This window comes from Camelus dromedarius, chromosome X, assembly GCF_036321535.1.
Source record: "Camelus dromedarius isolate mCamDro1 chromosome X, mCamDro1.pat, whole genome shotgun sequence".
NCBI classification, from domain to species: Eukaryota; Metazoa; Chordata; class Mammalia; order Artiodactyla; family Camelidae; genus Camelus; species Camelus dromedarius.
Genome location: NC_087472.1, coordinates 53,303,515 through 53,375,603, shown reverse-complemented (window position 1 = coordinate 53,375,603; position 72,089 = coordinate 53,303,515). Strand labels below are relative to the sequence as shown.

Below are 72,089 nucleotides of genomic sequence, written 5' to 3'. Positions count from 1 at the left end.
TTCTCTTTAATTTTTTGCAGTTTGAATATTCTATGCCTACATGTAGGTTTTTTGGCATGTATCCCCCTTGGTATTCTCTGAGCTTCATGAATCTATTGAATTAATGTGTGACATTAATTCCTCATTATTCTTCATTATTGTTTCACAAAATTATTCTGTTGTTTTCTCTATTCTCCTTATATTCCTATTATGCTTATGTTACATTTTTTATTTGTATCCTACAGTTCTTGGATATTCTGTTCCAATTTTTTTTCAGTCTTTGTTCTTTTGCTTTTCAGTTTTGAAATTTTCTATTGTTGTATCTGCAAGCTCAGAGATTCTTTCCTCACCTGTGCCCATTCTATTAATTAGCCCATAAAAGGCAGTCTTAATTTCTGTTTTTTAAATTCTAACATATCTTTTTAATTGTTTCTTAGAATTTGGATCATTCTGCTTATACTATCCATCTCTTACTTTATGTTATCTACTTTTCCTTTTTTTTTTTTTCCCCTTTAGCATAATAACAGTTGTTTTCAACTCTCAGTCTGATAACTCCAGCACCCCTGGCACATCTGAGTCTCGTTCTGATATTTGTTCTGTGTCTTCAAACTGTGTTTTTGGCTTTTTAGTATGTCTTTTAATTTTGAAAGCAAGACATAATATACTAGGTAAAAGACACGGTGGTAAATAGGCTTTTGGTGGTACAGTGGTAAGGTATAGGGGGAGGGAGTAAGTCTATAGTTGTATGATTAGATCTCAGTCTTTCAGTGAGTGTGTATCTCTGGGCTATGCACCTTACAAGGATTTATCAGTTTCTTCTCCCTCTTAGGTGGGACAGGATAACTAGCATGGGCAGGAGTTGGTATTTCTCTTCCACCCCATGGAAAGGCAGAGAGGAGTTGAGTTCCTCCAGGTCAGTTAGGCTCTTAATAGCTTAGGCTTTGGTAAAATATTTTCTCCTGAGGACAGGCTTTCTTTCAAAGAACAGAATTCCCTGGTGTATATCCAAATGGTTATTTCTCCCTCTCCCCTGCAGGAAACACAAAGGGATTTTTCTCTTCTTCTACATTCACTGTGAGAACCTGGTAGAACTCCTGGAGATGAAGCATGGGAATCCCCCTATAACTGCCTCCTCTACCCAGAATTTTTAATTTTTAGACCTGTCCGCAATGACCCTCTCTAGGAATCTGCCTATTAAAGTTTAAGTTTTCCTACCCTGGTACTTGCCCCAAGATAGTTTTCTGCTTGTGAATTTTTGCTCCAGCAGCTTGTGATACACTATATTCCAAGTCTAGGAAACAGAAAGTGTATACTGAAGGGGATGGCAGACCATAATTCTGGAGAGGTAAGTCACTTATCTGTTTAGTTCAGTAAATATTGATTAAAAACTGCCATGTGCCAGACCCAATGCTAAGAACAAGGGATCCATAAATTAATAAGTTATTGCCCTGAAGGTGCTCACAGTATAGTGTGGGGGACAGTAAGAATAAAAATAATTTCAATATAGCAAATAAAATACAGTGATAGAAGCATGGTGTGATATGAGAAATTGAGTAGGTGGGTACTTAATACAATTCAATTTCCTGGAAAAAATGACATCTGAATTGCATCTTGAAGGATGAATAAAAATTATTCAGTGAAGAAACGTAGGAATGGCTTTCTGGAAGCAAATAACAATATGGCCACAGCATGGAAGTGAGGAGTAGCATATGGTATGAAAGCAACCACAAATATTTTGATATCATAAAAGCATGAAATTAGAGGAAGGAAGTGGTAGGAAATGAGAGTGGAGAGGTATGAGTAAAATAATTATCAGCAGCATTTAATATGTTTGAGTTTTATACTCTTTATTGTTGGGAGTCAATGAAGTGTTTTAGGCAGGGATTGAGATTATTGATTTGATATTTTAGAAAGATAACTTTAGCAAGCAATACATCAAATGGTTTGGACGATGATGAGATCAGATACAGGAAGAACTGTTAGGAGGCTATTACGCTAGTCCCAGGGAGAGATGTTGAGGCCATGAACTGATATGGTGAAAGTAGAGAAGAGGAGATGGATATGTGAAAGGGATAGGAAATGGAAATAACAGGATTTGGTAATAGGTTAGATTGATAAAGTAAGGGAGAAATGTTAAGAATGACTCCCAGATTTCTAGCATGTGTAACATGGGTGTACCATTATCTGATATAGGGAATTCAAGAAGAAAATCAGAGTTAGAGTAAGAAATTATGAGGCCATATATCCAATTCTGGACAGGTAGAGTTGGAGGGTAGAGTTTTTAAACATTGTAGTATGTTTTAAAAAGTCAATTTTAAAAATAATATAGCTCTCTGGCTATAAATATTTCCATTTCAGTCATGATAACTTTGAGAGGAATATTTGAGTGCATTTAGACTTCTTTTTCATCCTTGTGGAAGGTTGGAACAGATCGTGTGTGTATGTTTTTTTGTGTGTGTGTTTTTGTGTGTGTGTGTAGAAGCGTGTTCATATGCTTGCAGAAACAGTATATGTACTATACTAAGCCCCTAAGCCCTGCATTGAGCTGGGAAAGGTATATAGTGGTGTGAGATTGCAAACACAGTCTTGGGCATGCCATAAATATCACATTATTCTTAAAAAATCAAATTAAAGTTAATTCTGAGGCCCCATACTAACCAACTGGTGCTTCAATCTCAGTCACTGTATGTTACATGCATGCATGCATGTTTGTTTGTGTGTGTGTGTGTGTGTGTGTGTATGAGTATATTTGAGGACCTTTTCCTTTCTTTAAACTCTCACAAATATCTGAGATTGTATATGGTTCCTGGAAATCTTGCCTTTGCTGCAACATGGATGCTAGCGAGTTGTTCATTGTCTGACTCCACATGGTACCTTAAAGATTTGCTGCATTTTTGTCAAGCTTTGGCACGACATTATTTGCCAGATTTATAAGCTGTCCTGTCTAGGATCCAGCTTGCTCTATCATACTCCCACTCCCAGGAGGTCCCGGCATCTCTCTGAAGCATCAGATTCAGGGTATAGGTCCTCTACTGATTGTGGAGATCCCAAATCATAATCCCTTTCTGATCCTGGGAAATTTCATTCTCTTTCACTGCTCATGCTTTTCTCTCCTCAAGGTTCTCTCTCCTTAAATTTATACATTCCATTCTTTGTTTCCAAGCATATTTACCTCAGGTTACTTAGGCTTCTGGAAACCAAAAACTAGGAATATTATATTTTCTGAAAGCAACTTCTGAGTTTAGCACTGCATTTCAACTCTTCCCTGAGAGTTGAAGTATACAAGAAGGAACCAGGAAGGGAAAAATACAGGGAGAACAAAATACATATGTCTCATTCTGGTTTACCTTAAAAGCTGAGCCTGATTCAAAAGCTTTTTCATGAAGATAGTTTATTTGGGAAGTGGGAATGAGGAACCAGAGAGAGGGAAACAGGGAAGGAGATAAATCTAATTACGCAGAATCAAGTTGGCTACCACAGTGGATAATTGATATTCAATCTAAATGGTCCATTCTGAGGAGATATATAAAATGTACCCCAGAATGACCACTTGCCTAAGGGATATTGTCTATCCATTGATTCTTGATTACAATTTAGTTGAAGATTGTGCTATTGAGATGAAGTATACTGTCAGCATGAAGTAGAATCAAAACTTGGACACCGCTTTTTGTCATTATATGGCTGGAATCAGACCTGAGAGTGAGGTGCTGTGAGGTAGTGTTCAGATGTGTCCTATAGGATCCACCCTTTGCACTCACTGTCTCTCATTTTCTTCATTAAGTTTTTAATGCAATATCCAACTGCTTTCTCCACAAATGACAATACATGGGGGAGATTAATGGAACTTGCTACTATTGTCCCTACTGTTGCAACTGGTTCCAAGTCTGTGTGGATATTCACTGTCTCACTCCTCTACCTGCAGTCTATTTTTCCCTCACTCTCAGTCAATACTTTAGTTAATATAGATTGCTAGTCTGGTGGGATTATCCAAACTTTCAACCCTAAGGGTTCTGCGTCCTTAGGAGACTTGCCCTTGCCAGGCTATGGCAACTGTAATTGTCTATTAATCATTATTATGAGATGTGGAAACACAAAGAGATACCCTAGTAAAATTTCCTGGGTTCTAGAAATTGCTCCCTACCTCAATCATATAAGAGTAACCTTAGCTCTTCATGGTAATGGGCTAATATCTCATATTAATATTAACTCCTTTCTTTGCCTGCTGGTCTATTTTTATGAGAAGTCCTAAATGACCAGGTAGGGGTTGTAGTTTCATGTTCAATGGCACCCTACACTCTCCCTTTTTAAGAAACATTCTTCCCCAATTGAAACCGGGGCTTTGAATCTGGCAGAGCCTAAAAATTTAGGAATAGAAAGTCATAACCCACAGTGTTGGAGAGAAGAGCCAATTCCATTATTCACTGGACCAATTTATTCTAGCCGTTGAGGATAGGAACCATGTATCAGCTCTTCCTTCAATGAATATGCTTTATACTGGAGGATCGTGCCTCATCCACGTAGGGTGTAGTTTCCAAATGGAACCTTCATCATGCATCTACTAGGCCATTTAATTAGGCTAGCTTATCTCAGATAATGTTACATATGGTAGAACTAGTAGATCCCTGATGGAAGAGGGATTTTGTCATTAACCAGCAACAGTGGCTGGCTGGTCTCTTTGAAGGACTATATTATATATAGAGCTCAATATCAGTTTTTGCTGCTGGTAAATTGGACATTCAGCAGTAGAGGTAGCTATATCAGCCTTGATGAAAGGAAGCCCTTGCCTAGCTCTTATCCTTGCCATCATAGCTGCTTTATTCATGGTTCCACTACAAAAGCACTGGGATAGCCTAGGAGAGAGGTTGGCTGATATCTATAGGGTGAATTATCTTGTTCACTTGGATGTTCTCAACATTAAAGGGTGTCTCAAACTTTTTCATGTTTTGCCTATTCCTTTGAGTCATTCACATGTCTGTACCCTAGACTTTCTTGTCTCCGATGTTTTAATCTTGCCATTTCCAGGCCTCTGAACAGTCATCCAAGCCATTTATCATTGCCCAGAAGTCCATGGATATCCATACTTCCAACCATTTCTCCTTTCACATTATATCAGTAAGCTATTGGTACAGAATAAATCACATCCAAATTCAGTTGTTTAAAACAATAAACATGTATTTTTTCTTATGATATTTTGGTGAGCTGGATGATTCTGTTTTTCGAGACCAGGCTTGGTTTATCTCAGCCAGGCTTGTTCATCTGTCTTCAGTCAACCAGTGCATCAGCTAAGAGATGGCTGGTCTAGGAGGGCCTGTCTCACATGTCTGGTACTTTGTTACCTATTGGCTAGGGTAACTGGGGCCACATGTATCTCATCAACAAGCAAACTATCCTGGAATTTTTCATATGGTCATTTCAGGGTTCTGAGAGAGAGGAGAAGCATAGAAAGCCTCTTGAGTACTAGGCCCTGAATTGGTCTTATGCTATATCAATGTACCAAACAAATCACAAGGCCAGCCAACTCTCACGGGGTGGAAAGATAAACTCTACCTCTTAATGGGAGGAGCTGAAAAGTCAGAAAAAACTTTTGTGGCCGTTTTTTCAATTAATTTTTTATACACAGGGAATTGATAATCAGGTGTACTACATAAAACTTTGCCAATTGGGAGGATTTTCACTTATTTCTGCCCTTTAGGGACACCCATATATGTGACTGGTAGATGCAGTAGCAGGCTATTTTTGGTTCACAACAGCATATTGAGCCCACCATTCTGTGAATCAAGTCCTGGAATATTTTCTCTTTCTTTTTATTTCAGAGTGGTTATAAGGTAACCCATGTGAGGGAGAGGCATCAGTGCAACAAAGGCAAATGACATGAGGTCTTGACCTTCTGTTTTTGTGCAATTTACTTGGGACTTTGGGACCAGTCTATTGTATGATTGATTGCTATTGACTTAGTGGATCTGATAATAACCAGCTCATTATGGTCAGGTCTAGTGGTAAGTCACTTGATATCCCCTAGTCATGTGCTTAGTCTCTACTAGGGTCTAGTAGTATATCCAAGTCTGCTTTTCAAACATCAAGTAGTCATCTGCTGCAGAAAGCATGGCCTTAGTCTGTAACCCCTGGAGTCTGTGCTATAATTCTCTAATTGGGGCCAGAGAATCCACATAGCATCCCCATTCACTACAGATACCTCTAACACCATCAAATCTGCTAGGTCATATGGCTTGAGAACAGGGCAGTTTTCACCTGGATCTTTTTCAGAGCCTCTGTGATATAAGGCCTAAAATTAAGGCCCGATATTATATGTTGCCTTGATCTCTGATGCCAGAAAGGGCCCAAATGGCCTAACTGCAAAGTTCCCCTTTGTAGTCTGTCTTTGTGGTTAAGATCTCTATCAGACCACTGTGCTTATCAAGGGTGCCAGGCACAGTTCCTGCTTATACCTGAGTAGTGGATTTCACTTCCCTGACAACCTATATAATTATTCAAACAAACCAATTTCTGACAGGAACCAGGCATCACCTCACTCTCCTGATACTATAAAGCATGCCTTCTACACCCCTTTCTTGTTCACTCTATTTCAAATTGCAACCACCGTGTTGTCTTATGTGGCATATGGTGTCCTTCTCCCCTGGGCTGTGAGTATATGTGACTCTTAATCTACGGTTGAGCTCATCTGTCTAGTGTTGGTTGTTGTGTATTTAACCATTACCATAACTCTAGTGTGTTCCTCACCAATGGGGTGAATGGGAAGCAATTAAAACATCCCCTTACTCCTCGAGCCCTACTCAAAACTATGCCTTTTAAATCTCTTGATAAATGGGTAAGGACAGTATTTCCAAGTGTAATAAACTATGGTATTCAACATTCAACGAGGACTACCAATCACTGTATTGCTTTTATATTGGAAAGGGATCCAATATAAGATTTCTACCAATTATTACCCAGGGACTGGAAAAATAATAACATAGGTCTGTGAAAACTTTGGACCCACTCTCAGATGGACTTAGACCAGAATCCCATCTATCACCCCAGCCTCCTTAAGCTCCCATCTTATTCAAGGAACAATGACAGTATTTTATGTCCCTTGATATCAGTGTCATCTCCAACTCTACATCAGATAGTTTTCTTTTCCTTGAAGTCTCTTCATCTGATATTAATATTGCTATATTTTTTTTTCATTTTTAAAGCAATTTGTCTTGTATATTTTAAAATCTTTTTCTTCACAACTTTTATTTGAGGTTTATCTCGTTAACAACATATAGCTGGATTTAGCAATTCCAATCTGACAGCATCTGTCATTTAACAGTGAGTTTATTCCATTCACTTTGCCTATGATTATGATTATATTTAGACCTATTCTTACATTTTATTTTGCGTTTTTCCTATTTGCCAGTTTCTAAGGTTTTTTCCTACCTTTTTGATCTTTTAAGTTGACAGTCTTTATTAGGTTGACTGAGTTTTCTTTGCTCTCTTTTTCTTCTATTTTATCCCCATTATTACTTTTTAACTGAGTTCTGTAGAATACTCATCTTCTGCTTATGGTTTATATCTTGGGCAGATCACATTGCTTTTATGGTCACTTTCAGGGATCAACAATCTAATTTTATGTACTAAAAGATCAATCTAGTATATTGTTATGTTTTTAATCTCTTTCTCCTTAGAGTTGGGTCTGACTCATGATTAGAAACCTGCAGTGAGAAATGCTGGTAGAGAGGAGGTTATGTATGGATGGCTTCTTTCCTATTTCTTTACTTTCCTTTTTATGTCTTCTTCATTGCTTATTTGGCTGCCTCTAGCTCATGTAGGATGGTTGGGGTTTGAAGGGGAGGTGAAGGGAAGGACATATATCTTACTGGACTGTTCCACTGTAATTTGGCACCTAATGCCCTCATTATGTGTCATGTGCTCAAATTCAAACATTTTTCCCACAGATATTCCCTTTTGTGAATTCTGGGGAATGCCCATCCCCTTTAGGAATATTCCAGTACCTGTCCATTGCAATGTCTAGGATACGCCCCTGCAGCTGACTGCATTTCAACTTACTCTCCTTTTCTGTTTCTGGCAATGGTGCTCCATTCTATTTTCTTAGGAGAGAGTAATTTCTCCAGGTAGGGATATCTCATGATATAACAAAAGGGTTCTGAAAAAATAGGGCAGTGGTTTTCTGATACTGACATCTTTAATAAAGTAGATGGTATCAATAAAAAAGTGTAGTGATTCTGATTGTGTGTTTGTATGTGTGTGTGTGTGTGTATGTGTGTAAGAGTATTCATCAAAGCTGGAGAGGCACTTCAAACAACACATACCCTCTGGAATACCTAGTATGTCCATCTGCACCCCTTTGTTTGTAAATCACTGCTGTAATGAACTACACATTTTGATGAAATGTGTCATATTCTTGACTGATCGGGTGCAGAAAAAGAGATTTCAGTCTATGTGTGGGTACACCCAGGCCTCTCCTCTTTGGAGAAGTGAAGAGATTGAAAGTTTTCACTTCTTCCTTATGTGTTCTCTCTTTTTTGGATGTCTTCTCTTCTCTCCTTTCCCCTTTCTTTTTCTCACATGCAGCTGGCATAGCAATACTATTGGTATTAGTTGATAGTAGTTAGGACTATGTACCAGTCTTGGACTTTTTTGGTCTCAGATTCATTCCTTAACATTTGATTGCTTTGTCCTTAACGTTTATTTGCAGAGGGGCAGACTCCTCCAGGCTGTGTTTCTCAGGCTCCTGTATCAGTTGGCTTCCTGGTGGACTCATATAATTGTAGGTACTGATGGGAGTTTGGAGAGAGAGAAGGGAGAGGCCAGAGTATTTCTCTTGGTCTTATCTTCCATGGTGGTATCACTGGCAACAGCTGTTCATGACTCCAGCTCTCACTAAACATGACTGCTAATGTTTCAGTTTCTGCCAGGTCATTCTGTCAGGTGATAAGTTTCCATTTCCTCTCTTTGTCCCTTAAGTTTAGGTATAGTAGTAGCTTCTGTTGTTGCTAATATTTCTAATCTGCAAACTTTATGTTTTCACTGTTGTGTCTCTATTTCAGGTTATTGTCATCTCCCAATGGGTCTCCTTGTCTCTATGCTAGTTATTTAAGATGCAGTCACATTTAATTGTTTTACATTCCTGTAATTTGCCATGACCTTTCTCTGGTCGTTTATATCTCTATTTTGTTTTGCCAGTGAAACTCATCACATTTTGTCCAACTATCTCCAACTTTTCTCCTTTTGGGTCTCAGCTCAGACTTTTTTTTTCTGGAAGTTTTCTTCATCTTCTTTCTTCTTTTAGTCTGGGTTAAGAACCTTGTTCTGTGCTCCCATATGTTGTGGGATACTCTTTGAGTATCTAATCATACTATATTAGGATTGGATTTTCAATTTGAATCTACCATTAATCCTTATCACAAAAGCCAAACGTATATGGAATTATTTAGCGTTGTATGCCTAGTGTCTAGCAAGAAGTACAAGGTAGACACTCACTAGATAACTGTTGGTTATATGCATATTGTTGAATGAGCTTCACTTAATATATTCTAGTGACCTTGCTTATGTATATGCCTGTTCTTCCCACTAAATCATAAGGTCCTCGATTGCAGGGAATCAGTGTTACTCTTCATGTCTACAGCATCTAGTTCTGTACCCACATAGCATAACGGGTACATAGAAGACTCAAATGATTTTGAACTAAACACTAAACCTTATTTTTGTAGACAAATAAATAGAAGTTCACAGAGGTTAAATAAACTGTCCAACATCATGAAAGTATTATCTAATGGTGGGTCTCCTGATTCATAGTTTATTGCTCTTTTATATTTACCAAGTCCCTTTAACTTTAGTAATTTATCCTATACCATGAATTTAACTCCATAATTATCTTCTTTATAGATTTACATTATATGTCTCAATAACGATGGGCTATAGAATTAAATACTTTGTCCTGTATTTTAAAAAAGGAAAGAAATACCTATCAACTGCATGCATAAACAATTACCCAAAAGAAATAAAAACATATATCCACACAAAACTATGCAAGAATTTTCATAGCAGCCTTTTTTCACAATAGCCAAAATGAGTAACAACCCAAATGTCCATCAATATAAGAATGGATGCACAAATCATGCTATATTTATACAATGGAGCACCACTTGGTAGTAAAAAGAACTGAACTGTTTATACATATAACAACATGGATAATTCCTATAGATTCTACATTGATCGAAAGAAGCCAGATACAAAAATGTACATATTGTATGATTCAATTCATATGAAGTTCAAAAGTAGGCAAAAATTAATCTATGTTGAAAAAAATCAGAACGATGGTTGTCTGTGTGTTAAGGTGGGGATAAGCTGAAAAGGAGCATGAGACAAATGTTCTTTATCTTCCTTTCGGTGGTAGTTTCAAAGATGTATATAAATTGCCAAAATATCAAGTTGAATACTTAAGAACTATGTATTTATTAAATATATTTAGTAATTATACATCAATAAAAGAGAAAAGAATAAATAGTAAAAAGAGGCATTTTCTTTTCATGGGGTGACCTTCATAGATCCTAAAATCACATTATATGCCCCTTATATAAAAGGCTAGACCTAGATAATGAGGTACACCAATATTGAATATTCCATACCTAATATAATTACTCCAGAACTTAGTCTAATGGAAACCTGGAAAATAATTACTGAGAATAGTGGTTAGTGTCAGTCTCTGATCTAAAAGTAAAGTGAATAACTAAATATTGAGTACAGGATGATGACAAATGAAATTGCAAATGGAGAAGTTTACAGGGAAATTAAATTTTAAGTTGTCAGATTTTTAATTTATGCCCTGCTTTTTAAAATTAGATTTATTTTCAAGAAGACTTCTTGTTGACATATCAAAAAGTGTATGCATTGGTGAGCTTGTATCTCCAAATTATTCCTTTTTGTTAAAAAATGGGCCATTGATTTATCATTAGCTGTTAGATGGTGTTTAGGCAGCTAAGAAAAAAATGGGTCATTGATTTATCTAATAGCCTAGGGCTTTCATGTTTTAATTACTCATGTTCTCTGTGAATAGTCAACCATGTTAACACTCCCACGTCCTGTTTCATGAAATGCATATTTACTTATTTGGACTTCCTTCCTTCATTCCTTTCTTCCTTTCTTTCTTCCTTCCTTCCTCCCTCCCCCTCTCCCTCCCTTCCCACCTCCCTTTCTATGTGTGTATATGTATATATATTTTTTGCTTTCTATCAGAAAGGTAAGGATGATTATTATTAAAAACAAGAATTTACCAGGAAAACACTTTCCAACTTTTACTGTGCAATTTTGCGGTATTCTGAGCACATAGAAAACAAGAAAAAAATTTTCCTCGGTATCACAAATATTTGTCATAATGTTCAAAGTGTTTAAATACACTTTAAACTTTAAAATACACTTGTCACCATCTGCCCTGAATTTTTTACTTGAGTACTTATTGCAAGCATTGTTATATAAACAATGTCTTTTTAAAGACATATGTCTTTATATAAGCAATGTCTATAAAGCATTGTCTTTACCCCTAGAAAATGGTGGTGTATTCTGGACTATTTAATTTTAGAGGCTAAAAATACAAAATATTTATAGGAATAATACTAATAAAGGATTTTATAATAATACAGGACAGATACAATGATACATTTTAAAAACACAATAGTAGTCAGAGAAAATTCATCATCTTTGTCAACATGCCATGGGATTCATATATATACTATTCATTCCACCTGTTAACTATATAGCCAGTGTGATGTGGCTGCTTAACATTGAAAATTCAGGGAAATAAGTCACATGGAAATTGCATAAAGCCTTTTCCTTTTTTAGCTGATTGGCTCTCTGAAACTAATAGCATGAAATGTTTGTCAGTGAAAGTAATAAACAATCTATAGTAGGAATAGAAAAAAAGCTTTATTTGAACCAAACTGAGGACTATAGCCTGGAAGACAGCCTCTCAGATAACTGCTCTGGGAGATCCATGGTTTCCAGCACAGTTTTATATCTTTTCAGAACAAAGAACATTAAGCAAGTCAGGGATAAACTCCTTTAAGGTTTCTGAAAAACAAATATGCATGTACACAGCAAGTCAGTATGGCCCTGACACCTGGGAAGGGAGTCTTATCATCAAAGGAGGGCCAACATTGGCATCCCAGGAAGAGGGGCATTTAATCTTTATTTTTAACATAGACATTGTTTACTTCTGGTCAATGCGTCTTTTTCTTTCATAATTAAAGCAGATGTACAATGTATGTTTGATAGGCCACAAATAGGCTGTTTTAGTTAACATAAAATTCAAGTTAATTTATATATATATATACCACAATATATGAAAATTTCTTTCATCACATTCTACTTTTAATTATATTTTTCCTTAATTGCCACAGATAAAATAAATATGTAAGTATTGAATTTCTGATGATATTCAATTTGGTAATCTATGAAACAAGATGTGATCTAAAGATTTTGACAAAGGAAAACAACAGGAAAGAAGACACCAGGTTTAAATTCATGCCTAATTTGAGTATAATAAAGATGAAAAGGGCACGATGATACAAAAGGGTATGTAACTATGCTGGAGGTCAGCCTCTCTGGTGAAACTTCACTTAGTTTATTAGCAACCAGTATATGCTTTTCATAGTAAAAACCTGAGGAATTTGATTAACAAATAAAGTAATCATAATTTACATGAGGTAGAAGTGGGAGTAGAAGGTGCTTGCCCTTTTTTAGAAGTTCTATTGAAAGCACATGGAAGATAGGAATTATGGTAAAAGTAGTAACAAAATCTCAGTCTTTACTACTGGGACACTTATTCAGAATAAAGAAAATGCTTTCCTCCTGGAATTTTCAGGAGCAGCTGATCTGATTTAATTTTGCCAACCTTTTCACCTCTCTATGAATATAAGGAGCTCTAGGTCTAGAGTTTTCCCCAAAAGGTAGTTTGAATTTGGAGTCAGGATTCTTGTATGTAGAGGTCTTCAAAGTCTCTGGAGATTTAGAAATTCTTGAATATTCTTCCATATCCATTGTGAATTGGAGTCATCTTGTAGTGAGAAAATAGATTGCTAAGTGGCCAGAATCCAGTTCCCAATGGTTTTCTTCCTTTGAGAGTTAGGACTCGGGGTAAAAATCCCTTTCTATGTCAATCAATGAATTTGTCCCAGCTTCCTCCCTTTGCTGGCTTGGGCTGGCTCTAATTTCATTCCAGGGCATAACAGTCCAGCATTTCTCTTTTGGGACTCCAGGGGGCTGCTGGAAATTTCACTGATGCATTAAATGCTAGCCAGCAGGACTAAGGGTCAAGGACAGCAAACTGCATTTGTGAGCAGATGCAGCTGGGGAAGAGATTAAGTACTTTAGCAAGCACAGCTGGCAAAGCTGATGATGGCCCTCAGGCTGGGGCTCCTGTTACCTCTGCTGCTGGGGCAGCTCTGCTCCCAGCTTCTGGGAACCTCTGGTGATAGCATACTGCACTACTGGGACCTGAGAGCAGACAATGGCAGCTGGCGACCCAAAAGAACACAGGATAATGGCTCAGAGGTGTCTGCTCACACACTCCTTTTCTCTCTGGATTACCAGCATGTGCAGGTTCCTTTTGAGATCACACTCTGGATTATGTTAGCATCTCTGGCAAAGATAGGTAAGTGAGGAATTTCCCAAGGCTTTCCCAGGGAGTTGCCTAACAGGGGGAGCTTTCAGGGCTTTTCCAGATGTAAAGATAGGCACCCTTTTCTTAATAAACCCAAGAAAAGCAAACTATAATATTTGCCACCTGATCTCTGCTAAAAGGACCTTTCTCTTCATAGCGCCAACCCTCTTGCAGGGATTATGTTCAAATATTGGTGGTCTCCCAGCAGAAGGAGACAAGAATAGACTGAGCACAGGAACTTAGACTGGAGAGGGTCCCAGCTGTTCAAGGGTTAAGTAGACAAGGCATAACTTTAAAAGAGAGAACAGAGAAATCTTGATTGATTCTGACTAATCTAAGTCTTTAGATGACTTGTTTTTCCTCACAGGATCCTTGTTATAGTTGCCAGGTAGTGCAAAAAATGGGACAAACTTATTTCCTATTTGTTAAAAGGTAGGTCTTTTGGCCACCACTCAGAATTGAAGGGGAAACACAAACTAAGAATAAATCCAGCAAGAAAAGAAGAGCCATTGTGCTTTATTTCACCTTTGTGAACACCCTGAATTACTAGTGTTATGGTTCTCCTAAGGAGATTTATTCTCAGTATATTCCTCCTATGTTCTTTAATAATTTATCAAACCTTTGCTATGGTGATATTAAAATTATGAGAACCTTTAAGAGTTCTAAGTATTCATGATTGAGTTACCATTTATTTGTAGGTTCACAACTGAGAACAATGCCAGGAAAACATGAAACAAGCTGTAGAATTTTGTTATTTTAAAATGAATTTATTCTTAAAATAAATCATGTTCAGCATTTCAAAGTTTTATTTAAGTGACTTTATAGATACCAAAGCATTACCATTTATGAAATGTAATATTTAACGATGATACACAAAATCCACAGATTTATAGCATGATAGATTATCAGAGCTTGGTAAACCATTAGAGACCATTTTTATCCAACCCTTTCATTTTATAGATAGGAAATCTGAGGCCCAGGGAGAGAAGATGCTTTGTGAAGTTCACAAACCAGAGCTTAGAATGCTAGTCTCATACCTCTTTGATTAGAGATATATTCTGTCTTGGATGATAATAACTAGCACTTCTATATAGTTAAGAGTTTCTTTAAACTATTTTTTGCAGTACTAGATATGTTGATTTAATAAATAGTCTAATTAAATGTTAACTTCTGGATCATAGGGCAAAGAATCTTCCCAATAGGTCATCTGTTGCCATTTGTTTAAGTAGGACTTCATTGAGCCATCACTGACAGATAATTTTTTTTTACCATAACCTTAGTAAGAGAATGTAAGTTTAAAAACAAACAAACAAAAAAACTTCCTTGTTAGCTTTCATTCATTCATTCATTCAGAAAATATTTTTTGAGCACATTTCATGTATGGAGCATTATATTGGGCCCATGGGCTACAGAGATAAGACCCCATTTTTCCTATGAGGAGTTTTCAAATTATTTCAAGGCCTAGAGGAAATAAATGGCTGTATAGAGGATAAAGAGGGAAGCAGCATGGTTTAATGAAAAGATAAGATTGCTTTGAGCTGTTTAATATTTGCTCAAGTTTAGAAGTCAGTGCCTGCAAATAAGCGGTCAATAAGTATGTGTTAGAGGAGTGAAGTGATTCTTTGGCCTCATATTTATCATTTCAAATATAGGAATAACAGTATTTACATCACTGTGTTGGTGTGATGAGAGAATCAAATACAAGAACATATGTGAAGGCACTTTTGAAACTATTAAAAAATAAAGTCTAGCTTAGAAGCCAGCTGACTTTCTTTTCTAAAAATGTATTTATTATTTATTTGATAAGTATCTATTGAGCTATTTCTTTGTGCTAGCAATGTGCTAGGGGATTAATGTAAAAAACTAGCCTCAATCCTTGAGAAAGTTATAGTCAAATTAATTAACAAGTATATTAGAAAGGGATCTCAGCAGTGTACTGGTGGGGGCTGGGGTAGAGAGGAAGAGGATTGATTAGCTTGAAAGATTATTAAGGTCCTTTCTAAAGCAGAGAGTATTGATGATAATTAGAGTCACTATCTATAGGCATTATGTAAGCTAGGGCATGATGATGTGACATAATGTAGGCAAAAGTAAAAGAATACAGGATAAAACAGAGGACTGCTGCCATGTGGGTTTTTAGAATTGGTGCATTTCCCTTCATGGGATGAAAGACTCATATAATTCTATGAGAAAAAAATAAATTTTATGATTGGAATTTTATTTTGATGATTCAGTTGTATGCATTAATGTAAGCCCACATTTGTCAATCAGACCAAGTGACAGTTTGAGGTAATTATAGGAACATTGAGCTAAAAGTCAGGAGGCCCGGCTGGGTTGTCTTCCCAACTGCCACATACTTAACATATAGCCATGAAAAGTTACTTTGTTTCTTTGGTCTCAATTTCCTTATAAATAATCATGATCCCTTATCAATGAAGAATTAGTTATGATTACTAAAGCCCTTTTCAACTCTTATTATTCAAAGCAGATGTTTAAATTATGTTTCTGATTTCTATATTCTTAAAGTGTCTGATGTGTATCATTATGATCATGACAAGAGCAGAAGAATATTGCCAGATGATAAATGCATGGTTTCCATTTTAAAATATGTTCTCACATTTGAAAATGATTCAGTGGGCACATAAATAATCTTATTGTTGTTTACGGTGAATAGTTTCATTCAATTAGTAAATATTTTTCCATTATAAAGAAAAATGCCTCCACTCATGCATATTCATCTTTATTAAGTTATTATTTAAATGTTAAATGACTGAGAAGCTATTTTCTGGAATCATAGACTCGAACGGCTGACATACAGAGATGAGTGATAATGAAGATGTTATAATACTCTATCTTTTTTTCTTTTCTAGGATTTCACCTCTATAATAAGATACCCACAGTTGTACCTGAAAGCTGCCTCTTGATATTTGTAGGTCTCATCATGGGAGGACTAATTTACAGTTTAAATGACAAATCCCCACCAGTTATGAACAGTGATATATTTTTCTTGTATTTACTTCCACCAATAGTCCTTGATGCAGGGTATTTTATGCCCAGTCGGCCATTTTTTGAAAACATAGGGACAATTCTGTTGTACGCTGTAGTTGGAACCATCTGGAATGCATTTGGGATAGGCCTTTCCCTCTATGGCATATGTCAGGTGAAGTACTTCAACCTTCAAGATGTGCCATTGCTCCATAACCTTTGGTTTGGTAGTTTGATTGCTGCAGTAGATCCTGTGGCTGTACTCTCTGTATTTGAAGAAATTCATGTGAATGAAAAGCTTCATATTTTGGTGTTTGGAGAATCCCTCCTTAATGATGCTGTTACTGTCGTAAGTATCCCAGGCATGAGCTTTCTAGGTAATTAAATAGGTTCCTTTATGATCACCCTTGAAATTTAAATAAGAACTGAATTCTGGTTTAGACGATAATTGAGCAATTTAGTCTTAGAAATAAGTTTATGAACAGAGACTGTGATTTACTGGCCATTAATATGTTTTCAAAAATAACAGTGCTTCCTTTATACTGTATTAATCTTCTATCAGTTTATTAAATGGAAACTTGGGTAAACCTTCCTAGTCATGGCAGATAAGAATATTTTAGCCATGAAGGATATATTCACAGTCCATCAGACAATTTTCAAACATAATAATCCATAATTTGACATTATCTACAGAAATATCTGTTAATAAAGGGAAGCTTTCTAGGAACTCATTTTGGGAAGGAAATGGGAAATTGAAGGACTTCAAAGTTGAAAAACCTCAAATTAGAAGGCTACATGGGGCATAATTTGAGACTCTTCTGAATGATAAATTCATTCTAATCTTTTTTTTTTTTTTTATGCAGGTGCTCTATAAGCTGTTCAAATCTTTCTGTGAAATGCCATCTATCAAACCTTTGGATATTTTGGCTGGGATAGGAAAGTTTTTCTTGGTTGGAATAGGAGGCATTTTCATTGGCCTCCTGTTTGGCATGGTTGCTGCCTTTACCACGCGCTTTACCAAGACCATCCGGGTCATTGAACCTCTTTTTGTTTTTTTATATAGTTATCTCTCCTACCTGACAGCTGAAATGTTCCATCTCTCAGGGATTGTGGCGTAAGTATCTGGACAAGTCTTTAATTTATACAATTTCTCATAGGAATTGAGTCTGATTTTCCACTAGAAGTCTAAGAAATTGCATTTCCTAGATATGGGAGGAGGACCCTCCCTTTATGTTCTAGGATTTCCTGTTGCCTCTAATAGGCACTTAGTCATAGCACTGCATATTATTGTGGTCAAGTTCTTGCGCTTCCAGTAGAGATTAAATGGCTATATCCCAACTAACTTGCCTATATTGAGGGTACGGGACAGTATGACTTTATTGCATAACAAAAGTGGTGAGAATTTGGCATGGCATAGGGAAAATCATTCCCCTAATAGTATCTGATCCTAGTCATATTATAGTGGTAATTAAATGACACCATATAAATAAACTTGGCATTAACTCTTGTATAGATGAACTTTCTGTCATGGCAGTTAAGTAATATTATAACTTATTTTGTAAATCATAGGGCATGTTATGTTTTTCTTTTATCCACCACTGATATTTAACCAGTGATGATAATACCTCATATCTAATAATAAGCTTGTAACACTAAATAACCATATGGTGAATATTAACATCTAAACACTTTTGTACTAGGGTGTAAACAGATCATCCCATTTTGTGTTTTTAAAAGTAATGGAATGCATTTTTTCAAATGTTGCATGTTTTCCAAAAACTTAAAAATAAAAAAGAAAAGGTTGATTTTTTAAAAACATTTTTATTGAGTTATAGTCATTTTACAATGTTGTGTCAAATTCCAGTGTAGAGCATAATTTTTCAGTTATACATGAACATACATATATTCATTGTCACATTTTTTTTCACTGTGGGCTACCACAAGATCTTATATATTTCCCTGTGCTATACAGTATAATCTTGTTCATCTATTTGGCATATAAGTGTCAGTATTTACAAATTTTGAAATCCCAGTCTGTCCCTTCCCACCCCTCACCCCTTGGCAACCACAAGTTTGAAATCTATGTCTATGAGTCTGTTTCTGTTTTGTACTAATATTCTTTTTTTTTTTTTTAATTCCACATATGAGCGATCTCATATGGTATTTTTCTTTCTCTTTCTGCTTTACTTCACTAAGAATGACATTCTCCAGGGACATCCATGTTGCTGCAAATGGTGTTATGTTGTCGTTTTTATGGCTGAATTATATTCCATCGTATAAATATACCACTTCTTTATCCAGTCATCTGGTGATGGACATTTAGGCTGTTTCCATGTCTTGGCTATTGTAAACAGTGCTGCTATGTATATTGGGGTGCAGGTGTATTTTTGAAGTAGGGTTCCTTCTGAATATATGCCCAGGAGCGGGATAACTGGGTCATATGGTAAGTCTATTCCTAGTCTTTTGAGGAATCTCCATACTGTATTCCACAGTGGCTGCACCAAACTGCATTCCCACCAGCAGTGTAGGAGGGTTCCCTTTTCTCCACAGCCTCTCCAGCATTTGTCATTAGTGGACTCTTGAATGATGGCCATTCTGACTGGTGTGAGGTGATACCTCATTGTAGTTTTGATGTGCATTTCTCTGAAAATTAGTGATATTGAACATTTTTTCATGTGCCTATTGGTCATTTGTATTTCTTCCTTGGAGAATTGCTTGTTTTGGTCTTCTGTCCATTTTTGGATTGGGTTGTTTGTTTTTTTCTTATTAAGTCTTGTGAGCTGATTATATATTCTGGAGATCAAGCCTTTGTCAGTTTCATCATTTGGAAAACTTTTCTCCCATTCCATAGGTTGTTGTTTTGTTTTACTTATGGTTTCCTTTGCTGTGCAGAAGCTTGTAAGTTTCATTAGGTCCCATTTGTATATTCTTGCTTTTATTTCTATTGTTTTCGTAGACTGCCCTAGGCGAACATTTCTGAGATGTATGTGAGATAATGTTTTGCCTATATTTTCTTCTACGAGGTTTATTGTATCTTATGTTTAAGTCTTTGTTCCATTTTCAGTTTATTTTTGTGTATGGTGTGAGGGAGTATTCTAGCTTCATTGATTTACATGCTGCTGTACAGTTATCCCAACACCATTTTCTGAAGGGACTGTCTTTATCCCATTGTATATTCTTGCCTCCTTTGTTGAAGATTAGTTGACCAAAAGGTTGTGGGGTTCATTTCTGGACTCTCTATTCTGTTCCATTGTTCCATATGTCTGTGTTTATACCAATACCATGTAGCTCTATAGTATTGTCTGAAGTCTGGGAGAGTTATTCCTCAAGCCTCTCTCTTTTTCTTCAGTACTGCTTCGGCAGTTCTAGGTCTTTTGTGGTTCCATATAAATTTTATTATCAATTGTTGTAGTTTCGTGAAATATGTCCTAGTTAATTTGATAGGGATTACATAAAATTTGTAGATTGCCTTGGGCAGTATGACCATTTTAACAATATTGATTCTTCCAATCCAGGAGCATGGGATATCTTTCCATTTTTTAATGTCTTCTTTAATTTCCTTAATCAATGTTTTATAGTTCTCCATGTATAAGTCTTTCACCTCCTTGGTTAGATTTATTCCTAGGTATTTTATTATTTTCGGTGCTATTTTAAAGGGGATTGTTTCTTTACTTTCTTTTTCTGTTGATTCATCATTAGTGTAAAAAATGCAACTGATTTTTGAGTGTTAATTTTGTAACCTGCTACCTTGCTGAATTCTTCGATCAGCTCTAGTAGTTTTTGTGTGGACCTTTTAGGGTTTTCTATATATAGTAACATGTCATCAGCATATAATGACACTTTTACCTCTTCTTTTCCAATTTGGATCCCTTTTATTTCTCTCTCTTGCCTGTTTGCTGTGGCTAGGACTTCCAGGACTATGATGAATATGAGTGGAGATAGTGGACAGCCTTGTCTTGTCCCAGATTTTAGTGGGAAGCTTTTGAGTTTTTCACCGTTGAATACTATGCTGGCTGTAGGTTTGTCATATGTAGCTTTTATTATGTTGAGATATGTTCCCTCTTTACCAACTTTGGTGAGAGTTTTTATCATAAATGTGTGTTGAATTTTATCAAATGCTTTTTCTGAATCTATTGAGATGATCATGCACTTTTTTTCCTTTCTTTTCTTGATGTAATATATTACATTGATTGATTTGCATATGTTGAACAAGCCTTGTGTTCCTGGGATGAACCCCACTTGATCATAATGTATAATCTTTTTTATGTGTTGTTGGATTCTATTTGCTAATATTTTGGTAAGGATTTTTGCATCTATGTTCATCAGTGATATTAGTCTATAATTCTCTCCTTTGGTAGTGTCTTTGTCTCGTTTTGGTATCAGGGTGATGGTGGCTTCATAGAATGAGTATGGGAGTATTCCCTCCTTTTCAATCTTCTGAAAGAGTTTGAGAAGGACTAGTATGAGTTCTTCTTTGTATGTTTGGTAGAATTTTGTGGTTAAGCCATCTGGTCCTGGACTTTTAGAAAGGGTTGATTTTTAACTTCTACAGAAGTAATGCCGTTTGACTTTGTTACTCTAATTTCTAAAAGGATTTACTGTAAATGATAAATGTCACCGTATAGTGGTTGATATTAGTCTGTTTTAAATAAAATGTTTTAGACTGAAAGCAAGGGCCTGGGTGATTGCATTTTAATTTTTTGGAAGATGTAGTTTGTGCTTTAAATTGTCTTTGATTTTCATTGTTCATGTTACCTATTAATGAAAGACATGTTAAAAAAAAGGCCAACAAATGAATTGAATATGGCAATTTAAATTTAATTTTCCTAATCTAGAGCATTTTCCAAAGTTTTTAATTTAGTATCTTTTAGGTGGCTTCCTTCTTTTGAGCACCCTGGATTTTTAAAGAACTTGGCAATGTGGAGAGTATTGCCATGTCTGTGTTGAGTATTGAAAGAATGGGTCAAAGGAAACAATATTGTCAAAACTACTTGCTTTCTCTAAAAATGTTCTGATTCTTAATTTTCTTATAACTCTAAGATGTTTTATTTTGGTTTAGGATTACAAGTATCCTTCAGGTTATATCTGACAATCTTGTTTCTTTTGACTGTCAAAGGTAGTGAAGACAGATCTTCCCTTAATTTCTATAGAAACAGTTTAACAAAATCATTAAATGATTAATAATTCAGACTATCTTAGGCTAAGGCTGTAGGTGCATTTTTGTATTTAAAAGTTTTTGCATAAAACCTTTAAAAATTATATATAATATACCAGTATAAACTTTGTGTTTATGTGTGAAATTTTGTCTTACCTAAAGTACAATTATTTTGAATGCAATTGAAAAAGAAAAGAACAAGCATGATTTGAAATATTTGAGAGAATCCTTTTCTAAGACATTGTAGTATTGGAAAATTAATTAGGTTGAAAACCTTGGATTAATAAGTGGAACACTGATACTTAGGTCACCTAAATGACCAAACCAGATTTGGTAATGATGATATTTTAACCTGTAATTAAAGTGAATACAGTGATAATTCAACTAACAGTCAAGTCACAGATTTTAAATATAAAATACATTTGAATAATTAAAAATTTAACTTTTTTTGGTGATGGAGATAGAAAGCTTCCTCCAAAACTGTCTGAGCTTCAGTTATTTTTTAGCTGTTAGAGGTAGATAATATCTGCTTCACAGAATAATTGTGGCTAATAAAATGAAATAATGTATTAACTGATTGGCTATTTAAATATAAAAAGTAAATTGTAGTAATTCTGTAGTTATTCATTGATTGAATCACTGTGTTAAATACAAAACAAACATATAATCAGAGTCACAATGTTACTTTGGGAAAAATTTCTCTTCCTTTCATTTTCTTTTATTCTACAATAATTTGAAAAATGTACACAAAACACCTAAACTCAGTCAGTCATTAGTTAGTTTTTAAGAAATGAGCTGTGTATAAATCAGGTTCTACCTGAAGGATTACTGGTTCTCAGAAATGGTCAATGTCATTGTTGATTTTTGTTTTTTTGTGGGGGAAATGGGGAAGCGACTTTACTGTGTGAAAAGTAATTAAAAATCTATTGGTAGAATTGTGAGATTGAACACTATTTTCAGCCTAAAAGCATACGGCATCCAATCTTAATGATAAGTGCTTTTAACAGTGGTATATTGCATCCATTATAGAACTCATTTTTGTGCCTTTTCAATAATTCATTGTTTCTGAAGTCAATAAGTACATATTTGCTGATATTTTATAATAAGTTTTATTATATTGCCTCCTACTTTGGACATATTTTGGTTAAAAAAAATGCACCCATCAGCAGCACCAATTGCTATAATATAAAATTTAAGTTTAAGATTAAATTTTATTATGACAAAAATTAAATTATATTTATATATCTTTGTATTATAAATGAACAATTGTTAATAATTCTGAGATTAATGTCCAAGGCTAGACTTCTATTTAGAAATCTGATAATATATATTTTATCACCATTATATTTTGGTACATTTTTTTACAACTTGACAATGATGAGTTTGCTTCTGCAAGCTTCAAATTCATCTGTATTTCATTCAGAAAACTGTTTATTGTTGTTGCCTATGAGCATAGGTAGGAGAACAAGGTGTTTTAATTAACTGTGGTTGGGTCAGATGGCTATGACTACCTAATATTGTTTTGGAGAATCTCAAAAAATAGTAAGCAGTGTTATTAAATATCAGATTGATACCACGTTTTGGCAGAAGAAACAGAGGAACAACTATTCTTGTGGTATAATTTTCATATACAATTAATAAAGTGTACCCTTTGCTGACTCTGTAGATAGTATTATATCAAAATTACATTGCAGAAAGTAGCAGGCCAGTTCTCATCTTATATTCATTTCTCATCTTACAATCATTCTTAGATAAAGGGTTATGGTCTCTACAGAAACTATTTGTAAAATTAGCTTGTTTGTGATTTCTATTCAGGAGCTTGAACAAAATTATTTTACATTCTAATAAAAAATGAGCTTCTAATTATAGCTAAAATAACCAAAGGATATTCTTTTTACAAACCATTTTCTTCACTATGTCATTTAAAAAAACTTTCTAAATTTTGTAAAAAGAGGCACTTACAGAACATGAGGATTCAGAAATGATTCTATATAGTGACAGATACTATTTTTGTGGTACCAGAAATATATTCTAAAGTTATTTTTGTGTATTTGAAGTGAACTACAAAGCTAAGGCATTAGAATTTAAGAATACTTTAGCTTAAGCTTCCAGTTCTATAATGAGTTTGAACTGTACTAGTTGGTAATTTCATAAATCATCTGTTTTGCAATATAATAATGCTTTATCCAAGAAAGTATCATCATAGGAAAAAAATGCCCTATATAATGAAATATATATATTATATTATAACTTTGCTGCACTTTCAAAGCTGTTGGAATCTAGTAGAAGTTCCCCTTTGTTAGTTCAAATGATAAAACTATGTGCTTGTGAAGCATAGTTCTCTTTCACTTTTGGAAAGAGTTTGTCTTTTTTCTCACTGACACACAGATGGCTTTAGTTGGCAGCTGTGATCTTTATTATCTATAGATTCCAGATAAGTACCTTCTATTTATTTTCTAGCCTAGTTGGACACTTTAAATTCTAAACTTAAATTTAAAGCAAAGTTCTAGCTCAAAATATGTACATAAATAAAATAAAATATTTTAACTACAGTCCATATTTTATTTTCATGATTGACACTATTAGTCTGAGACTATTCCTGAAAGATACCAAATAGAATCATAGTTTATTTCAAATGATATTTTCTTTCTATTTCTTTTGCAACTTATCAAGCCTATACATCTTAGTCTTATGGAGTAACTGAAGTAATACTTGTATGTTTAATTACTGATATTAGAGCAAACAATTAAATAGGGAATCACAAAGATGTCCCTGCTTACCAACTTCACTGTTTTAATTCAAAATTTCTAAAACCAGGATAAAATAAGTTTTGTTGGATATGTCTTCAGCAAAACTTCTCTGGCCTACCCAGCTTGCTCAGTTTTGAAATTACAATGCCAACAATGTTCTCAGGAAAGAACCAGTACTTTTTGCTAAGAATGATATGAGAAGCAAAATCTGTACCGAGACTTGCACACAGTAGGGACTCGATTGTTACTTTTTTTGCAATATTATATATATTTTATTGAAGTATAGTCAGTTTACAATGTTGTGTCAATTTCTGGTGTACAGCACTTGATTGTTACTTTTTGAATGAATGTACAAATGAATGCATAAATGACTAGGGAAATTTTAGATAAGACATCATGAGACCACTTCTGTAAAAGAAAGTTCTTGTATTGATCGTATTTTTATGACTCACATATAACCTTCCCTATAGAGAAATGGATTCAGGAAGTGAGAAAATGACTTTCTTAAGCATGTTATACTTAAGGAAGAGGTAAAATGAATTCCCTAAAGATCTGTAATGAGTCAATGACAGACATGATCTTTTATTCTAGAATTTAATTACTAGGAAACTCTTACTCATATGGCAATCAATACTTGAAACTTTAATTAAAGTTTAGAGTCTAGTCTTAAAGACGCTGAGAAATCTTATTGAATTCATCAAGAAAAAAACATGAAACAAATCAAGATAGCACATAAAAATCAAGGCCAATTCTATTAAGAAAGGACTTAGAAATAAGCTATAATTTTTATTTTTAGTTTTAAATCTTATTCAAGTATTACATTTTCTCCCATGCATGACCTCAAAGAGTTTATGCATTGCTGTGACTTCTACACAAAAGGACTAAAATGGCCTAATAGAATATGTTTTGACATTGTGAAATGCTTCATAGTACAATAGGCCTATAATATTCAAAGTGTGGTTTATCGACTTCTGCTGGTCCATGAACTGTTGGTTAGTATAGAGATTGGAAACTTTTATAGTCTTAAACCAACTTTTAAATATAATAATAAATTATGACTTGTATTTTATAGGTCTTTTTTAAACTTCATTTTTCTAGTAATTAATTTTTATTGTCATTGACAGAAACTGATTTTTAATCACAGATTGTTTGAGAAGCACTGATCTAGGTCAAAGTAAGCCTAGGAAATAGCCATTTGACACTTCTATTAAGCATTTAAAAATGTATGAGTCACCATATCAAGAGGTAGCTACACAAAGATGGATAAACCTCTATAAATTCAGTGGGGTGGATGGGTGGTAGGTGGGGGAATTATAGTGCAGTTTTTAAGACACTGGGGTTTGCAGTCAGATGTGGCTGCCAGGAGCATAACCTTAGGCAAGTTATTTAATCTTTCTAAACCTAGGTTTCTTTCCTGTAAAATGGACAGAATTAATAGTGCCTAACTATTTATTTTGCAATTGCCATGAGAATTAAACAAGATAATATATGTAAAGTAATAAGCATAGTGCCTGACATACAGGAAGTGCTCAATGAATATTAGCTAATATTTGTGAGGGAGAAACATCTATGTGAGTAACTATGATGCTAGGCAGATGTGACAAGAATTAAGCTAGAGTTGCAAATAAATTTCTATGAGTGATACAGGCTTCATGAAGAAGTGATTCAGGTCTTTGAAGAATTAGCATAATTTGAGCAACTGGAGATTAGTTGGAGGGGAATACTTTGAGTGGGAACATTTGATCTTGTACAAAACTTTTTTTGGTTATAAATCTCTAGAGGAACTCACTAGATTATGAGTATTTTCTGGAAAAATATTTTCCATAAAAAGTAGCACTCAAAGATAATTTGCAATTTTGTAACTTTCATTTGTCTTGACTTAGGTGGTTGATGCTTTAGTGTTTGAGAGATCCATTGCCGAAATGCCATAGAGAAGAAAAAGTTTAATTTTTTAAAAGAATGTTTTTGGGTGATTTTGGCCTTCTGGATTGCTGTATGGGGATTACAAATTAGTTGAAAGCAAATCTATTAGACTAACCACATCTATCTTTAAGTTTCAAGAACAATTATTCAAGTGTCATCAAAGGGAAAACATTAATAGACATTTTGTGTTTATAAATTGACCTTGGGTTTGTTTGATATAAAGAGAAAAATGATACAGCTGGAGGAGCTATAGTTCGCTGTTACCTTAGAAATATCTGATTTTAAAATTTTGTTCTAGGCTAGTCTCTCATCCAATAAAACCAAAGGAAAAACTTCTACCTCCAGCACTGCAGGAACTCCAGCTCCAAGGATATATAGTTTAATCTGCTACTACTTCTTAGCTATGTTCTGGGTTAAATAGATTTTGTGTGATGGTCTGGAAATGCAACCATAATTCATAACATTAATACTTTAAAGTACTAAATATAGGCTTTTGAGATGTATCTCATAGGTGCATAATTTATAGACTGCTCATATCTAATTCCTTAGAAATGTGGAATACAGCTGAGAACCATATATGGTTTTGTGTTACAGATGAATGATCATTCATTAGTTGTTGTGTTTGCATTCTTTTAGTTTGTGTTTTATTTATTTATTTTTTATTCTTGAAATCAAGTCCCAGGAATACCAACTATTATTTGGTAAATGAAGTCTAGAGTTGTTGCAGTGAGGGGATTGCAGAATATATTTTAATAAATGAAATAGTCATTGTAGAACAAACATGTTCATATTTTTATATTTGAGAAAATAGCTTATTATTCATTATAATTAAGTACTTTAAGTGTGATGAGGGTCAATTTTTTTAAGTGAGATAGAAATGGAAGAAAGTTCATAGCATAGGATAGTGATTAAGATCAAAGGATTTGAAATTAAACAGATCTGGGTTTAAATCCCAGCTCTACTACTTACTAGCTATATGACTGTGTTGTATTAAAAATGAGATGTAAAGGGCTTAACACAGTACCTGACCCATGATAAGAGCTCAATACATGGTACATTTTATTATTATTTTCTATTTTCTCTTCATCCTTAAAAATATGTGAACATTAGACTCTATTAAATGTAATGAGAAGGGATCTTAGCTCATTTCTGCCTCAGATTTTCTCTTTATGCCAAATACCCATGGAACTGATAACCTATAGTGCTACCAGCTGTGTATGAGTTACACTATGTCACTTTGGAAAACAGTTTCAATTTTTTCTTAGAAATTATGCATGTTCATTGTAAAATATTCAGAAAATTGACAGAAACTTAAAATAAATTTTATAACAAAACATACAAACATAACCATAAGCAATATTTTGTTGGATATCCTTCCAGGTTTTTTTTTCCTCATATGTATTGTTATAGCATTTGAAAAGCACCATGAGAAATCCCCTATAAAGAAGGGAAAGTCTTAGCTTTAATCCTGGAGCAGCTTGGTCCTGTTCCTTTTAGGGCAATGAGGCCAGGTCTATATTCAGTTAGAGTATCACATAATGGTGGTCTTTCGCCAGTGTAAAGTGGCTTCTCTCTGCATTATGAAGGTCATTTCTCTCTAAGCCATGGCAGCTTTCTTTTCTCCATACACTGAAAAACATTGGAATTATTATAACTTATTTTATTAGGCAAATCTTTTACTTCACCAGTGCATATAAAAAATTAGTTGATTGAATTGCTTATGAATTATCTAAGCATTACAACCCAATGCAACCACTGACATTTTTTGGAGGGAGGAAGCATTAGGCTTAAACTTTTTTTTTTTTTGACTTAAACTTTTGTGATAAGCTCTTTTCCCCCTCTCAAGTTAAGATATAATATCTATCTGGTTAAAATTAGGTTTGAGTAAGTACAAAACAAAATATATTTTATAGTGATCCAAAGACTAAATCCACTTATAGATTAAAACTTCACTAGTGTAGAACCACAAAAATTCTCATTCACTCACTCTTCTCAAACTTGGAAAATGATTTACATGTAAAACATTAATTGCTGCATTTATTGCTTTAATGTGTTAGAATAGTGACCATACATTCAGAGCATTTTATGATTTTAGTTATCTACAGATACCTGGTGCTTGTCTTTTTCACTTTTCAGAGTGAAATGCAGTCCCCATTTACTCTTCTTCAAAATTAAAAAAACAGAAGTACAAAATTAGAACAAGCCTACAGTTAGAAGGAAACTTAGAGATAATTTAATCCACTCCCCTCATTTTTCAGGTGAGGAAACTGATTCCCATAAAGATGAAAAGATGTGTGGGTGATTACATAGTTGAATTTTTCACACAGGAGCATAAGTCATCTCAACAGGTCAGAATCTCTTCTACTTTTAAAGGGTCACTGACAAAAACAATTCTGCACAAAGCTCATCCAATTTAAAAAATTACTGTGGAAAAATACATAATGTAAAATTTACTAACTTAATCATTTTAAAATGTACAGTTCAGTAGTGTTAAGTATATTCACATTCAGCTGCTCTTTCTTGCTTAAAACTTTTTTGTAATCACTTTTTTAAGACTAAAAGTCATAGTATTCTATTAAAAGACTTACTTGTCATTTTTGTACTCTTGGAGTGACAGCTCTAAGATGTGAAACAACAAATAGTACATGAAGGCTGGTAATTTTATAACTGTTACCTAAATATCAAATCATATCAAATACCAGTGTGAAATTACAGTTAAAAGGCAAAAGAGAGACTGTTGTAAGAATTGTAGCCAAAATATTGAATAAAGTCATCATCTACTTGATTTTTTATATGCTGGAATGAGACTAAAGAGAAACATTCTTTGCACAGCCCATTTGAATTATTTTGTTTTGTGATAAAGTACAAAATTTTTCATTTCTCTCTTGCAAAGGAAGATTTAATTTCTATGCCTTTCATAAATTTTAAAATTATTATGAAGCTATCATGAAGACATTACCCCTAACTTTTTATTACAGAAGCCTATGGAAACAGAATACTTGGTTTTGATTGGTTGTTAATTTATGGAGAAACCTTTAGGTATAGCTAAATCAGTTACTTTTCACAAAGATGTACTATGATATTCTCACTTAGCTTCATTTCTGACTTCTGCATTAGGAGCCTATTGGGGCTACAGTATAGACAGTTACATTGGGTGAGGGTCTCTCAGGTTAGAATGGATTTTAGTCGATCTTTTTTCATCCTCCCTGAAATACATTTTAATTTAAAAAAACACAAGCATTTATGAGCTCCTATATGCTTAGTGCTGTTCTCATTTTTATGAGCGATTAAAGAATTTTAAAACAAAGTTCTTGCTTTCAGAGATCTTATAACTTACTTAATGAGGAAAAAACATACGGGTGAAATAATAGGTTGCAACAAAGGAAGATAGGAAGTGCTCAAATGTATGGTAACAACAAAGAACACTTATCCGCTGTCATGCCCCGGCCTGGACTAGAGTGCCTTGAGGAGAATGGGCAGTCTGAGAACTAAAGGAAAAGCAAGAGTGGTAGTTGGGGTAGTGGTGAAGATAGAAAAGGGAGAAGAGGAGGCTGGCTTCATGGCTTTATCAACCCTGAAGACCTATACAAGCTGTAGCAATTTCTGCCTGCTCCCTCCTTTTGTCTTCCATAATAGCTTCTTTAAACTTCACTGTCATTAGGTATTGCATGATTCCTGATTCATATTAAATATTTTAAGTGGTGAAGACAATTTGTAACTGGCTACTCATTAAATCTTCCAGAAAGTGGCTATAAGGGACCTAATTACTTTTATCTTATATGTATGGGAGCATGTTTTATCCATTCCCACCCCCAGGGCTGTGAACTCCTGTAAGACACTGACAATGTCTCTTGTATTTTTCTGTTTTAATTCATTAACTAGAATACAATAGATGCTGAATATTTATTGAAGATATGTTTTATTAATTCATTTATTTATTCTTAGTATTATTTTACTTTTGTGTGCCTCCTGGAGAAAAGTTAGACTGGTAAAATACTTTGGGGACTGGTAAAAATAATGTTATTTGATAAGTATTAAATGCCTCGTAGCTCAAGTTACAGTACTAGTGATACATACAAAATTTGTATGCAGAGATACAGCCCCTTTTTAATTATTAGAGCTTGCTGATACTTCAACACTTTACATAGTAATGGTAAAAGTGAATAAATGGTTGAAATTGATAGTCTAATAAATGGTCTAGAAGGAAAGCTGTTCTCACTTTCTTGAAAACCCTTGTTATATGTTTAAAAATTATCTATTGTTAGAATTTGACTCATAAATGGCTGTACCTCAAAAGAATAACATTTGTCTCTCTTCCTACCTTTTTTTTTAAGTTTTGCTGAAGTAAAACTTTGGAATTGTATAGTGAAAAGAGAAAGAAGTAAAAAGGAAAAAAGACCAACCAAATATCTGTTAGGTGACAGATGATAGTGAAGGGGAAATTAATAAAACAGAGAGGGACATGAAACCTTATAAAGTAGGTGAGAATTATTGCCAAATTAGCACATGGCGAGTGCCAAACTGTAAGAAGACAAATTTAACTTACACAGTCTGGCTTTATTTGTTTTACATAGGGAGCTACAGGAACTGTATCTGATTATTACTGGTAAAGATTTGACATAGATCTTTTTTGACAGGTGTTCTAAATTGTAGATTCTAGTCCTAGCCACTACCCAGAAAGGTGAATGATTATAACTTAATTTTATAGCAATTTACTGTTGCACCATATACTGTTTGTTATGTAAAGGGAAATCATAAAGTATGCAGAGTGTACAAGGTAAAACATACCTAAAAATTTTTAGTCTAGTACAGGGATATCTTACTTTATTGTGCTTCACTTTATTGTATTTTGTAGGTACTGCATTTTTTACAAATTGAAGGTTTGTGGCAACCCTGAATTGAGCAAGTCTATCAGTGCCATTTATCCAATAGCATTTGCTCACTTCGTGTCTCTGTGTCATATTTTGGTAATTCTTGCCAATATTTCAAATCCTCCACCAGCAAAAAGATTATGTTTCACTGAAGGCTCAGTTGATGGTTAGTATTTTTTAGCAATAAAGACTTTTAAAATTAAGGCATGCACATTTTTTCAGACATAATGCTATTGCACACTTAATAGATTATAGTATAGCATAAACATAACTTTTATGTCTACTGGAAACCAAAAAATTCATATGACTCGCTTTACTGTAATATTCACTTTGTTAGTGATCTGGAACTGAGCCCACAATGTCACAGAAGTATGCCTGAATTCCACCCTAGATTTCCTTGTGTTTTAGATCTCTGACTTTACTTCCTTATAAAGTACAGTTTTACAATGCTTGCAGTAACAATTTTTTTTATATGAGAAGGCTATTTATAACTTTTTAAATATGAAAAACAAGTGTATCTATGCAGGATAATTTTTGTTTAACATGAAGTGGCATTGGGTAATAGAAAGATCATAAGTTCTGGAATTGGTCAGAGTTGGGTTAAAATATGTGCTCTGCAACTTATTACACTTTGTGTATTTTTGTGAGGTTATGAAGATTAAATGGAATGTGACTAGCATGTAGTAGGCACTCAATATTAGCAGTTCTAAGCATTTTATTAGGAATATGCTATATTTAATAGTTAATAAATCAAAGTATATTTTATTCCTGCTTTATACTTATATTTTACTTAAAGAACTCTTCCTTTACCTTTACCTGACATTAGTACCTTCATTAGCTCTTCTTTCTCTGGCTAAAAGAAATGACCAAGTCATATTTCTGGTTTGCATAATTGATCTTTCATTCCCACCTCTCTTGATATTTTTGGGGTGTCATTTCTACAAAAAAATTAAAAATGACCTAAGTGTTGAGGGGAGTACCATTAAAACCACAGCTACTTCATTCATCTTTTATCTCGTACTTGTCTTTCTTTATGAGATGTGTGATTGTATGTCTGTCTATACTTATAAAACAGAATAGAAAGAAAAAATACAATTAATCTTTGAAAATAATCAGTTTGCATGCAAATTGTATTTCTAGCTTAATGTATGTACTGTCAGTGTGACCTTATGTTACCTAAGATCCTAATGTGATTAAGAATAGGAACCATGTATGAGGGTTGGGGGTGGAAATCACACAATGCCGCATACTGCTCAGTAAATATTAAACAGCAGCAATTAGGAATTGCCTTAGATGTGATTATAATGCATGTATGATGGCAATGATATATTCTAGGTAATATTTTAATTAGTTATCACGTCTAAGATAGTCAAACATGCAAACAAAAAACTGTTCTGTGCTGAAAGACACCAGACAGCATGTAGTATTTCAACAATTTCAGCAGATGCTCTATGTAAATCTTACTCCTTGAGGATTTCATTATTCTATTTCTCTCAAACAATCACAAATTGACTCTAGAGAATGGAAATTTGTGGTTATTGAACTGCTTTAATTTTCTTTTTACAGAATAGGAAATGAGAATAAAACTTGCATGCAACAGGTGGGAAAACAAGAAATGTACGATAATTATCAAGTAACCAAATGCTATTTATTAGAAGAAATTATTAAGCATAGTGAAAATAATAAGAAATAATCTTGAGATTAATTAGCATTGATAATTCACTTAAGGCTTTTGATGCCCATATATTTTTAGATACTTTAAATAGTATCCAGGAAGTGGTTTAAAATATAAAAAAAAAGTTTCACTAGCCAACTAAAATTGATTATTCATGAGATACCTATGCTTATATCAGGAACTCAGCTTTAACCCTGAAAATTTACACACAGAACTGCAACTGAAAGCAAAAAAATCTGTAAAAGATTGAGAGCATATGTTTGTCTATCACATTTTTGAAAGTCTGGTTATTTACCACTTGACCAAGCCTATCTCCTTAAAGTAGCTGAGACTAAAATGAAAATAGAGCAATTAAAAACATTTTAAAATTTTGTCCTGGAACACTGAACATCATCATGGAACTCTTCCAGTTTCTGGAAAAAAATCTCAAATTACTTAGGAAACAAAGAAGCAACACTACATAACAATGGCAGGAGAGGAAGCTCTTTAGAGCTAAACTGACTAGAGGGAAAAATACAACTTGACAGAGAAAACAATAAATGTTGGTAACAATGATTGATTTTAAGTGTAACAAATACTTTGAAATTATACCTTCAAAAATTGAAATAATCAACTGAAAAAGTCTTCTTGTAAACTGTTGTGAGGAAAAAAAGAATGAAAAGTCAGAGAAGCGTCTTACATTCTCCTCTTTTTTCCAGAATAGAACAGTTAACTGTTTCTTTGAAAAAGGAAGGAGGCTATATTGGGCTGATACTGAATGTCAGAACATTTCAATGCTCAATTAATGACAGAAAACATAAAAAGCAAGTCAGTAAGATAAGGTAACTAACTTTCAAAAAATGGAAAAGCAAAACATAAGTTGATTAAAAATGTCACACTTAAAAATATTAGTTATCATTCACACAAATGAAGTAACTTGTGTATATGTGAAATATATATCAAGATGGTCAAGAACATGGACTCTAGATAAACAGATTGATTAGATTCAATCCCAGCTCTGCTACTTCCTAGCCAAGTGTCCTTGAGAAAGTTCTTTAATTTCTCCAGGCCTCATTCACCTGTGACATGGAGATAGTTTCTATCTCATAAATGTCAATCTGAGAATTAACTGAGATAAAATAGATAAAACACTTAGAAGATATACTTGACACAAAAGAAGCACTTAAATATTAGCACATAAAATCTTTATGTAAATATGTATATGTATACTTTAAAATCATCTGTAGGTCAAAGAAAGAACAAAGATTAAGCTTGTCAAATGGTATTTTAAGTAATTAACTCTTAAATCAGTGTGCCTCTAACTGAATTTCATAGGTTTAATCAGACTGAAGCAATCCCAAAGAGCCTGCAGTAACTTTAAGGACAACTGTCAGTCAGTTATTACTGATATTAAAGGAGCTGAAGATGAATCGGTCTTTTCAAAGCTCCCTTTGTGAGTCTGGTTTAACCAGAGCTGAAATTTGACTCTAATTCCTTGCTAATCATTGTTTTACCTACTTCTCTGAGTTTTACATATGATAAACCTCTGGCTATTTTCAGGGTAGATTTCCAGGGTAGATTAGTTTGAACTAAGTATTAGCAACTGATGGTTTTTATGCCTTGAGTATCACATTACGGGATTTAGAACTATTTGTTTAGTCTGAGCTGGTCCTGGGCAAAACTGAGGATTTACAATCTACAAAGCTGACTCATATCCTTGGTCTGCCTCTCAGATTCCTAGTTTGGCATTCATACCCTTATGGCTTTTAATGTGAGACATTTTCTGGGAGTTTTGCATTTTAAAAAGGTTATATTGGAGGTGAAAGAACATCTGTTTTCTGTGAAATGAGTGCACTTGTGTGCACTTCAGTAGAAAGTAATTTAAACATTACTTAGTATGGGATGCCAACAGGTTGTTGATCATCCTATATACAATGTTCTTCCTACTCTCCCGCTCCCCTGCTTCCAGTTATTAAGAAAATATCTAAATATCTGACCCTTAAATGAGTAAGAGTAGTAAGAAAGTCTTGCAGGCCAGAAACCGTTTTGATGGATTGAAGGTGCAATGAAATACTCTTGAGGAAGACTTGAAAAAGATGATTAAGTAGGAATATAAAACATAATTTTGAAAGCATAGTGAATAGACTAAAACAGTAAAACCTTCCCTAAGCATCAAAAAATGCTTTATTGATTAGAATTGATTAGTATTGATTATTGATTACAGTACTTTAGAGGCTACAAGTATGTAATATTTCTCATTATTAGCCCCTTCCTCTGAGTGATTTGCTGCCAACCAATGATTAGAATCTGTCAGTGCAGCCCTATTGAAGGAGGACTGATTAGATGATGTTAAACATAAAACAGGCGGGTGGTTCTCAGCACACAAATGAGCGTAAAAACTGTCATTTATCTTGAAAACTAAGCGTTTTATAGTCTTAGAAATGTTACTGTATAAATTCTGCAGAAATGAAATGTTTTTCATGTTCTGGAATAAAGACAGACATCTTGAGTAACAGAAATGCTAATTTAGCCTTCAACACCATTTGTGTGATCACTTTCCCTTAAAGTTAAATTCAAGTATTACTCTTACACATTTTTTCCTCTTCTTTAGAATTATTGCCTGTGCTATGAGCATGAAACGCTATGTGGAAGCTAACATTTCTCAGAAGTCCCACACCACTATCAAGTACTTCATGAAGATGTGGAGCAGTGTTAGTGACACTCTTATCTTCATCTTCCTTGGTGTTTCTACCATTGGAAATAACCATGAATGGAATTGGCCTTACATTTGTTTCACTGTCATTTTCTGTCTTTTCTGGAGAGCATTAGGTATGGTGGATATTGTTTTGTGTGTAAAATATGTCAGCTTAATTTGGGATTGCATTAGAAGCAAGATATTTAAAATTCCAATATGCTATATTTGCTTTACTTATCATAAGTGGACTGTTTTATATCTTCACTTATGTAGGGGGTCCATAATAGCAAGGCTAAGTAACAGGCTCTGGAATAAGACTACCTGAATTCAAATTCTAGTTTCACGACTTAGCCTTATGGCTTTGAGTCATATAATCTGCTAAGCCTGAGAGTCCTCAACTGTAAAATAGAAGTGGTATTGCTATCAACTTCAGGCAGCTATTGTGAGAGTTACATGACATAAAGCAGTCAAAGGGCTTAGTATAGTGCTGGGCACATCATAAACTTCCACTAAATGTTAGCTTTTACTACTACTGCTACTGCTGCTGCTGCTGCTACTGTGAATACTTGTGCTATTATAATATAGAATATTATAACAAATTTGTGGGTGCTCCTAGTACTACTACTAAGAATTAATACTCAATAATATTACTGTTGCTAGGGTGAGCACTGAAAGATTTCTCTCATTCTTCTCTTTCTGAGTATTTACATCTCCCTGCCTCACCTTAGTTTACAAAGAAGGAGTAAAAGTTACCACTGCCCTCAGCACTATTGTTTCAACTTCCTATCCTAACACACATGTATGCATCTTGCTAACGTTTGCATCAGTATTATTTAAGTACTGACTGTATCATGGGGAATGCTGACTCCAGCAGGAAAATCCGCACCATCTATGTCTTTTCCTCCAAACCTAGTAGAGGCTGAGTGACATCTGGTACCCCCAAACTATACCTACTGTGTGATTTTACAGTTGGCTGCAGCTAAACCTTCTAATTCAATGCTTAACATTTTAAAAAAGTACTCCATTTGTACTGAAATGAAATACACATGTGAGCATATTTTTCATCTTGAAAACATCACAGCTTCATTGCTAGTTAAACTGAGCTGTCTCTTTAATCTTACATTTTATAGTCTGCATAAGAATTCAGTTTATAGTTTATCATCTTTTCTTGACATTTATATCTCTGTTTCCCTCCTCCTCCACAAATGAACAGAATCATTGTAAACTTTTCTTTGGAGACTATAAGTTACTCTAGCAATACTGAGGGGCATATTAGGGAAATTGCTTAGGGTTTTAAGGATGAATAAAAAGGCTGGCCAGGGTATGCTTTATCATCCATTAAAATGTATTTAGATTGGCCATTAACAGTGAAATCATCGTGCAAGTTCACAGAAGGCAAGTTCTAGTTTATTCTGAGCCCACTGGAAAATCTCACTAGGGTTGTAAAATGTTCTTTTTTCATCTAAGCATCTTTTTAAATAAAACTGATCAAAAAAGTCTACTTTGTGCTCATATGCTATAAAAAAATAGCTGACAGGAAAGAAAAAAATGAGAGATAATTGAGGAGTTTTTCCTACAAAATGTTAAGACCTAGCAAGAGTAAACATCAAAGACAGAGGCTAAGATTTCTATAGATTTGTATATATAGTTTGTATGAAAATTCATGAGATGAAACAAATCCTCTTTTTAATACCATTTTATTTATAAACTATAATGTATAGATAATCACTACATCTAGTATGAGAAAAGGAAAAAGATCTATATATATATTTGTGATTCTGAAAAATTAGAAGATTTTAGTAGTTGATGAATCAGAATATTCTCATTCCTTTGGTTTGGGAACCAACATAAGATGAGTAATAAACAAAACGGAAAAGTCAGCATTCTGGCAATATGTCAATATTACTGACACAGTACACCTAAGTTGGCCAAATGCAGTTTGACTCAAAGTGTGCTGGATGAATTTCCATTTAGTCAAAATGGTAATTTGGCCTCAAATAAATATACTGTCACTACTTCTGAATTCTGGTAATTTTAATATAGCAGAAGGGTGATTAGAAATGTTATTACATATGTTTAGGCAGTACTGGAACAACCTAAATGTTCAACAGTAGGGAAACAGTTACTATTAGAAAAATAATAATTTAAACAGTCATATGTGGCTTTGGAAGGTTTTATTCCAAATTGTTAGCAATAATTTTCTCTGGATGGGTGGGATTATGGGTGTCATATGCTTCCTTTGCATATCTGTGTTTTTTTCTAAGAGCTTCCTTTGCTTTTGTAGTAATAAAAAAGAAAATTAAAAGAGCTAAGGAGACAGAGTTTTCAAAAGGAAAATTCAAAGTTCTAAACATTTCAGTAGATATAGCTTTTATTTAAAGTTAATTATGTCAGCTCTAAGAGTTTGACTAAGTTTTCATTTTCTGGCACTGTGTAAAATTTTTAAATTAAATTAAAATATTTCTAAAAACAGAAAAATGAACCACAATTCTTATATTTAGAGGCTGCAAGACTACTCCCATGGACCTCCAAACCATATACTCCAATGAAGAGCATCTGGGATTTTTTCCAAACAAATCAATTTTAGCTAAATTGTCTGTTGGCCAACTTATTTCAACTCAAATTTTATGTAAGAACCTCCACTTTCAGCTAGCCTATCAAGGAAACTTGCATTCTCTTCCTGGTCTTGAAGTAAATAATCTTATAAACTCATTCACATTAAGATGTTCAAAAGATAATCACTAGGAGTGAGATCTGTGGGGCAGAGATTTAACTGGTTTCCTTCAACTAGTACTGGTACATTACTAAGCACTTACTTCTCTCCTGGTTAAGGCTGGTTTTTGAGACTACAGACAAACATGAGTAATAAAAAGCTCTGTTTGAGACTTGAGTCTTGGAACTCTAGATTCTGGGTGGCAGGAATAAAAATAGTTTTCTTCAAAACCTTGAAGAATCTGGAAGCCTGGCTCATTAAAGATTAAAACCAATACAGGTCACATTACTTAACTTTTAGTTCACTAGCTTTGATCAGCTCAGTAATATTTATTAGACTGAAGAAAAATGTTATATTCTGTTTGCAGAGTCTACTTTTGCAGAATACCCTGATTTAATCCACATAGGCCTAAGGAAGGGAGTTGCACTGCCTTCTTTCTAAGAAAACTGAGAACAATCATAAGGAAAAAACAAAACGCAACCAAAACAAAATGTAACTATTTAAAGAAAACTCTCTGAGGAAACAAACCTTTTAATAGCTTAGTTAATTTAGACTTTTAAGTTATTCATCACAAATCCTTAGAATTCCAGTCGAGTATAACACTAATTTATTAGAACACATTTGTAACACTTTTCCTTCTGTTGATTAATTACTCAACTATTCTTCTTACTGGAAAATTTAGGAGTTCTTGTGCTGACTTTCTTCGTGAACAAATGTCATGTGAATACAGTCACCAGAAAGGACCAATTTATTATAGCCTATGGAGGACTGAGGGGAGCGATCTGTTTCTCCCTTGTTTTTCTACTCCCAGAGTTTTCCAGAAAGAAGCTCTTCATTGCAGCAACCACAGTTGTTATCCTCTTCACTGTTATTGTTCAGGTAAACAAAATAAAGTAGGGCAATTTGAAATCTTCCACTTAAATGGCTAAGAATGGACCAACATTCTCTTTCAGGATCTTTAACTGCAGTTTATATTTGGGGGAGACAATTATAGCATATGAAATAGCTTCTACCATAACTCAAACAGGACATCTGCAAAAGCTGAGATGAGATTTATTTTCAAATCAATAGGGGAAGGGAAGAATGTGCCATTTATTCAATTGGTTGACACCAATAGTTATACAACAAATACTGCACTTTAGCTACTTAAAAAGGTAAGGTTGGGGTTGAGAGTAGTTGAGGAAATAAATAAAATGCTTTATGAATTTCATTCTAAGGCAACTTTCCTCTTGAATTATCTCCTTGTCCTGTCTATATCACCATTTGTCTCTAATTGCTAATTCACTGCATTTCAGTTTTATAAAACTGGCCAAAAGAATATTGGAAAAAAATCTAAAAACCTATTTAGTAATTTAATGAGATGGTATTTCAAATTTTGGCTGAATTTTTTAAACTAGGAGAATGATGGTGGATATTTGTGTGTGTGTGTGTGTGTGTGTGTGTGTGTGGTAGGGTAGGACAAATCAGAAGATGTGAGTGAGTTTGGCAGGCTTCCCTTTAAACAAAATAATTATTTCTCTATAACAGGTGAGATTATTTTCTTAGGTTTTAAATTTTGTTTTGTTTTGTTTTATTTTGTTTGTAAATGACTAAGATTCAACATTTATTTTATCCTCATTTAAAACTTAATCATGTGTATTAAACCAACCCAAATCAAATTGTGTTTTTATCTAAACATTAACTGATCTTCACTTTAATATGTGTCAGGTAAAACAATGTAACTTCAAAATGCAAAGTCATTTTAAAGAATTAATTTTCTTTTTTTTTTAACATTTTATATAGAGTTATACTCATTTTACAATGTTGTGTCAAATTCCAGTGTAGAGCACAATTTTTTAGTTATACATGAACATACATATATTCATTGTCACATTTTTTTCACTGTGAGCTACCACAATTTTCAATTTCCATTATTTTAAAATTCTTACTTAGTATCTCTGATAATTTATCAATAGCATTCATATACTCCTTTAATTGTGCATTTCCTCCAAGTATTCAAGTACATTTTACTCCTAGAGACTTCATCATTTGACATTTACATTTTCCTGTTGTTTCAAATAATGATGTAATCCACTTAAGACTCTAATTAGGGAGTTTGGGTGGAATTCAGGTGTTTAGAGGGAGTGTTGTTAGTTGCAATTGTAGGTAGATTGTACAATAAAGAATTTCTCGTGTCGTTCCAACTCCATCTAGTGGTTAAAATAATTGCAGAAATTTTAATTTTTTTAAAGAATTAAGACCCAGGAGGGAAAAGAAAACAAAAGTACAATGTTATATTTTATTTATTGGTGATTAATAAAATTGCCATGATGTGATTCAGGCAAATGAGTCTGGTCCACCATGAGTAGAACATATCTTTGAATTTTTTTCTGTGATGTACTGGACATGCTTTGTAATCATCCGACCATTTTTACCCCTTTATTCTTCTTGAGGGAGAAAGAGGACCAGAGCTGAAATCAGAAGAACTGGTGCTAGTCACAACTTCATTCCAGATGAGCTTTCTTTTATATATACATAGTCAGTTTTATATCATATATATAGTCAGTTTACAATGTTGTGTCAATTCTGGTGTACAGCGTAATGCTTCAGTCATACATGAACATACATATATTTGTTTTCATATTCTTTTTCAGCATAATTTACTACAAAATATTGAATATAGTTCCCTGTGCTATACTTGTCGTATATCTATTTTATATATAGTAGTTCGTATCTGCAAATCTCAAACTCCCAATTTATCCCTTCCCACCCCATTTCCCTCCTGGTAACCATAAGTTTGTGTTCTATGTCTGAGAGTCTGTTTCTGTCTTGTAAATAAGTTTGTCTTTTTTTTAGATTCCACTTATAAGTGATATCATGTGTATTTTTCTTTCTCTTTCTGGCTTACTTCACTTAGAGTGACTATCTTAAGGTCCCTCCATGTTACTGCAAGTGGCATTATTTTATTCCTTTTGTGGCTGAGTAGTATCCCATGGTTCAAATATATACCACAACTTTATCTAGTCATCTGTTGATGGACATTTAGATGAGCTTTCTAATCACGAACATCTTATTGATTACTCAACATCCTTTATATTTTTTTGGAGAAAGGGGATACAGGACCTATCTTTCCCTCTATTTTGTTATAAAGATCAAATAGTAATATAAGTTTAAAAGCACTTTATGTTTATAAGATATTATTGTTATTATTATTATTATTATTAAGAAACTTATTTTCATATGCTGCCTCAGGTTGTCAGTTCCACTTAACTACAATTTGGATTCTGCTCTCACTATTCCACTGAAATTATTCTTGCCAAAAAGTCTCTGCTAGCTTCTATAGTGTCAAATTAGGACATATTCTTTTGTCTTAATATTATGAAACTTGTCAGCAGAGTTTTATACAATGGACTCCTTCTTTCATGAAGTGCTTTCTTTTTTGCTTTTTTGACGTCATACCCTCCTAGTGTTTCTGTCTTTCTGGGCATTTCATAGACTTCTTTGCAGGCTGATTCTTTTTTTTGGGTCTCTAAGTGTGGGAGTTCTCCAGTATTACGTCCTTAACATCCTGTTCTATTATAATTTTTCATTAGGTGTTTATATTCATTTTCATAGCTTCAAATGCAATATAAATTCTGACGACTTCTAAATCTAGTTCAGATATCTACTCTGAGGTCTAGATGTTTATATTAAATTGTTACTTCATACTTCTACTTGGATGTCTCACAAGAACATCAGAGCTGTCAACTGAAAAAAGACATAACCTAAAAGCTGTGAGTTATGTTTTGTTTGGGGAACTTACGGAGCTCTATAGATTGGGAAACAGTCTCTCAGACAGCTCTGAGAAACTGTTCCAGAGAGGTAAGAGAGAGCCAGGTTATATAAGACTTTTTACTGAAAAAACATGTAGTAGAACATCAAAAAATTACTGCTTATTGTTCTTTTCTGTGTTTGAGAAGATGCAAGAGTCTAGGCTCATTGAAATTACTCCTTTGATATGCATCTTAACTATCTAGGGCCAGTATCCTGTTTTTCTCTACCCTGCTTTCCTTTCAGGGCACATCACTAGGGGTGGCTAGATGGCAGGCAGTATTCATTATTTTCTGAAATGGCAGGCAACATTTTTTTTTGTCCACACAGGCAATATGTCTACAGAGGTCAAATCTGATCCTCATCTGTTTTAATCCTATCTTAGTTAATGGCACTAACATCTACCCGATTACTAAAGCCAGAAATGTGGAATGCATCATTGATTATTCCCTCTAACTTATCCCCTACATCAAACCCTATGGTTTCAAACTCCAAAATATAATCTTCAATATAGTATTTGATTTAAAATTTTTCCAGATATGCAGAATTATATTAGTAATATATTTTGATTCATGACACACTAGAAACATTGGCCCATATGTGACATTTATTCATTCATTTAATACTTTTAACAGCTGTGAACGCAACACAACCTAAGAAATAGAAAGTTAATAATTACCCATTCAATGCACTTCTATACAGTTTTCTTGCCTCTGTCTCACACAAGTAACTGATATTCTGAATTTACCATTTACCATTCTCTTGTTTTTTAAAAAGTAGTTTTTGAAATCATGTATTACACATATAGGCACATACACATAAATAATATATTAATCAGTTTAAATTGTTTTTTAACTTTATAAAAGTGTGTATGTGAAGGATGTGTATATATGTATGTTTTGCATGTAGCTTTCTGGAATTTTTTTGATTTGTTAACATTTTATTACCAATATTTATTCACATAGTTGTGAGTAGTTGTAGCTCATTCATTTTCAGTGCTCTAAATATTGTATTTTATGATTGTAGACCAATTTATTTATTCATTGTCATTTCAATTGATACTTTTTTTGTTTCTCTTTTCTTTTTTGGTTTTACAAATTGTGTTGCCATGAATATTCTTGTATTGTCTCCTTGTGGAATCTCTATGCTATTCTCCATTCCAATTGACATCATCTTAGTCCAAACTGTTTCCTGAACTGCCTTTTTTTTTTTTTTAACATTTTTCATTGATTTATAATCATTTTACAATGTTGTGTCAAATTCCAGTGTTCAGCACAATTTTTCAGTCATTCATGGACATATACACACTCATTGTCACACTTTTTTCTCTGTGAGTTATCATAACATTTTGTGTATATTTCCCTGTGCTATACAGTGTAATCTTGTTTATCTATTCTACAATTTTGAAATCCCAGTCTATCCCTTCCCACCCTCCACCACCCTGGCAACCACAAGTCTGTATTCTCTGTCTGTGAGTCTATATCTGTCCTTTATTTACGCTTTGTTTTTGTTTGTTTCTTTGTTTGTTTTTGTTTTTCTTTTTTAGATTCCACATATGAGTTATCTCATATGGTATTTTTCTTTCTCTTCCTGGCTTACTTAACATAGAATGACATTCTCCAGGAGCATCCGTGTTGCTGCAAATGGCATTATGTTGTCGGTTTTTATGGCTGAGTAGTATTCCATTGTATAAATATACCACTTCTTCTTTATCCAGTCACCTGTTGATGGACATTTAGGCTGTTTCCATGTTTTGGCTATTGTAAATAGTGCTGCAATGAACATTGGGGTGCAGGTGTCATCCTGAAGTAGTGTCCCTCTTGATATAAGTGCAGGAGTGGGATTCCTGGGTCATATGGTAAGTCTGTTCCTAGTCTTTTGAGGAATCTCCATACTGTTTTCCATAGTGGTTGCACCAAACTGCATTCCCACCAGCAGTGTAGGAGGGTTCCCCTTTCTCCACAGCCACTCCAGCATTTGTCATTTGTGGATTTTTGAATGACGGCCATTCTGACTGGTGTGAGGTGATACCTCCTTGTAGTTTTGATTTGCATTTCTCTGATAATTAGTGATATTGAGCATTTTTTCATGTGCTTTTTGATCATTTGTATGTCTTCCTTGGAGAATTGCTTGTTTAGGTCTTCTGCCCATTTTTGGATTGGGTTGTTTATTTTTATCTTATTGAGTCGTATGAGCTGCTTATATATTCTGGAGATCAAGCCTTTGTCGGTTTCATTTGCAAAAATTTTCTCCCATTCCGTTGGTTTTCTTCTTGTTTTATTTCTGGTTTCCTTTGCTGTGCAGAAGCTTGTAAGTTTCATTAGGTCCCAATTGTTTATTCTTGCTTTTATTTCTTCTAGGAGAAAATTTTTGAAATGTATGTCAGATAATGTTTTGCCTATGTTTTCCTCTAGGCGGTTTATTGTATCTTGTCTTATGTTTAAGTCTTTAATCCATTTTGAGTTGATTTTTGCATATGGTGTAAGGGACTGTTCTAGCTTCATTGTTTTACATGCTGCTGTCCAGTTTTCCCAACACCATTTGCTGAAGAGACTGTCTTTATTCCAATGTATATTCTTGCCTCCTTTGTCAAAGATGAGTTGACCAAAAGTTTGTGGGTTGATTTCTGGGCTCTCTATTCTGTTCCATTGGTCTATATGCCTGTTTTGGTACCAATACCATGCTGTCTTGATGACTGTAGCTCTATAGAATTGTCTGAAGTCTGGGAGAGTTATTCCTCTAGCCTCTTTCTTTCTCTTCAGTAATGCTTTGGCAATTCTAGGTCTTTGATGGTTCCATATGAATTTTATTATGATTTTTTCTAGTTCTGTGAAATATGTCCTGGGTAATTGGATAGGGATTGCATTAAATCTATAGATTGCCTTGGGCAGTGTGACCATTTTAACAATGTTGATTCTTCCAATCCAAGATCATGGAATATCTTTCCATTTTTTAAAGTCTTCTTTAATTTCCTTCATCAATGGTTTATAGTTTTCTGTGTATAATTCTTTCACCTCCTTGGTTAGATTTATTCCCAGATATTTTATTATTTTGGGTGCTATTTTAAAGGGGATTGTTTCTTTACTTTCTTCTTCTGTTGATTTATCGTTAGTGTAAAGAAATGCAACTGATTTTTGAACGTTAATTTTGTAACCTGCTACCTTGCTGAATTCTTCAATCAGCTCTAGTAGCTTTTGTGTGGACCTTTTAGGGTTTTCAATATATAGTAACTTGTCATTGGCATATAGTGACACTTCTACCTCTTCTTTTCCAATTTGGATCCCTTTTATTTCTTTCTCTTGCCTGACTGCTGTGGCTAGGACTTCCAGGACTATGTTGAATAGGAGTGGTGATAGTGGGCATCCTTGTCTTGTCCCGGATTTTAGTGGGAATCCTTTGAGTTTTTCACCGTTGAGTACTATGCTGGCTGTAGGTTTGTCATATATAGCTTTTATTATGTTGAGATATGTTCCCTCTATACACACTTTGGCGAGAATTTTTATCATAAATGGGTGTTGAACTTTATCAAATGCTTTTTCTGCATCGATTGAGATGATCATGTGGTTTTTGTCCTTTCTCTTGTTGATGTGATGTATTACACTGATTGATTTGTGTATGTTGAACCAGCCTTGTGTCCCTGTGATGAACCCCACTTGGTCATGATGTATAATCTTTTTTATGTGTTGTTGGATTCTATTTTCTAAAATTTTGGTGAGGATTTTGGCACTTATGTTCATCAGTGATATTGGCCTATAATTCTCTTTTTTGGTAGTGTCTTTGCCTGGTTTTGGTATCAGGGTGATGGTGGCTTCATAGAATGAGTTTGGGAGTATTCCCTCCTTTTCAATTGTCTGGAAGAGTTTGAGAAGGACTGGTATGAGTTCTTCTTTGTATGTTTGGTAGAATTCCCCGGTGAAGCCGTCCAGTCCTGGACTTTTATTTGTAGGGAGGTTTTTAATTGCTATTTCTATTTCCTTTCTAGTGGTCAGATTGTTCAAGTGTTCAGATTCTTCTTGATTCAGTCTTGGTGGACAGAATATTTCCACAAACTTGTCCATCTCCTCTAGGTTATCCAGTTTGGTTCCATATAGATTTTCATAATATTCTCATATGATATTCTGTATTTCTATTTTGTTTGTTGTAATTTCTCCATTTTCCTTTCTTATTTTGCTAATTTGTGCTCTCTCTTTTTTCTTCTTTGTGAGTTTGGCCAGAGGTTTGTCGATTTTATTTACTTTTTCAAAAAACCAGCTTTTGGTTTGGTTGATTTTTTCTATGGTCTTGTTAATCTCTATTGTATTTAATTCCTCTCTGATCTTTATTATTTCCTTCCTTCTGCTGCTTTTTTGGGGCTTTTTGTTCTTCTTCTTCTAATTCATTCAGGTGGTGGGTTAAATTGTTTTTTTGAGATTGTTCTTCTTTTTTGAGGAAGGCCTGTATCGCTATAAACTTCCCTCTTAGCAGTGCCTTTGCTGTGTCCCATAGGTTTTGAGTGGTTGTGCTTTCATTTTCATTTGTCTCAAGGTATTTTTTAATTTCAGCTTTGATTTCCTCATTGACCCATTGTTTTTTCAATAACATATTGTTTAATCTCCATGCTTTCCTTTTTTTTCTCCTTTGTTTCTCTGTTGTTGATTTCCAGTTTCATGGCATTGTGGTCAGTAAAGATGCTTGAGATAATTTCTATCTTCTTAAAATTGTTGAGGTTTCTTTTGTGCCCAAGTACATGATTGGTCCTGGAAAATGTTCCTTATGCACTTGAAAAGAATGTATATCCTATTTTTTGTGGGTGTAATGCTCTGAAAATATCCACCAAATCTAGTTTTTCTATTGTAGTATTTAATTTCTCTGTTGCCTTGTTTATTTTCTGTCTGGAAGATCTGTCTAGTGATGTTAATGCAGTGTTAAAATCTCCAACTATGATTGTATTCCCATCAATATCCCCCTTTATCTCTGTTAGTAATTCTTGTATGTACTTAGGTGCTCCTATATTGAGTGCATATATATTAACGAGTGTAATATCCTCATTTGTATCACTCCTTTAATCATTATAAAATGTCCTTCTTTATCTTTCTTTATGGCCTTTGTTTTAAAGTCTATTTTGTCTGAAATCAGTACTGCAATACCTGCTTTTTTGGCTTTTCCATTTGCATGGAATATCATTTTCCATCCTTTCACTCTCAATCTGTATTTATCCTTCTCCTTAAAGTGGGTCTCTTGTATGCAGCATATTGAAGGTTCTTGCTTTATTATCCAGTCTGCCACTCTATGTCTTTTGACTGGAGCATTTAGTCCATTAACATTTACAGTAATTAATGATAGATGTGCGTTTATTGCCATTTTGAACTTATCTTTGCAGTTGAATTGGTATATTCTCTTTGTTCCTTTCTTCTTCCTTTTGTGTTTTCGTAATTTTCCTTTGTATTATCATGGATTTTATTTAATTTTTGTGACTCCCTTGTAAGTTTTTGGCTTGTGGTTACCCTTTTTTCTAAATCTATTAGCCCATTACTATAACTGTTTTTATTAAACTGATAGTAACATGATCTCTAACCCATCCTACTGTTAAAAAAAATTTGAAAAGAAAGAAAAGAATATATTCTATACTTCCCTGCCTCCCTCTCCCACTCTCAGTGATTTGTATGTCTTCTTTTATAATTTCATGTTTACATTATTTGTAATTCATGAGTTATCACCTTTCCAGTTGTGAGTTTCTCATTCCTGTAGCATCCTGCTGCTTTTCTATTTAGAATAGCCCTTTAAATATTTCTTTTAGCATGAGTATACTGTTGCTAAACTCCTGCAGCTTTTGTTTTTTCTGTGAAACTCTTTATTTCTCCTTCTATCCTAAAGGATAGCCTTGCTGGATAAAATATCCTAGGCTGCATCTTTTTTTCATTCAGGGCTTTGAATATATGTTGTCACTCCCTTCTGGCCTGTAGTGTTTGTGTAAAAAAATCAGCTGAGAGCCTTATGGGGGTTCCCTTATAACTTACTCTTTGCTTTTGTCTTGCTGCCTTTAGGATCATTTCTTTATCCATGACTCTGACCATCTTGATTATGATATGTCTTGATGTGGGCCTATATGGGTTCTTCCTGTTTGGGACCCTCTGAGCTTCCTGTACTTGGGTATCTGATTCCTTCTTTAAGTTTGGAAAGTTTTCAGTCATGATTTCTTCAAAAACCTTTTCACTCTGCTTTGATCTTTCTTCTCCTTCTGGGACCCCTATTATGCAAAGATTGGGACGCTTTATATTATCCCATAGGTCCCTTATGCTATTTTCATTATTTTTTATTTTCTTATCTTATAGTTCTTCTGAATGGGTGCTTTCTATTGCCCTGTCTTCTAGATCACTAATTCTTTCCTCTGTATTATCTAGTTGGCTTTGCACCTTTTTTAGATCATTCCTCATCTCTGTCAATGAGTTTACGCATTCTACTTGGCTCTTCTTTATAGCTTCAATTTCATTTTTGACATATTTTATATCTCTAAACACTGTCTCTTTTAATTCCTTCAGCAATTTGATCACTCCTTTTTTGAAATCTTGATCTAGTAGGCTATCAATATCTATTTCATTGATCTTTCTTTCAGGGGATTTCTCTTGTTCTTTTAATTGGGAAATGTTTCTCTGCTTCTTCATCTTGCTCATACCTCTCTGGCACTGTGGTTTATGGAGTATCAGTTGTCTATTTTGGTCCTTAAGGAGTTTATCTATCTGATGCCTATTTAGGAATAGAAGATAGGAAAAAAAGAAAAAAAATAAGAGAGAGAAATAATTTTAAAAGAAGGGAGAAAGAGGGTTTGAAAACAGTGTTTAATGGTTAATAGAAGAGCGAGTTGAAGCAGAGTATTAATCGGGTTCAGAAGTCCTTTTAAAACCTTAAAAAAAAGGGGGGGTAGATGAATAGATGTATTTGAAACCTGTGTCTAATCAATAGCAGGACATCAAAACCCAAGAGAAATAGAAATGAATTAAGAAGTAAAACTTAAGAGGCTAATAGAAAATAGAACAGGTAAAAACAGATTTTAAAAAAAGGGGGGGTGTTTGTGTTCTCCTGGAGTCTGTGTGCTTTTAATGTGAAGTCTTTCTGTCTTCCTCCTGTTTTGGAAGCTCAGCTTGCTGTTTTCAGAGGCCCTCCATTGGCGCCCTCTTCTATGCTGCTCCCAGTACCTGTTGGCCAGCAGATCGCACCTCCTCCTAACACTGGGTCAGGTGTAGCTCTCCTCTGTTGTGGGCGGGCGGGTCACTGCCCCCTCCCGATGCCGCAGTGAGATGTTGCAGACTGGACAGGTAGGAGGGAGGGTCGTGCCTCCTCCCAGCACAGCAGTCAGGGGCTTTGTTCCTGCCCGAAAGGCCGGGGGCGGCTCTCCCGCTCCTGGCGCTGGTATCTCCGCTGCTCTGTGTGGCTGTGCGCTCTGCCTACGGTTGGCGCTCCGCAGGTGGGCTCGGGGAAGACCGAGGGATAGCTTTGCCCCTCCTCTGGGCCAAAGCTCAGCTCCTTGTTTGTCTTTGTGGAGCAAGTTCTCTGAGGGACCAGGATGGAAGGATCCTATCTGCCTCGGGCTGTAGGCAAGTCTCAGTCTGGCATTTGAGGCTGCTAAGCCTTTCGGGTGCGGATGCACGTTTTGTCCCAGCCCCACCTGGGTGCTAAGGGCCGGAGGATATAGCTGCTGTGCCTGAGCCCTGCCTCTCTTTCCGAGAAAACTTTCCACGGGTTTTCAGAGATGGGGGTGTGCACCCTTCCCCCGAGAGCACATCAACCTTGCTGTTTTATGGAGGGCCCAGATTGTTCTGCCCTGTACACCGACAGCCATGGTGCACAGCCCCTCGCATTCCCCCGGGGCTGCCTCAGTGCAGCTGCCCCCATTCTCTGCCCGGCTCGGGCAGCTTGGCCCTGCCCCCAGCTGCTGGCCCGCGTCTCAGGCTGGGTGTTGGGGGAACCCTCTGTGCCCGTTTAACTTAGTTCTGTCAGTCAAGGGCTGCTCTGTACAGATCTGAGCCTCGGAGGCCCCCCTCCGTCCTGCTGGCCTCTCAGTTGGAGAGGGGAGACCCAGCGAGCGAGCGCCAGTCCTCTTTGCCTCTCCCTCCCCACGGGGCCCTTCTTGCTCTGCTTTGCCTTTTGTTCTTTCTTTTTTCCTTTTCTCCTACAAGATTTATGGCGTCTTTATCTTTTGAAGAGGGCGATGTTCTGTCAGAGTTCCGCAGGTGCTCTGGTTGGATGAGTGGGTCTGTGGATGTGGGTCTTGGTGCATTTGTGGGAAAGGGTGAGCTGCGAGGGCCCTTCTACTCTGCCATCTTCTCTAAATTTTCCTGAACTGCCTTAAAATCTTCCATTTTCCTTTCGACTTTCAATCTGTTATCCCCAGAGAAACAAAAGCAATGTTTTTGTAACACAAATTGTATTTCTTACCTTCCAAAATTCTTCTATTGATTCTTTTAGAATATTTAATGAAATCCAAAATACTTAGCATGGCTATAAACTGTGACAAATATAGCTCATGTCTACCTTTTAAGCCTCATGTTTTTGGGCCATTCTCCCTCTTGTCCACTATGCTTAACAGCCTTTTAAGTGCTCCAAATTTGACAAACTTTTTGTCAGCTTGAGGCTTTCCAACATGTCATTTCCTCTCCTTAATACACTGTCTCCTAAGTTCCTTGCATGTCTGTCTTCCTTTTATCCTTCAGTCCTCAGAGAAGCTATATACAATCTCCTCAGAGAAGCTTCCCAGACCACTCTGTGTAGGTGGATTCCCCTTGTTGTTCTGATCATTTCACCTTAGATCTGTTTTCCTTTGTTGAAAAACCAAAATTCAACTGCGTAAATTTAAAACATCTTATTAACTTTATAATTCATGAATCAGGCAGCATTCAATGTAACAGATGAGAGTTCCAAGGAGCTGTACAAAATGAAAGACTCATAGGCAGAAGGAAGCAGGAGCAAGGAAGTTATACTAGGCAAAAAAACAGATTGGTTATTGTTGGGTTACTTTCCTTTAGTTGGTTGCAGGGGTCTGTATGGCAGATTACCTAACCTGTGCTGATCAGGCGATTCCTGACAGGTTTGATTCCATTTCTGGGAGACCTGAAACCATAATAAGTTTAAGTGTTGGTTTGATGGTTTGGGGCTTAGGATAAGCATCTCCATTTTGGGCCTATTGTTTTGTTTTAACACCTTCATAGGCTATATCACTGTATCTATTATCTATCTATCTATCAATCAATCTTTTAGTTATTTTCATCTGCACTTGTATGATGTCTGTCTCCTTTACTTGGGTGAGTTCCGTAAATGCAGGAAATACGTATGGTTCATTTGTCACCATATACTCAGAGTCTTCTAGTATGGGCTCCAATGAAATGTGCAATGAATATCTGTGAAATAAAGAAATAAGTGAATAAATAGTAAATAAAAGTTAATTTGGAGTATGGATATAAATTATGAACATATGTAGTAGAGCTTTGAAATCAAGTCCATTTCTTTAAAACCATGGCCTTGATTTATTCAATACTTCATTTAACTAGATATGCTAGTTACTACAGAGATTCCATACAGACCATTTGGAATAAAATTTTGTCCCTCACCTGTATTTCACATCTTCAGATAACCAGAGTATAATTGTACAAAATACATAAAATTCTCTATATGAGGAAATGTCACTGAGTCAGGTTGGTTTGACATCTTTATTTTAGAAATATTAATTTTGATCTATTCCAGGTAGGCTGAATAGAATGTATTAAGGTAAGTGAAGATGGAGAGTAGTGTGGATGGGTTTAAAAAATGCAAATATGGAGTCAACCTTTTAAAAGACAGCTCATTAAGCAGACCTGCTCACACTGAGAAGCTTTTTGCCTGTGATAAACACTGTTAAAGGATGTAGTTCTATCCCATGAAAGCACTGTATGATAATTTTTCAAATGTCAGAATGAATTTAGTGGAATCACACAACGCAAATGTCATCTAAAAAAGCGTGAATTATAGAAAATTACTTATGAAAACCATGTGAATAGGATGATCCCCTGACTTTGGGCAATTCAGATACATTTACAAAAAATTGCATAGTTCCAAATTGGAACATTTTGATCATTTGAAAGTGCTGAAGAGCTGATGAAGAGCTAGGACACCCCTGAGTTTCTTTTAAGTTTCAACCTTAACATTAATGGACATTATTACCTACTTCTTCCTACATTTCTGAAATAACATGAAGATAGAAACTTTATGGGGATGCATTTTTCAAAGTGTTTTAAAAATGACTAAGAAGTGTGGAAGCTCATTTGAAAGCAGTAGATTTTGTTGTGTATTTAAAACCAGTTTTTTCCATATTCCACCCCATGTTTTTCACTTCAGTTGATACTTTCTTTCTTAAAATCCTTGTTCCCACATGTAAACTCTAGGGCAAATCTCAGCTTCTTCTCTTACTTTTTGTTCAACCATACTTTGGTTTAAGAAAACCAAAACAATATTTTAGACAATTTCCAACTCTCCATTTTCTTTCCCCCTTACTTTTACTGTCTTAGTCTTGGTCTTGCTTTCTCTTCTTTTTGTCTATAGAAGGTGAACAAATATCACTCACTCTTGCTATTAGTTCATTTAATGATATTTTTATGTATGCATGCATTCAAAGTGTATAAAACTGGTATTCCACTTACTATATTTTCACATTAGGGCACTAATATGTCAGGCTTCAAAAGGTAAAATCAGGTATTAAGTGAATTTAGACTATGCAGTCACTTAATATGTATAATTAAGGATTTAAGAATAAATATAAATGGGGATTCTCAAAGTGACATACAAAGGCAAATTTCTCTAATAGCAAATTATTTAATATGTATAATTCATCAGCCCTATCCTTCCTCTTGCTTTGAAATGAGAGAATTGCCTAAGAGAAAAGTCAGAGCCTGTGGACCAGATCTGGTAGAAATAGCAACCATTTGGTAGATAAGAGCCATTCACACAACTTTTTTCCCCTCTTCTTTATTCTTAAAAGGATAAGTGTAATCCTTTGCAACTATGATCTAAAAGCCAGCTTTAATTAGACCACACAATTGCATGACACTGTGCAAAGTGCTTTCACATCTATTATTTCACTTTATTATTCATATTACTTACATTAATATTGTTGATGTAGTCAACAAACATTTATTGAGCAACTACTATATGCCAGGTAGCATTTAGAGTGCTTGAAATATAGTGGTAAACAGAGTAAAGTCTGATTTTTGGCTTCTCTAAATTTATTTACCTAATCAGTATAATTATTTTTAAAGGTTAAATGTAAGACTTTGGACACATTTGACTTCATTTTATTTAATTATTACTAGCAGTACTGGCAATATGTTTATTTTTATATAAGATCAGGTAATGGTGTAATCACAGAAAAAAAATAGTAGAGATATATTTCAGCACAAAAATCTGAAAAGACAATTTAAATTGCTAACCTCTCCCACCCCAGAGAACACTAAATACAATAAGAGCTATGCATATATTAAGATGTTTTATTTTAATCATTTTGACCTCTATTTTAGGAACATTTTTGGAATTTTGAGTGTAATCACTCATTCTTTTTTTTTCTCTTTAATTGAAGTATACTTGATTTACAATGTTGTGTTATAGATTATTATACTAAGTGATCTCTCATTCCTGAATTGGTGTTATGATATATTGCTATTTAAAACTTACTTGTATTGACATTAGGAACTATCTTGTTTCTTAGTTTTATCTTCAAAATGAGAGGTTTCTTAATGGGGTCACTATTGGATTTTGGGGCATAACACTTCTTTATTCTTTGATATCCCTGATCCCTGCTCATTAATTGCCAATAGGAAGTGCTGGTCATTTTGACAATCAAAAATTGCTGCCCCCTCCATATTTTCAGAATAATTGAGAACTACTTGATCATCTCAGATTCTATTCAGCCCTAAAATGCCTATAATCTAAGAAAAGAGAACTCTGCAAAGGGCAACTTGGCTTATAGTAGTCATCCATGGAAACTCCTTCAAGTTCCCAACATAACTACATCTGCTCCTATCCTCCTCTTTCTTCTTATAACAAAGCTGGGTCCTCCTATCTCAAGCTATGCTCTGTAATCTATTTCTTTCTTGTCTTGCCTTATCAATCATATGTTTTCTGTCATATATATTCATACTCTTCTTCTCAACTACATCCTTCTCATGAGCTTTAAACAGGCTCAAGTCACTCCTATTTAAAATACAATACAACTGCACTAAAGTAATGCTGTCTCTTGAACTCATAAAACTTTGTTGCTCCCGTCTCTTTTATTAAGGTTATTAATGGGCATTTTCCATCCTCATTTCACTTGAGCTTTCACCAGGATTCCACATGAGTCAAACTCCCACTGTCTTGAAATCTCTTTTTTTTTTTTTTTTTGTGACAACCCACTTTCTGATTTTCCTCTTACCTCTCTGGTTTCCCTTTCTCTCTTTTGCAAGCTTATTCTCATTGTTACATCACTAAATATCAGAGTTCTTCAAAGATTCCTGTAGACTTTTTCATCTTCTCACCCTTTACTCTTTCTTTAATGATTTCATCCATACCCACATATGGCTTCATTTACTGACTATACACATATGACTTACGAATTTATATCTCCAGTCAAAATATCTCCTCTGAGTTCTAGAACATATTGTTTTCTTGACATCCTTCCTTGGTTATCTCCCAGGGATCTTCAATTTTGTATGTTTAAAATTTAATTTTTGATTTTCCCTGCCAATCTGATTCCTATGTTTAGTTTTCCTCATTAAGATTAGTTTTACCGTCCTCTACCCCTTTGGAATCTTAGTGTTATCATTTATGTCCCACTCTCTGTCATACTGCCTTACTAAGTTCACTTCTCTATATCTGCCCTACCATCATCTTTGTCTAAGCTATCACCATCTCTTACATGGAGTAGTAAAATGGTCTCCTAAACTTCTCCTGCTATCCATTATAGCTCATTTTCAACAGTTGTTGTTTTTTTTTTCACACTGCAGCTAGAGTTATCTTTTTAAAGCATAAATCTGGTCAAGCCATTTCAATTTTGAAGTAGTCTTAGAAAAAAGTTTTTTAAAGATGGTTAAAACAGCCTGAAAAGCTTTGTGTCTAATCCTGGCCTATCTCTCCAGTCTTAACAATAGTAGGATCTCCATTGCACTCTACAACCCAGCCACAGTTTTCAGTTTCTCTAATATGTCATATCATAGGGGCCTTATCAGTGCGGTTCCCTCAGCCAGGAATGGTTCTTTTCCCTTCATGTACATTATGCCTGCTCATCCTTTACATTTTATCTTAGAAAAAACTTTTCTTATAGTTCAATTTAAAATGTGTTACTCTGTTATAAACCAGCTTCATTTTCTTCAGAACACTTATCTCAGGTTGTAACTGTTTATTCATTAATGCAATTATTTAGCTAATTGCTCTCTCCTTGAGACACACGACACTGTAAGCTCCATAAGGCTATGGGCCCTTCCAACTTTACCTCCCCATTGTAACTCCAGTGCCTAATACACAATATATGTTCAATAAATATAGTGGCACCACTTAATGGATGGTTATTAATATAGAATGTTTGCTTCTTTTATTATTCCTCTTAAGGAAAATTTAAGGTAACATGCCAAGAGGACAGTAATCCCATATTTAATGTATGATGGGTAATAAAGACAAAAGGATATACCTGAGATATTTGGCAATAATTGAAATGAAAATCTCTTGAAGCACTTTGGCTCTGTTATTTGACTACTTCTTCCTGTTTTTGAAATATAATGGTAAATACTTTTATTAACTGACCCAGATTTTTGTAAACAATATGTATTCTCCTTTGATTTTTGTAAGAGAAAATCACAGCACTTCTCTCTGGTGTTAGCCCAGTGATCCCTCTGAATTTTAAAATAATGTTCTAAGTTCCTATCACAACCAGATTAAGACACATGTGCATGTGCGCACATACATAGACACACATTCAGACACACAGACACACACACACACCAGGGAAATCTTCAAGAACTTATTTCATATGAAGGGAATTCGACTTTTTGTTTTTCATTTTGTAGGGGATGACCATTCGTCCTCTTGTTGACTTATTAGATGTGACAAGAAGAAGAGAAACCCCACCAACTGTGAGTGAACAAATTCTCATTCGGGTAAGATGTCTATATTATCATCTAGGTTATTTTGTTGACTGGAACTGACCCTTGTCCGTTAGGTCGCTACATGCTAGGTCTTCTTGTATTTGAATTTCTCTAGTAAAAGGGGACATGATTTTCTGAATTCTGAAAAGGTATTTGTTATATTGTGACCATCTGTAATTTGAAAATCAATAAATCATTTCTTCTGTTAAGAATAAGAAAAATGAAAGTCTGTATTCTAACATTTGCTCTGTTGCTACCCAGCTTCCAACATTATCTTAGGAGAGACTTTTAACTTTTTTGTGGCCTTGGTTTACTAATCTATAAATTTTAATGGCTGTTTACATGATTTTTAAGGACCTATCCAGGTAGAATAATTATGAATTATGAGCTTTTTTTTCCAAATTATGACTATCATAAGTGTTTTTGGTTAGTTTAACATATTTATTATTGATAGTAGACTAAATTATCCAGTAACTTAGTTAATTTTGTATTTGGCATTATAAAGTAATTGCTTATAAGCTGACTTGTGTAATCCTTATGTAATCAGAAATTTTTTTTCTTGGAGTATTTTAGACTTTGACAGAGTTTTTTATACCATTGAGGACTGAGACAGTTAAAGATTTCAAATCAAATTGCAAAATGTACTCTTTGAAGTAGAGTTTCAAAATCACCCAGAGTTTATATATATAAGAAAATATATAACTACTACATTAGAAGTAAGGACAGCATCAGAGAAATTTAAAGATGTGAACTCTGTATCACTTGGTTTTATATATAAAAATGGAATTTGAATTGTGCTTACCCGGGTGGGCTTTTATAAAATATAACAATAGAAATACTGAAATATAGAGAATGTTAAGAACAATTTCAAGATATCCTTAGATTCATCAATATGGAAAATATCTGAGAATTTTAATCAAAGGGAAGAAGAACATTCAGTATCTATCTTGCTTCTAACTTCAAAGTGGCACATTCCATAATTTTCTGGGATACATTGTCAGCATATATAATGGCTTTCTTCATGTAAAATGCTTAAGTTTTCTTAATAACTATGAGTCTAAAATATGTAAAGATAAGCATGACAAATTTGACTTTTCATTCTTTTCTTTTTGATTGCTCAAGTTGTTAAAAAAATGGGATTTTTATTGTAATTGAATGACATTTTTAGGTTACATTTGGAGAAAATCATATTTTTACTGTCTTATTCCTATAATATGAATGACTTTTAATGATTGTATACTATATGTTACATTGATAAGAAGTAATTTATTTAACCAATTTATAAGAACAAATCAAACTTTATTTTCTTTTTCCAGCTTTCTATTTTAAAAATGTCAAGCATACAAATTTCAAAGATAGTACAATGAATATGTATATACCCTTTACCTGGATTCATTGTTATGTTTTCCACTTTAGCTTAACAGTCTCTGTTTATATATGTACATACTATTATTGTCATTTGCTGAATCATTTAAGATTAAGCTGCGGACATCCTGACTTTTTAATGCTAAATACTTCAGCATATATTAATATTTCCTAAGAAAAAAGACATTATAGTACATAATAACAAGTATTTATCAAAGTCAGCAAGTTTAAAATTGATACAATAGTGTTATCTAATATAATTCCATATTCAAAATTTTGCCAAATGGCCCAAAGATACTTTTATAAAATTTTTCTCCTGATCTAGGCTCATACATTGCATTTAGTTGTCGTATGTATTTATTGATCTTTAATCTAAAACTGTTTTATAACTTTTTGTTGTCTTTCATAATACTGGCATTTTTGAAAAGTGCATGATGTTATTTTGTAAAATATCACTCAGTTGGGTTTATTATTTTCTAATAAATATATTCAGGTTATTTTTGTGATGTTATGTCAAATCAAACTTTTAATCTTAGTATTTAAAATCCTTTGTCAACAACCTTCTCTTCCTCACCCTTGACCCATGTCTAGCAGACCTTCTTCTTTTTCATAAATCTTTTATAAAGTTCCTTATTTTCTCACATAGTTTTCGTTATTTTTGTTTTGTTTTCTTTTCATATATATATGTATATATATATTTATTGAAGTATAGTCAGTTTACAGTGTCAATTTTTGGTGTACAGCACAATGCTTTAGTCATACATGAGCATACATATATTCATTTTCATATTCTTTTTCACTATAAGTTATTACAAGATATCAAATTAGTTCCCTGAACTATACAGCATGAACTTGTAATTTATCTTTTCCATATATATCAGTTAGTATCTGCAAATCTCTAACTCCCAGTTTATCCCCTCCCACCCCCCTCCAGTAACCACAAGTGTCTTCTCTATGTCTGAGAGTCTGCTTCTGTTTTGCAAATAAGTTTGTTTGCTTTTGTTTTTAAGATTCCACATGTAAATGATGTCAAATAGTATTTTTCTTTCCCTTTCTGGCTTACTTCACTTAGAATGACAATCTCCAGGTCCATCCATGTTGCTGCAAATGGCATGATTTTATTCTTTTTTATAGCTGAATAGTATTCCATTGTATAAATATACCACCACTTCTTTATACAATCATCTGTCGATGGACATTTAGGTTGTTTCCATGTCTTGGCTATTGTAAATAGTGTTGCTATGAACCTTGGGGTGCATGTGTATTTTTGAATTAAGGTTCTCTCCACATATATGTCCAGAAGTGGGATTGCCGGATGATATGGTAAGTCTATTTTTAGTTTTTTGAGGGATCTCCATACTGTTTCCATAATAGCTGCACCAAATTGCATTCCCACCAACAGTGTAAGAGGTTTTCCTTTTCTGTACACCCTCTCCAGCATTTATCATTTGTGGACTTCTGAATGATGGCCATTCTGACTGCTGTGAGGTGATACCTCTTTATAGCTTTGATTTATATTTCTCTGATAATTAGCAATATTGAACAATTTTTCATGTGCCTATTGGCCATTTGTATGTATTCATTGGACAATTGCTTGTTTAGGTCTTCTGCCCATTTTTGGATTGGGTTGTTCGTGTTTTTATTTTGTTATTAAGTTGTATGAGCTGTGTATATATTATGGAAATTAAACCTTTGTCAAGCACAAATTTCAAGAATATTTTTTCCCATTCCGTAGGTTGTCTATGTGTTTTAGTTATGGTAATATCTTTGTCTGGTTTTGGTATCATGGTGACGTTAGCTTCATAGAATGAGTTTGGAAATACTCCTTCCTTTTCAATCTTCTGGAAGAGTTTGTGAAGGGCAGGCATGAGTTCTTCTTTGTATGTTTGGTAGCATTCCCCAGCGAAGCCATCTGATCCTGGACATTTTTTTGTAGGAAGATTTTTTTTATTGCTAATTTAATTGCATTTCTAGTGATCGTTTTGTTCAAGTGGTCAATTTCTTGTTGATTCAGTTTTGGTGGATGTATGTTTCTGGAAACTTGTCCATTTCTTCTAGGTTATCCATTTTGTTTCCTTGTAGTTATAGTTTTTCATACTATTCTCATATGATATTTTGTATTTCTGTGGTATTGATTATAATTTCTCCATTTTCTTTTCTTATTTTTTTGTGCTCCCTATTTTCTCTTTTTCATGAGCTTGACCAGAGGTTTGTCAAGTTTGTTTACTCTTTCAAAAAATACCAGCTCTTGGTTTGACTGACTATTTTCTATTTTTTAAAAAATCTCTATTGTGTTTATTTCCTCCCTGACCTTTATTATTTCCTTCCTTCTGCTGAATTTTGGAGTTTTTACTCTTCTTTTTATGATTCATTTAGCTGGTAGGTTAAATTGTTTATCTGAAATTGTTCTTCTTTTTTGTGGAAGGTCTGTATCACAATGAACTTCCCTCTTGGGCCTGTTTTTGCTGTATCCCGTAGATTCTTTGTGGTTGTATTTTTGCTGTCATTTTTCTCAAAGCATTTTTAAATTTTTCCCTTGATTTCATCATTGACCCATTGATTTTTTTGGTAGCATGTTGTTTACTCTCCATGCTGCCATTTTTTTCCTCCTTTGTTTATCTGTAGTTGATTTCTAGTTTCATGGCATTGTGGTCAGAAAAGATGCTTGGAATAATTTCTGTCTTCTTAAATTTGTTGCGGCTTCTTTTGTGCCCAAATACATGATCTATCCTAGCAAATGTTCCATGTGCACTTGAAAATAATGTATATTCTATTTTGGGGGCATGTAGTGCTCTGAAAATATCAACCAAGTTTTATTGTTCTATTATATCACTTAATTTATTTGTTGCCTTACTAATTTTCTGTCAGGAAGATCTGTCCAGTGATGTTAATGGGGTGATAAAGTCTCCTACTATGACTCTATTCCCATCAGTTTCTCCCTTTCTATCCATTACTATTTGCTTTATGTATTTAGGTGCTCCTATATTGGGTGCATATATGTTAATGAGTGTAATATCCTCATCTTGTATTGCTCCGTTAATGTCCTTCTTTATCTTTCTTTATGGCCTCTGTTTTAAAGTCTACTTTGTGTGTAATCAGTATTGCTACTCCTGGTTTCTTGCTGTTTCATTTGCATGGAATTACTTTTTCCATCCTCTCACTCTAAATCTCTGTATGTACTTCTCCCTATCGTGAGTCTCTTGTATGCAGCATATTGTAGTTATTATTTTCTTATCCAATCTGCCACTCTATGTCTTTTGATTGCAGCACTTAGTCCATTGACATTTACAGTAATTATTGAGAAATGTGTGTTTATTGCCATTTTGAGCTTAGTTTTGCAGTTGACTTGATACTTCCTCTTTGTTCCTTTCTTTTTATTTTTGTGGTTTGATAATTTTCCTTTGTATCATTTTGGTTTGTTTTTAGTTTTTGTGATTCTATTGCAAGCTTTTGTCTTGTGGTTTTCCTATTTTGTACATATATTAACCCATTACTATATCTGCTTGTTTTAAACAGATAGTAATATAAACTCAAACCCATCCTACTGAGAACAAAAACAACAACAAAAATGAAAAACTATATTTTCTTGCTCCCCTCTCCCACCCTTAATGATTTATATGTTCCCTTTTACAATTTCATGTTTATTCTGTTGTAATTCATGGTAGTTATCACCTTTCCAAGAATGATTTCTCTTTCTGTGCATACTGCTTGTTTTCTATTTAGAGTAGACCTTTCAATATTTTTTCTTTTAGCATAGGTTTACTGTTGCTAAATTCTTTTAGTTTTTGCTTGTCTGTGAAGTTCTTTATCTCTCCTTCTATTCTAAAGTTTAGCCTTGCTGGATAAAGTATCCTAGGTTGCATTTTTTTTTTTCATTCAGGACTTTGAATATATCTTGCCACTCCCTTCTGGCCTGTAGTGTTTGTGTCAAGAAATCAGCTGAAAACCTTACGAGGGTTCCCTTGTAACTAACTCTTAGTCTTTCTCTTGCTGCCTTTAGAATCATTTCTGTATCCTGAACCCTGGCCATTCTGATTATCATATGTCTTGGTGTGGGTCTGTTTGTGTTCTTCCTCTTTGGGCCCCTCTGTGGATCCTGTACTTGGATATCTGATTCCTTCTTTAGTTTTGGGAAGTTTTCAGTCATGATTTGTTCAAATACCTTTTCAATCCTCTTTTCTCTTTCTTCTCTTTCTAGTACTGTTATTATGCATAGGTTGGCATGCTTTATATTATCCCATAGGTCTCTTATATTGTTTTAATTAGTTTTTATTTGTTTTCCTTTGAGCTGTTCTTATTGGGTGATTTCTGTTGTCCTGTTTTCTAAGTCACTTATTAATTTCTCTGCATTATCTAGCTTACTTTTTACAGCCTTTGCCTCAGCTCTCATCTCAGCAAATGATTTTGCCAATTTTAATTGGCTCCTTATTACAGTTTCAGTTTCCTTTTTGGCATATTCTCTGCCTCTATTCAAAACCTCTTTTAGTTCCTTCAGTATTTTGATCATTGCTCTTTTGGAAATCATGATCTAGTAGACTATCAAGGTCTATTTCATTGATCATTCTTTCAGGGGACTTCTCTCGTCCTTTTAATTGGTAATGGTCCCTCTGCTTCTTCATTTTACTTATATATCTCTGCTACTATGGATTATGGAGTATCAGTTATTTACTGTGGTCCTGAAGGGGTTTATTTGTTTGTTTATTTATCTATAGTGGGTGCAGAAATAAAGCTGAAAAATAAAGAAATTTAAAAGAAGAAAAAATGTTTGATAACAGAGTATAATCAACAACAGAAGAACAAAATGTAGAGAAATAAAACGAGTTAAGAAAAATTAAAAAAAACTGAAGCAAATGTTTGAAAACATAGTATAATCAATAACAGAAGCACAAACCAAAGATAAATAAAGATCAAATTGAGAGAAATAATACCATGCTGTTTTGATTAATATACAGATTACTGTAGTATTTCTGAAGTCTAGGATGCTTATTCCTCCATCGTTCTTCTTTTTCTTCAATATTGCTTGGGCAATTCTGGGTCTTTTGTGATTCCATGTAAATTTTAGGATTATTTGTTTTAGTTCTGTGTAAAATATCCTGCATAATTTGCTAGGGATCACATTAAGTCCATAGATTGCTTTGAGTAGTATGGCCATTTTAACAACATTAATTCTTCAAATGCAAGATCATGGGATATATTTCCATTTTTTTAAGTCATCTTTAATTTCCTTAGTTAACGTTTTGTAGTTCTCCACATGTAAATCTTTCACTACCTTTGGCAAATTTATTCCTAAATATTTTATTTTTTGGATGCAATTCTAAAAAGGATTGTTTCTTTACTTTCCTTTTTTGAAATTTCATTGTTAGTGTAAAGAAATGCCACTGATTTCTGTATGCTATTCTTGTATCCTGCTAACTTGCCAAATTCTTTTATCAGCTGTAGCAGTTTTTGTGTATAACCTTTAGGGTTTTCTATATATAGTATCATGTCTTCCACAAATAATTAGAGTTTTACCTCTTCTCTGCCAGTTTGGATCCCTTTATTTATTTTTCGTGTCTAATTGCTATGGCTAGGACTTCCAATATATATTGAATAGAAGTTCTGAGAGTGGGCATCTTTATCTCATTCCAGATTTTAGCTGGAAGGCTTTCAGCTTTTCTCTGTTGAGTACTATACTGGTTGTAAGTTTGTCATAAATAGCTTTTATTATGTTGAAATATGTTCCCCCTATACCCACTTTGGTTAGAGTTTTTAACATAAATGGATGTTGAATTCTGTCAAATGGTTTTTCTGCACCTACTGATATGATCATGTGAATTTTGTTTTTTTCTCTTGGTGATGTGGTGTATCACACTGATTTGCACATGTTGAACTATCCTTGTATCCCTGGGAAAATCCAACTTGATCATAGTGTATGATCTTTTTTATGTGTTGTTGGATCTGTTTGCTAATATTTTGTTGAGGATTTTTGCATCTATATTAATCAATGATATTGGCCTATGGCTTTCTTTTTTGGTAGTGTCTTTGTCTGGCTTTGATATCAGGGTAATCATGGCTTCATAGAGTGAGTTTGGGAGTATTCCCTCCTCTTCAACCCTCTGGAAGAGTTTGAAAAGGATTGTATGAGTTCTTCTTGGTATGATTGAGAGAATTCCCCAGTGAAGGCATCTGGTCCTGGACTTTTGTTGCAGGGAGGTTTTTTTTATTATTGATTCCATTTCACTTCTAGTGATTGGTCTTTTCAAATGATCTATTTCTTCTTGATTCAGTTTTGGTAGACTGTATGTTTCTAGAAACTTGTCCATTTCTTCAAAGTTGTCCAATTTTTTTCCATATAGTTGTTCATAGTATTCTTTTATGATTTTCTGTATTTTTGTGGTGTTGGTTGTAATCGCTCCATTTCATTTCTTATTTTGTTTTGCTTTGTCCTCTCTCTTTTCTTCTAGTTGAGCCTAGTCAGGGGTTTGTCTTTTTTTTTTTTTTTTAATCATTCAAAAAACCACTTCCTGGTTTTGTTGATTTTGTATGTTTATTTTTAAATCTCTAATTTATTTATTTCATCCCTGATCTTTGTTATTTCTTTCCTTCTACTGACTTTAGTTTTTATTTTTCTTTTTCTAATTATTTTAGGTGGTAGATGAGATTGTTTATTTCAGATTGTTCTTGTTTTTTGAAGAAGGCTTCTATTGCTATGAACTTCCCTCTTAGGACTGCTTTTGCTGCATCCCATAGATTTTGTTTGGCTGTGTTTTCATTATCATTTGTCTCAAGGTATTTTTTAAATTTCTTCTTTGATTTCATCATTGACCCATTGGTTTTTTTAGTAGAATGTTCTTAAGTATCCATGCTCTTTTATTTTCTCATTTATTTTTCTGTTGTTGATTTCTAGTTTCATGTCATTATGGTCAGAGAAGATGGTTGAAATTATTTCTGTCCACTTAAATTTGTTGAGGCTTCTTTTGTTCCCACATATGTGGTCTTTCCTAGAGAATGTTACATAAGCACTTAAAAAAATATGTATTCTATGTTTTGGGGATATAATGTCCTAAAAATATCAAGCACATCCAACTGTTCTGTTGTGTCATTTGGTTTCTCCATTGCCTTATTGATTTTTTGTCAAAAGACCTGTCCAATGATGTTATGAGGTTGTAAAAGTCTGCTAGTATTATTGCCTTCCCATCAGTTTCTTCCTCTATGTCTGTTAGTATTTGTTTTATGTATTTAGGTGCTCCTATATTAGGTGCATATATGTTAATGAGTATAATGTCCTCATCTTGTAATGCCCCTTTGATCATTGTATAGCATCCTTCGTTATCTTTATGGCTTTTGTTTTAGTGTCTGTTTCGTCTGATATAAGTATGGCTGCTCCTGATTTCTTGTCATTTTCATTTTCATGAAATATCTTTCTTCATACTCTCACTTTGAATCCATGGGTGTCCTTCACTCTAAAGCTGGTCTCTTGTAGGAAGCTTTTTTAGACTTTTGTTTTGTTAACCAGTCATCCACTTTATGTCTTTTGATTGGAGCATTTAGTCCATTGACATTTATGATAATTATTGATAAATGTGTGCTTTTTGCCATTTTGAACTTTGTTTTCCAGTTGATTTGATATTTCTTCTTTGTTTCTTTTTCTTTTTGTTTTTCTTTTTGTTGTTGATAATTTTCTTTCTTATTATCTTGGTTTCTTTTTGGTTTTTGTGACTGTATTATATGCTTGTGATTCGTGGTTACCCTGTTTTTCAATTATGTTAGCCCCATACTATATCTGTTTGCTTTAGACTGGTAGCCCTATGTAGGCTCAAACACATCCTAAGAAGAAGGAAAGAAAGAATGAAGAAAGAAAGAATGAAGAAAGAAAGAAAGAAAGAAAGAAAGAAAGAAAGAAAGAAAGAAAGAAAGAAAGAAAGAAAGAAAGAAAGAAAGAGAGAGAGAGAGAGAGAAAGAAAGAAAGAAAGAAAGAAAGAAAGAAAGAAAGAAAGAAAGAAAGAAAGAAAGAAAGAAAGAAAGAAAGAAAGGAAGGAAGGAAGGAATATTTTCTTGCTCCCCTCTCCCACCTTTTGTGATTTGGATGTTCTTTTTATTTATTTATTTATTTATTTATTTATTTATTTATTTATTTATTTATTTTTTGCATGTTCATGTTTATCCTCTTGCAACTCCTTGTAGTTATCACAATTCCAATTATAGCTTTATCATTTCTATAGCTTCCTGCTTCTTTTCTATTTAGAGTAGACCCTTCAATATTCCTTTTAGCATAGGTGCAGTATTGCTGAATTCTTCTAGTTTTTTCTTATCTGCAAAATTCTTTCTCTCTCCTTCTAGTCTAAAAGATAGTCTTGCCAGATAGAGAATCCTTTGTTGCAGCTTTTTATCAGTCAGGACTTTGAACATATCTTGTCACTCTCTAATGGCCAGTGTTGTTTGTGTAGAGAAATAAGCTGAAAGCCTTATGGGTGTTCCCTTGTAACTAACTCTTTTTTTTTTCTCTTGCTGCCTTTAGAATTTTTTCTTTATCTTTAACCTTGGTCATCTTAATTATGATGTCTTTGTGTAGGAATATTTGGGTCTTCTTTTTGGGGACCCTCTGTGCTTCCTGTACTTGGATACTTGATTCTTTCTCTAGGTTTTGGAAGTTTTCAGTCATGATTTCTTCAAATAGCTTTTCAATCCCCTTTGTTCTTTCTTCCCCTTCTGGAACCCCTATTATGTGTAGATTGGCACACTTTATATTAATCCATAGGTCCCTCATATTGCTTTCATTCATTTTGATTTGCTTTTCTGTCTGCTGTTCTGATTGGGTGACTTCTGTTGTCCTGTCTTCTAGGTCACTTATTCGTTCCTCTGCATTGCCTAGTCTGCATTTGACTGTCTTTACCTTGGCTCTTATCTCAGCCATTGTGTTTTCTGTTTTTAACTGGCTGCTCTTTATAGTTTAAATTTTCTTTTTAAAGTATTCTTTGTCTCTATTAAGTCTCTTTTCATTCCTTCAGTGCTTTTATCACTCCCTTTTTGAAGTCATGATCTAGTAGACTATCGAAGTCTATTTCATTGATCATTCTTTCAGGGGATTTTTCTTATTCTTTTAATCGGGAATAATTCCTCTGCTTCTTCATTTTACTTATATTTCTCTGGCTCTATGGATTTAGGGGTTTCAGTTGAAAGGCTTGTTTATTTTTTGTTTGTTTTCTTGTATTTAAAGTGGGAGTGTTTTTGTATAGACTGTACCTCTAGTAGTTTTGTAGTGAGGGCTGTTCTTAGTATAGATGGCTGCTATATCTTTCTTCTATGTGTGTTGGCTATTATCCCTTTGATTAGGGGTGTAGTTGGTGCAGTGGTGATCAGAGTCTGCCCTGTTGTCAAACAGGGCCTCCTTTTTTGTTCTGTGGTTGTCACAGCCTTGACAAGGGCCTGGTCTGCTCCCCTGTTGCTGGAATATAGTCTTCTAGACCCATTTCTGAGTTGTGGTGTGTGGTAGGCAGGGTTGGAGCACTTCAGCTGAGAAGAAGAGTCTCTGAATATACTCCACAAGAGATGTCCACTGAGTGAGGATGCCCTCTGTGGTGTTGTCTGTCACTGTTATGTGGGCTTTTTTTTTGTTGTTGATAATGCATTTATCCCTGCCTTACCTGTGGGAATGTCAGCCACCTGCTCTGGTGTTCCCCAGGTTCTGCGTTCCAGGAGCCACCAGTGCAGGTCTGCCAATCTCAGTCCTGATGTCCCACAGTAGGGAGCATGCAGTCACAGACCTGAAAGCATGGTTCACCACAGGGTCAGTGCAGACTGCAGCCCCATCTCTGCATGTGATATGCCAGCCTGTTGTATATACCCATACTCATCTGCACTGTGTACTAGAACTCCACACTCTGCCTGTTCATCCCAGAGGCATGAGTCCACCAAGCATCCAGAGAGAGCAAATCTACCCTCTATGCCTGGGTTTGTAAACAAATCTCAGTCCCACCTGTGAAGTTGCAGGACCACTGGGTATGGATTCAGCTTTCAGCCCCACCTCCATGCAGAAGTGATGGCTATGACCAAGCCTCACCTCTCTTCTCACAATAGCACACCAACGGTGGAGCCCAGGGGAGAAAGTTGCTATGGCATGGCTGCATTGTGCCCCTCCCCACTATGCACAACAGCAGCGGTGCTTTTTTTTATTGGGGCCCCAGACTGTTCTGTTCTGCACACAGCCCTGATCAGAGCACATACTGCCCTCCAATCCCCTGAGGCTGCCTCTGCCTGGGCTCCTCACTGCTCTCCAGCAGCCCATCTTGGCTTGTCCCTGCTGACTCACATCTAGGCTGGTGATTGCAGGGACCCTCCATTTTAGTTTCCCTTAGTTCTGTCCACCAAGTGGCTGTGACTTATTCCTCTGAGCCTCAGAAGCTCTGCTTCTTTCTTCTCTGACTTCCTGGCTGGAGAGTGGGCATCCCAGTATAAGGGTGCCTTTCTTTCTATGCCACTCCCTTCCTGCAAGACCCATTCTACACCAATTTTTTTCTTTTCTTTTCTTTTTCTTTTGTTTTCTCTCACTGGATTTTGTGAGAATCCTCCTGTATTTTGAAGTAAGAGACACTCTTCCAGAGTTCAGTAGGTGTTCTATGTGATTCAGTGAGTTTGTAGATGTAATTCTTGGTGTATTTTTGGGAGAGGGCAATGTGTGACTCTCTCTACTCTACCATCTTGGTCCCCATATTCCCATTCATTTTATTCATGATATTCCCATTACATGCAATGATTTGGGTTTTTTTTTCCTTATATACCCCTGTTTCATTTTGAACTCTATTATCATGCACATGCTTTAATCTCTGTCCATTTCTTTAAGTTTTGCCTCTTCAGTTTGGTTCTATATTCTTCAAGGATGGGGGCCATGCTTTTTATATCTTTTATTTACATCACTTTGCCAAGCCCATATTTTTGATAGATAAGTGAATCTATCATATGATACTGATTGACATGTGCATTTTCAACTTTATTTTATTTTGTCATTTAACCACTGTATTTATTTATCTATTTATTTATTTAGGTAATTGAAGTATATTCAGTTTACAATGTTGTGTTAATTTCTGGTGTACAGCATAGTGATTCTGTTATACATATATATTCCTTTTCATATTCTTTATTATTATAGGCTATTATAAGATATTGAATATAGTTCCCCATGCTATACAGTAGGACCTTGTTATTTATTTTAGCAATTATAAATAGAATGTCTTTAATGCTTGTATTAGAATTACTGCAGACATCCTCACATACAATTGTAGAGTCTCCTTTTTATCCTTACCCTACAAAACGTTTGGGATTAAAAAGTAAGCAAGTCAGATGAAATCAATAATTTTCAAGGTGCTTTTGATGGAACATTATATTTGGTAGTAATTGACCAAGTTCCTTATATATGCTATATATTTAGACTTTCTTTTATATTTCAGTTCTTTGATCACTTGCTGGCTGGCATAGAAGACATATCAGGACACTGGGGGCAATATTACTGGAAAGACAAGTGAGGATTTGCCAAAAATATGCTTGTATACATGTGTAGAAAAATGAAAATAAGCCTGTATATATTTCTGTATGTTTCTGTTGGGAATAGTTGAGATATATTTATCCACATGTTGTGAAAAAGATGACAGCTAGGAAACAAAGACAGAGATCTTTCTTTTTATAGTGAGGGACGTGATTGACAGTAAGGCCAGACCCCAAAACTAAACAGTGTGCATAAAATTCTCAGACCACCCATTTTTGGGAGGGGGGTATTATGTACAGTTCCATAAAAAAGGATTTTATATCAGATCTTGTTACTATACTAATTAAAGCTTCTAATAGCTTGTCACTTAAAAGGTATCCAAACTACTTACCTCATTTTACAAATCTGGCTTTCTCACCTCATCTCATACTATTCTCTCTGCCATATACTACAACATAGCCATGCTGTCTTTCCCTTCTGTCTAACAAATTAAGTTCAGCACATTTCTAACTTAAAGCCTTTGCATAGTGTTCCCTCTGCCTGGGATGCTCTTCTACCTGATTTTTGTGTGCCTTTTTGCCATTTAAGCCTTAGCTTAAATTTCATTTTCTCAAAGAGTTCTTCCCTCATTACTCAATCATTCTCTGTTATATCAATGTACGGTAATTCTCTAAATAACATATAAATCTCTGATATTTTAATATCTTATCTTGTTTATTAAATGTTTTATTTTTTAAATTTAAATTATAATTCATATAAAATATATCTTTATTCTTATTGTATGTTTCTTTCCAACTAAAATATAAGTGGCATGAGGACAGAGACCTTGTCTGAATTTTTAAGTTCTATAACTGCAGCACTTAAAAAACGTCCTTCCAAATAATATGTACTCAATAAATATTTTTAATAAATAAATGAATGACAATGAATTTTAAAAGGCATATTTTAAATTCTGATATTAAATCTAGTCCCAGATTTTAAATCCAAATGTTTGAACTATTCTAAATTATGATATACTTCAAGTGCCCTTGTAGCAACACATATTAAAATCTGCTGCTTCAACCTAGATTCCTTGCAGGGGCTGTGTGAAAAAACAGATAGGATTTTAGGAGCAAACACTTGGCAGAATTGGTAAGACTGATACTTTGTAGAGATCCTTTTATATTAACCTTCCAGGAGAGGTGTCTCCTAAGACAATGTTAAGGTTAGAGAATCAAGAGAACCTATGACAGTGGTCAGTCCCAAAGCAGGTTTATTTTAAACTCTGATAAATAAAGAATAGATTCTTTTACCCTCCTTATAAATGCAAAGGATCAAACAAAAATAAGTCTTTTTCATGTTTGATTTTGATGACTCTTTTTGATCATACAGAAGTAATATAAACCATGAATGGGATAATTTATACTTACTGACTTGTCCTTCTTGAGATATCAAACAGACAAACAATTAAATTTTTTTACAATAAAATTTTGAGCTAATCACCTGACTTTCTGTTTAGATATGTTCTGTGTGGTTTTATGCAGTGATTTTTTTCTGTGGACAAGTTAAACACACACAGACCTTGAAAACTTCATGGTTACACAGATTTAGGTCATCTCCTTTCCTTTTTCTTCCCTTTGCTCTTACCTAGTCTATACAAATCTCCCCCTCCTCTAAAATATCATCTCTACCAACTCCCATAAGTTTCTGGGTCCAATATTTTTCATAGGTAAAAATTGATATTTAACTTTTTACAGTTTTGTTTTTCTAAGCTGGGTACTGCCACCTATTATCTTCCTGAGCAAATTTCAGGTTAACAGCTTGAGCCTAGAGTCAACGTGGCCTTAGACTCCTGAAACATCAATAAGTGCCTTTTAATATATAAATATTTGAAAAAGAAGTAAACCTCAATAAAGTCTTTAAGATTATGGTATAAGTATTTTTAAAAATATGAATGTATTGACCATAAATCTATATTTAGTTGGACATTTTCACTCAGGTTTTGTGAAACTGTGGTTTAACATGATTTATTTTTCATTTTGTGGGTTTATTGTGTGAGTTTAAATTCAGGTTCCCTAGTCAACATTTAACAAAGGTGTTCCATTCTTTTTCCCATCCATTGAAATAAACTGTATAAGCCCTTTTCTTTCATGGCCTTCTCTGAAATTTAGACTCTGCTTGGCCAGTATTTCAGTCTTTGATGAAAAGCTTTATAGGCTGTTTCCCTTGGCTTGGTTGGTACTAGTGGGTTAAACAAAAACCTTCAATTTCCTCATAAAGACATATTTATAATTAAGTAAGAATTTCTCATATGTATTTTTCTCTTTACAAAATAGATTAAAATTTTCATTTAAACAAAGTACATTTGTAGTAGGCAGTCCTGGGACCTTCTCACTAGAGTGTAAAAGTACTAAAAATTGGCAGTAATTTCCTGGAATTTTTACTTTATTTGCTTCTTGAGCAGACTGGAGTATTTCAATAGCATGTATTTGCAGAAGATTTTGCTCAGAGAATATGACCAGCCCAAATCAAGCATTGTGCTTCTTTATGAAAAGCTTGAAAGAAAACATGCCATTGAGCTAGCTGAAGCAGGCCAGTTAATACACACACCATCTAGTACATCTTTGCTGTAAGTGTGTATGTGTGTGTATGTGTGCATGTGCTTGTGCATGTGTGTGTGTTTTAATTTGTTTAATGAGATATCACAGAAAAACTACAGGATTATTCAAAGTTCCTTCCATTTAAAGCACAGTTTGTCTTTCATCACATTGCCTCCTGAAAAAATATGAAGAAGAGCTCAGATAAAATTGAGAATGTTTGTTTGAGTACCACAGGCTGCATTGTTTAGAATGGAGTGTTGAACAAGGCTTTATGAGATAAATTCTATCTATGAAACTTTAGCTTCTGAAAGTTTAAAAATGTTATCTATCTTCCAAGAAGTACATGTTTGTATTTTTATTTGATTTAAACACTCTTTTTAGGTAAAATAATTTATC

At 34.4% G+C, this 72,089-nt stretch overlaps 1 protein-coding gene across 1 annotated transcript; it reads left to right on the top strand.

Annotated features, from left to right (window-relative positions):
• Window positions 1–13,374: 13,374 nt before the first annotated feature.
• On the top strand, window positions 13,375–71,726 carry LOC105093958 (sodium/hydrogen exchanger 2). Its single transcript, XM_010985885.1, has 8 exons — window positions 13,375–13,630; window positions 16,510–16,973; window positions 17,488–17,738; window positions 35,589–35,806; window positions 39,068–39,264; window positions 56,214–56,303; window positions 69,080–69,150; window positions 71,558–71,726. Exons 1-8 carry the CDS (start codon window positions 13,375–13,377, stop codon window positions 71,724–71,726), a joined length of 1,716 nt encoding a protein of 571 aa, XP_010984187.1.
• Window positions 71,727–72,089: the final 363 nt, after the last annotated feature.

Bases quoted from the DNA above. Each gene is read 5' to 3' on its own strand.
- LOC105093958 (XM_010985885.1), top strand. From the start codon at position 13,375: ATGGCCCTCAGGCTGGGGCTCCTGTTACCTCTGCTGCTGGGGCAGCTC. The intron at 13,631-16,509 runs GTAAGTGAGGAA...TTTCTTTTCTAG, and splicing joins AGCATCTCTGGCAAAGATAG to GATTTCACCTCTATAATAAG. The intron at 35,807-39,067 runs GTATGGTGGATA...TGGAAAATTTAG, and splicing joins TCTTTTCTGGAGAGCATTAG to GAGTTCTTGTGCTGACTTTC.